General features: G+C 38.8%; 1 protein-coding gene and 1 pseudogene across 2 annotated transcripts; one reads left to right on the top strand and one right to left on the bottom strand.

The window, feature by feature from the left end:
• Positions 1-263: 263 nt before the first annotated feature.
• Positions 264-23,282, bottom strand: TMEM33 (transmembrane protein 33). 2 transcript variants are annotated; one of them, XM_066387624.1, is made up of 8 exons: positions 23,160-23,282; positions 22,903-22,976; positions 18,305-18,399; positions 17,646-17,833; positions 16,585-16,652; positions 15,149-15,282; positions 11,323-11,406; positions 264-6,512 (listed from the first exon to the last, which is right to left on the bottom strand). In XM_066387624.1, the coding sequence occupies exons 2-8, from the start codon at positions 22,945-22,947 to the stop codon at positions 6,383-6,385; spliced, it is 744 nt and encodes a 247-aa protein (XP_066243721.1). In that variant the 5' UTR covers positions 22,948-22,976; positions 23,160-23,282; the 3' UTR covers positions 264-6,382. The 2 variants fall into 2 exon arrangements, with proteins under 2 accessions (XP_066243721.1, XP_066243722.1); XM_066387625.1 differs by lacking the exon at positions 23,160-23,282 and adding an exon at positions 23,072-23,151.
• A 23,103-nt stretch (positions 23,283-46,385) lies between these two features.
• LOC136406455 (large ribosomal subunit protein eL31-like) lies at positions 46,386-51,735 on the top strand (annotated as a pseudogene).
• The last annotated feature ends 4,002 nt before the right edge of the window (positions 51,736-55,737 follow it).

The following is a 55,737-nucleotide window of genomic DNA, read 5'->3' as shown; positions in this document are numbered from 1 at the left end:
GCTGAATTCTAGCTGTAAATGTTTTCTGTAACATATTTTCAAAACTGCTTAAATTCAGAGAGGTTTTTATTACACAATTTAATTTTTACATCAATAAAATCATAGATATAGCAATACAGGTGAAGGAACAATTTGTACTGAAATAAATATTAGATAAACAAAGCACACACAGTGAAAAGGGGGCACAATAAATTACAAGTGGAGACATTCTTTGCTCAATCACCAAAGAAAGCCCTTGACACTTCCATTTTGACACCATCAAATTTATCATTCTTGCTGATTTAAGCAGAACACAAAACAAATATGGATCCCAGGGCTTACTTTCACAGGTACCAGCAGAGATAATTGACTACAGTGATCCAATTTGGAAATCAGGAGGGACCAGTAAGTCACTGCATAAAAGAAAGAGCAAATGAGGTCCTTTTTCCTTCGTGTCAGCAGGCTATGATTATTATGTTTATTAGATTTTCCTGAAAGGACTTCACATTTTCTCAAATATTCCGGAGAAATCTGTTTCCCCTCTGAGCCCTATATTAGCATTTATGTGCTCTGGTCTTGAATACAGGAGAATGATGAATTTTTCAATTTACTTTATAAATTTATACAGTCTGGATAGTATTGGCCTGAAGAGTATATAACTCCTCAACCTGTACAATATTAGGTATTAAAAATGGATTCAAGAGAAGTTACTAAGAAATGCTGACATACTGTATATACAATTTTTTTAGTTCAATATATCCCATTATATAGAGCACCAAAAATAACGCATTTATAAATCAAGCAGTTTTATTATGACTCTAATCTCTGCAACCCTTTTACATTTGTTCCAATATAACACATCACAAATGTTACCTGCCCAAGACTTTGCCCACTGGTCTCAACTTATGTATGTAAAAAAATTCATGTCAAAAGCAATTGTTTCCAAGTTACAAAAAAAAAAAAAAAAATAGTCACAGGCTGGAAATAAACTGTCATGAACCAAGGGAAAAAGGGTTTAAAAATACTGAGCACATCAAAAAAGTAGCTTCAGAAGGCTAGGAAGAAAAAAGTGAAGTGATTTTGGGGCCTTCTATCTTCTGGAATAAGAGCTAATTTTTAGATTCCAGGAAAGCTACCCATGAATAATTTTCTTCTTTTACTATCACTTTCTAAGAAAAAGAATCTATCTGCTTTAGAATGAAAAGAAGTACCATACGTACTCTATTCTGTTCTGACATCAAAGTCGAAGATCAGTTTTCCTATTCACACTGCACAGGAGAAAGACTGCTCTGGAGTTAATCCCTCACACAGGATCGTGTTCCTTTTAGGAACCCACTTTAAGGTCCCCTTAGAGCAGTGGGAGTCAACCTGGTCCCTACCGTCCACTAGTGGGCGTTCCAGCTTTCATGGTGGGCAGTAGCGAAGCAACCAAAGTATAAATAAAAAGATAGATTTAACTGTAGTAAGTTGTTTTATAAAGATTTATTCTGCCAAACTTAGCGAAAATCTGACATAAAGTACTTGGTAAGTAATTATTATTATATGCTTTAACTTGCTGTAACTCTGCTTTATAAATTTTATAAAGTAAAGTTACTTCCCTACTTTATAAACCACCATTACTGTAGAACCGGTGGGCGGTTAGAAAATTTTACTACTAACAGAGATAAAAAAGTGCGTGGTAGGTATAAAAAGGTGGACTACCTCTGCCTTAGAAGATAACCATGTCCTAGAAAACTTATTACTACCAGGAAGTCTCCCGAAATTTTTTATTGAATTTATTCAGGTAACATTGGTTAGTAAAATTATATAGATTTCAGGTGTGCAATTCTGTAACACATCATCTGTACACTGTACTGTGCTTACCATCCCAAGTCAAGTCACCTCCCAAAACTTTAGCAGCTCAATTCTTATCCTTAAACTCCAGATCCTGTAACAACTTTGCACCCAGAATATTATAAGAGAACTGCTCATTAAAACAGTATCTGAAAATAATTCCTAGATATGTAAACATACGCTATTGTATCCGATCATAAAGCCTCTGAAGAATTCTAATTCTAGAGAAATTCCAATGAGGTGTTAAGAGAAATTAGTTGGCTCTGAAACTCAAACTGAATTTATAAATCTAGGTATCACTCCTGATACTGTATAATATCTAAAAATTTCAATACACATTTGTATTTCTATGAAAGTTTAAATTTTAAGGTTTAACTGCCTATACCTTGTGTACCTACAAAATAACCATGAAAAATATTTAAGTACCATTTTTCTACACTTGAAAATAAAGACCAATTTTATAATTGATGTGTTTAGGTGATGTAGAGACCTACAATGAAAAGAAAGAGATCATGACCTGAATAATGCCACTCCCAATTGGGCCTATTTTACTGTTTACCTAGAAAGCAGATATAACAGGATACTTCTTCCAGCTTTTGAACATTTCAATATTTAAAAAATGTGCTCAGAATAAATGCTTGCTAAGTACTTGTTGAATAGAATAATTGTGTATTTTAAAAGGCCATGGAATTAAGATCCCTGGTTTTATAGCTGACCCAGCCCTTTTAGTAGCTTTTGACCTTCCAACACAGCATATGAAACTGAGGGGCTTCTTGAGGAAAGAGTGCCACCTACTGCCCATAAACACACCTGTCTGTGGTTACCCTCTCCCCTGAGGTTTTCATGACAGAATAGGTAGCAAAATTAGTCTAAATCTGGGTAACAGCTTGGAGGCTAGCAGATCCTAAGGGGATTTGGCAGGGAAGAAGTGTTAGAGTAACTATAATAATCAAAATTAATTCCTTAGCATTAGGTAGAGGTCTTTACCACAATTCCCCCAAATTAATTTCATTCATTCTGACCGCAAATTTAAAAAAAACTTAATTTGTCAATTACATATATACTCATTTTCTTTTCCAGGATGAATGATATTTATGTCCTAAACTTATAAACCTAATTGAATTTGTGATCCTGACTTTTAGGAAGGAAGTATTCTGACAGCTTTATAATTCTTAGTTATACAACAGACCTCATAAATCTTCTATAACTTCTGGTTTAATATTAACATGCCTTGATTTTCCTTGTAAGGGAGGTTCCTAAATAGCTAAATTAAACAAACAGACAAACAAAAACACTAGCTTTCATTCTTGCTTACTTCCAAGAGCACCTACCTTGGCAACTTTCATCCCAAGTCAATTTAAGTACAAACTGTTAAGAAATTTCTCTTTAGAATGATGTTAAATAGTTTAAATTCATGAGGAACCAAGTATAGAAAAGGAACACAGACGCATTGCTAGATACAGTAGGCGTTGTCCGAGGCTTCCACATGTCCGAGAGGGTGTAATATCTAAGTGCTAGGACAGCAACACCGTACCACTTCCTGAAGAGTCAGGTATTCTGGATGTTATATCAACTTTTCTTTAAGCCTGTACGTAAAAATAAGTTCAGCTATGCTGCTGTTTTTCCTACGTATTCATTCTACATACTGCTTTTGGATTTCCTTGATTTTGATGGGTACACGTTACACTGTGATTTCAGATGCTGTATCAGCTGGTTGTATATATTTGTATCACAGAATTTTTGACAAGTTCACCCAAACTAATAATCTAGTGTTCAAAATTTACTTTTTCAGGAGTGTAGGAATATCTTATGTATAACTCAACCTTTCCAATGGTTTTCAACCTTTTTACACTTGGGGAATGGTCAAAATACAATTGGGGGGGGGACCACTAGGCAGAAATACCCTGAGCACAAGCGAATTTGACTAAGATCACTGGGTCTAGAGCAGCGGTTCTCAACCTGTGGGTCGCGACCCCAGCGGGGTCGCCTAAAGCCATTGGAAAATACATAATGCATATCAGGTATTTACATTCCGAATCATAACTGTAGCAAAATTACAGTTATGAAGTAGCCACCAAATTTTTTGGTTTGGGGTCACCGCAACATGAGGAACTGTATTGCGGCGTCACGGCATTAGAAAGGTTGAGAACCACTGGTCTAGAGTCGTCATACAACATCAGGGTGGTTAACTCTTTCACGGACTGGAATGAAATTTCAGGTGGACCAGTCTGCAGACGAGTGTTGAAAAACACTGATTTAAAGACAGTCAAACATGAGGATGTCAAAAATATCTTGTGTTTGATAAAAAGTCTTGACTTTTAAAGCACAGAGTATTTTAAATTGTAAAAGTCTAAATGTCAAAATTCTCTTTGTTAAAACCTAACATGAATTCTTTTCCTTAGAAAAATCTTTTTGACCAAAAATAATTTTCAAAATAAAAAGAGAAAACTCAGAACAAAGGCACACTTACAGGTCATTTAAAATAAACAATAATCATGGTATTTAAAAAAGAGAGCACACAAAAAGAATATTAAATGTAAGAACTGGTGAAATCTGTAAAGGTTCTGTATCTTTAAATAATTTTTAAAATTTTCTTTTTCTTTCATTGAGATTTTAGAGAAAGAGGAAGGGAGAGAGAGAGACAGAAACATCGATCTGCTCCTGTATGTGCCCTGACTGGGGATCACACCTGCGACCTCTGTATATACAGGGAATGATGCTCTACCACCCGAGCTACGTGGCCGGGGTTCATTTCTTAGTTTTGATAAATGTATAGTTATATAAGATGTTAACATAAAGGAAGCTCAGGGATATGCAGGAACTCTCTGTGCTATATTTGCATCTCCTCTATAAATCTAAAATTATCTCAAGACTTGAAAATTTGTAAAAAATAAAAAATAAAAAAAAACTAGCAACTTCAAAATAAACATGGCTTCACTGCCAAAATATAATTTTGTCAGTGTCTTGATATAATTCAAGACAATTTTTAAAAACATCATTAGAAATCAATAATATACTATTAACATTATAGTCACTTTATTGCTCTAGAAAATTTAGTTCTTAAAATCATCAAATTACATACGTAATGATCATGAGGCCAGCCACACACACACATACATACACAAAATCAACTGTATACTATGAGGCTGCTTCTCTACCTTAGAAAAATATTACAAAAAGAGCTGGTTGTAGTTGAGCTATCAAGTAGATACCACATTCTATAGACTAAAAAGCTAACCAAAAAGAAAACTAATTATTACTAATAAGTTAACCAATGAATGTATTTGAGAAATCCAAATTACATGCAGACAGAAGAAAACTGGTTATGAAAACCATTACATCAATCTGTACTATTATTTTTACAACATTTTAAACATTTCCAATCATGCAACAATAAAAAACAAAATAAATTTTGTAAAGTTGATAGAAGCTCAACAAACAGGACTTAACATATTATACAACTTAAATCACAGTTGCATAATACATCCAAATCCCCCATTCATTTATCCATTATGAAGTTGAAAAGTACACCATTCCCAATTACCTTACCTACGAACCTTTCCATTTAACCTTCAAATCAGATTTGCTGTGTATGTAATCTACAGGATAATCATTATTTCAGTGTAAGTATAGTCATATGATCAATCTTCAATTACATTCCTTTCAAAAGGTGTCTGAACTGCTCCAATTATCTATGAAAATTTAAGCCTAAGAAACCAAGAAAACTGGTAGTCAAGAACCTGATCTGGGTAATTCTATAAACTATAATACCAGTAAGCAATGTGTCCACATTGGTAAGGAAGGATTTCCTATCTGAGAAATGTTATTCAATGTGTCACTGAAAGGAAAGTTGTAGTACTGCTCTCTGAGGTAAAATGGTTAGGTGACCTCAAATATTTACCCAATTGGCTAACAAGCTTACAGTTGAACTTTTTTTTTTTTTAATTCAAATCCACATAAGTAATTTTGGAAATAAAATTGTGGAAGGTCATAGCACAAGACACATACAGAATTCCTCTTACAGTGGCACATCTAAAATATATCTGTCCTAACAAAGCAACACAAAATCAGTTGAATAACAATTTGAAATCAAATACAGTGGGAAGTGCTTCTGTTAAAATCATCAATCAAAATTCATACATGGCAAAAGAACACTGTCTCAAAATACAATGAATACACATATGCAAATATTACCACAATGAACTAATGCCAAATATAAAGAAATTCAGGTTACCAATTAGGCTGAAACAAATATTAGAGCTATTTTTACAGGAAAAATAAATGTACATGATCAAGGCACAGCAGCATCTAAAAAAATTTGATACATTTATTACAAAATACAAACTTCCTTAACCATTAACACACAACACAGAATTTTCTTGGAAACTTCTTTTTATAAAGGCTTGATTTAACATGCCAGGAGAACATTATTTGCATTATAGATGCATTTATGTAAATTACATAAATTGGATTGAGGTCAGTTTCACACCTGGAATTAACAAACCCTAGCAGAATTACCAGCTGCTAATAATGCTTATTTATATTATATATAACTTAGCTGGGTATTGAACTATGCGACTGTTGGGGCCAATCTGCTTATAAAAGCAATGCTCTGGAGACAAAGTCTTCTCACAAACAGTGGGCAAGCAGGCTTCATTATCATATGTTCAACAATAATCCTCAATTCATTAAACAAGGTCCTGCAAGATAAAATAGTTTTCTTTCAGAAACACAAGGAAAAAAGCAACATAATGCACAGCAAATGCTGACAAAGGAATTTCCTACAGCCATTCAAGAATCTGAAGAAATAACTAGAAGGCACTGCCAACAGTTTTCTCGAGAAAACACAAAATAAAAATCCCAATCAATACCTGTCTTTTTGGGAAGAAAAGTTCATTTAAGAAAGCATTTAATAAAGGGCTACCACCCCTAAGGGCTGAGATTAGAGATGATTTCTATCTTTACAGTAGATCACAGCATTTTCACATTTCACTTAGGCAAATTCAACTAGTTCTAAAAAAGAGCAAGGAAGTGAAACTTTTGTGACATGGGCAATCCCACCTACCATTTCCTTAAATGAAGTACTGCCTTAGAGCTTCCGACTGTGGGACAGGAACATGTACTTCAGAGTCACACTGAAGTTTCAAGGAGACAGCACAGCAGATGCTCATTGGATGTTCCTTCCCAATCGGATCATTCCACTTATCAACTGGAATCCACTTATCGTTTGCCTTCAGACGGAAACCCAGCTCCTAAGCATCCAGTGCCCTCCCAAGTCTGGTCTCAATCAAATCTTCTGCTTCACTTCCTGCTACTTCCTGCCAGGACTCCCATGTTCCAGGTATGTCGCATGTGTGTGCCCAAAACAGTCTGGAGACTTTGCCTTTGCCTTAACTATGCCCGCTGCCTGCAAGTACTATTACATACTGTGCATATTACACATGTATTGTACAGGCTAGCAGACACAATATTATGTGTCTTGTACTGTAATTTATATACAATGTTCACCTTATGTGATGACTCATCCTGCATAAAGACAACTACTCCTGTAGCCTCTGTGTTATTTTTATGGTTAGGAAAAAAAAGCATAATCTGCTGTTTCTAAAAAACAAAAAGAAAGGATGTAGTCTGTGCTCACACAAAGACAGGGAGGAAATCTGGAAATATGTCTATTTACCCCAAACCTGCCACTCTTCTTGTAACTCCTAACTGTGACAGCCCTACTACTCACAACTCCTCTTAGGTTTCCGGGCTTGAAACACATTTATGTCCTTTTTCCTTGACCGTGAATTGGTCCAGGCTCTGGACTACTCTAACAGTTTCCAGGTTGGTCTTTTTCTCATCTTGGTGAGACTGTAATTCATCTCCTGGAATGGCAGTTCTAAATCAGAGTCCATCACATTCTTAACCCCTCCCCATTATGATACATCAAATGCCCTATCTACCTTGAAATAAAAGTCACACTTTCACGATCTACTCCGTTTCCCTTTCTTGGCATAGAGCTTATATTATTTTCCTATATACTTCTCAACTCAAGCAACAGGAACTAGCGCTATGTAGCGCTATTCCACGCCCTCTCAGGCGGCCCTGTGCCAGAACTCAGACGTGAGAAGACCTGGCTCCCACAGCCGCCCCTCCTGCACTCTCCTCTCTCCCTCCGCCTCCGCATCTTCCCAGCAGCACGGCCCTCCTCGCAGCTGTCTCACGCACTTAGCTCTGAGTCCCCAGTAAGCAGCTATCTCAACACTACAAAACTTATCACCAACACATAGCCGCTGTCTTCTGAATAAATGAGTCTAATGCAGTGGTTCTCAAACTTTTTGAAGCCAGGGTGCATTTAAAATCCTACAAATAATTGTAGGCGCACTATATACAAATTTCTGAGAAATACGTTATAATAATTAAGTCAAATATTAAAGAAAAAAAATAAAGCCCAAGTGTGCTTTTATGGTAATTAGATGAAATAAATACGACAAAATTAAATTTATTCTGACATTAAAAAACATTTTTATGTTACATTTTTGACTTACACTTTTTAGAATTCATAAAAAACGGGTTAAAAAATAAAAAAACAACAGAAAAGTTATCTTTTTATATATATAGATACATTCTTAGTAAGATTTAGTAAATTCAGTAGGTCCTGGCACATATGTGTTAAGTTTTTTTCATTCTTGTGTTTATGAGAAACATGAGCCTGACATGTCTTAGCGATTTCTTCAATGTTTGGGCATATATTTGAAAGACAAACTTTCATTTCCTCATCAATACATTGAAGAATTCCTCTCTTTTTACTCTTAATTGTGTTGAGGGTAGAAAATCCTAATTCACATAAATAGGATGTTGAAAATTGTAGTAAAATGTTTAAAGCTTTTTTAGATATTGCCACATAATCTTCTTTTATATAAATCCAAAAGGCTTCAAGAGACAATTCCTTATGTTTAATCATCAATCCAAAACCCCCACCATACATATCATCTTAACTTTACACCAGACAAAGGATAGAAGAAACTTGCCTCCAGTCTTTCCGGGGAACATGGGGGTAGTGTAAACAATCCAGCACCACAGCTTAACAGCCTTTTGCTACCTAATCATGCAAGTGAGGTGGGGGGTTGGGCAGACTGTCAGCTTACAGCCAATTTCCCACACCTCTGTCCCCCAAAATCTAAACTCCAAAAACCCTGTTGGTTTTTTGGTCCCCAACAGGCACATATTTATCTTGAATACCATAGACACACTTGGAAATCTTCTATGGCACACCAGTGTGCCCTGGTGCACACTTTGAGAACCACTGGTCTAATGAATGACACTAGAAGGCATATGGAAAATAGTTCCCCTCAAGTTACAGATGTGGCCTAAAGCAGCTGGCCCCAAAACACACGGCTAGTCCCTAGTCCCGTTATTTTTGGCTCCACCCCTGACATAATCTAGACCAAATTCCAGAGTTGAACTGGAGGGGCACTGACAAAACTTTCGATGACCAAAAAGTCTATCTTTGCTGTTAAATACACAGGCCGTCAGTCACACATAGCTTTTAAGCAACTGAAAGGTGGTCAGTATAATTCAGGAACTGAGTTTTAATTTTATGAATTTTAATTTAAAAGGTCAAATGTGGCTAGTGGCTACCATATTAGCCAGCACAGCTCTGGACAATCTACACTAGACATCTACAAAACACTGGTACCACTAACTTGAGAATAAATACCCTGGTAGGTGAAAGCGGTACAAACTGGCAACTACAGACTGTCTCAAAACCCTAACAAAGCAAAGTGTAGTGTAGAAAATGTGATCTGATAGCCTGTACGCCAATGTGTATAAGCTCAAATATTTTTCCATTACCTTTTCTCTTGTATTGGTTAAAAGTGTGAGATCTTTGAAGACACTTATCAGCACAAAGTTCTGCTGTTCTGATCCTCGGCTCTCCTTTGTTTTTTATTCACTAGACATTTCTAAACTTCTATTCATCCTGATCTCAGTATTTTCTTTCCTGTCCTGGGAGAGCAAAAAGCCACCACATCGATCTATCCAGGTCTTATTTAGGGGTATGTAGAAAAAATGTGAGAAAAACAAAACAAAACTGCTGCTGAAAAATGGATGACCAGGGACCAGAAAAATGCCTGAAATGAATACAAAGTCCGGAAAGAAAAAGGGCAAAAACTGACGGAGTCAAGTAAAATTGAAGACTTATTTGCAATGAGGGGTTCATTAAGAAGTTACGACTAAAGTAAGTAAACTCCATTTTACGAAATATTGTAAAGACACTGTGTAAGAAAGCATTAAAACCCCTCAAACAAGAAGAATCAGAATCACAGAAAAAGGAAAATAAACTATTAAGAACCTATTAGAACCTAAACATTACTTCATTTCATCCCATGTTTCCTCCTTTACCAATGAAGAAAATAAAATGTAAATAACTTGTCTAAAGTCACACACCAGGCAAATGATGGGCCAGCATTCACATTCAGCTCTTTTTACTTTGTATTATATTTTTACGTGAAAAATACAAGAGATCAGGCTAATGTACTCAGTGGGTCTCTGGCTGAATTCTACTACAAGATGAATTTATTTTAAATTTGAAAACAAAAAACTATTTAACATGGCTATCTGAATAACACATTTAAGAGGCCATTAAAAACAGTCATCTATTTTAGTTTTATGCTAACTTTTGAGATAAGCAAGCATTATTTATTGTAAAATAATTTAAGCCTCTCTTCCCAAATACTACATTAAGTCACTAAATATTTTCCTTCTTCCTTACTTTTCCACTCCAAACTATTTTGCACAGGGCTATCTGAAGATTATTATGATCATGTCAAAACTATCATTCCGTACATCTAAAAGATAAATTCCACACTTCCTACCCTGAAACTCAGGAAATTTAATGACATGGCCCCAATATACCATTGTCATCATCACTCCACCTATCCACTATTCAGAATCTCCATTAATAGTCACACAGATCTACTCCATGTCTCTTAAGCATGGCTTGTACCTTCTCACCTCTGAGCTTGTATTCCCACAGTCTGCATACCTAAAATGTTGTTACCCAATCTAGACTCTTCTATCTTCTGGTTTAATGACTTCTCCCTCCTGTTGACTACAGTATTGACATGATAAAGTAAACCTGCAACAATTAATCTTAAACTGACTTGTGAATACTGTATCCTGGACTACTGTTTCTCTCTTTTATTATTTGACATGTGTTTTGTTTCTTCAAATAGGAAAGTTCCTTAAGAGTGGGACTTAAGTCTTACACATCTTTAAATTCCTTAAGCTTTAGTACTCTTTTAGAGATAGTCAAGGTAACTCCAGCCTCGTTTTTGAAAAAAAGAAAAAAATAATACAACCACCATCTCATTAACCCTAGACAGTTCTAAGGCCTAGACTTAAATGTATAAAATCATTGCTTGCTTCTAATTCTAACATAAAAGCAAAATAACTTACAGGTTACAAATACCGTATTTCCCATTACTCTTAACAAATAAAATGGATGTGAACTAATCACCAGCTTACCGACAATACGGGTTTCTTCGAGAAGAGTATCGGAGAGTAAGAAATCTATAGTATATAAAAGGCTGGAGCAAACTTCCTTGACCACTAAAATAAAAAATACAAAGGTAATCAATATACATTATCACAATTCATACAAATACTCTCAAAACTTGAAGGCAATTTAACTGGAAATGTGTCTTCATTCAACAATTGCTCAGAGTAATATCTATCACATCTAAATCTAAGTTATTCTTTAAAAAAAATAAAAGAATATATATAATAGGTAAAGAGTAAAATGTTACTATTGAAATTTATATTAACATGTATTCATGCATGTTTAACATAAAAAAATTTTAAAGCTACTAAATCAAAAATGTATATAAGCCATATATAAGTGCTTCCATTATTATTAATTGATAATCAAATTTTAAACTTTGTAACATTAAAATTAAAAAATGATTCATTTTATATATACAACAGAAACACTAATAAAATCAGACAGGCTCACTTGCAAATTTACATAGCCTATTCTAATTATTTTTCTTAGTTAAGAAGCAAAATTACAATACCCCAAGAGTCAAACATATGTTTATGAAATTCTAAGCCTGGGATCCTTTCCTAGGAAAAACTATCGGGATTAAGATATTCAGTGAAATAGCTACAAATAAAATGCAGCAACAACATGGACAGTTAGGTAACAGGCTAAGTAAGTTATATTATGTTTATTTGATAGACTTAATAAGCAAATACTTAAAATCTTGATTATGAAAACTACACAACTTTGAAGAAAGCAGAATATAAAAACTATACATATTTACTTTCTTTTTGGGAGCAAATACATTAAGATGTAAAATGTTTGTTTAGGTTAATTTTTAACATTTTCTTCTAAATTATGTGATATTCCTTTCATAATAAAAAATAATTTATATGATTATAAACTTCTCACTAATTTGTCCCAATCTTGTGACTAATTTTTAACTTTTTAAATTGAAAACTTAATATTCATACTACAGAACAGAAACTATAGCTAGGAAGAAATATTCAACGAAAAACAAACTTTCCATCATCCAAGTTAGCTCCCTTCTCAAAGGTATAGCACCATCTCTGTCCTTCCAGAAATGTACATATACAAGCATACATAACAAACACTGATATAGTGCTCACTTTGTAATTCACTGAATCTATTTAACAACTCAAGGAAGGAAGTGTTATTATCGTTCCTATTTTAAAGATGAAGAAACCAAGGCAGGAAGAAACATATATATGCTCTCAAACACATAAACACACCCCACAATTTAAATGCAGAACGCCATACAGTTTTTTGTTTTTACCATAAGGTTCTTAAACCTTTATATTTATTATATCTTGGAGATCATTCCTTATCACAGCACATAAATTTATCTCATTCTTTTTACAGCTTCCAGTATCCTAGCGTATGCATGCACTATTATGTAATAAGCTCTCTAATAGTGGATAAATAAAGCTACAATGGTCCTTCTTAATCTGTCTTTGCACGTCTGCATGTATGTGTAAGGTAAACTTTTATTTTATGTTCATTTTTAAATACACAGCTTTAAGCAATACTGCTACAAATATAACTTAGTGCTTCTACCAGGAAAATACCATTTAAAAAATAATAATTTAAAAATGTTTTTTAACTTTACAGTTCATGTTATATTCAAGTGGCATACTCACAGCTTTTCCTATTAGAGAGTGAATCAAACTTTATAACCTTAATTTTTTTATAATAACAAAGTGATTTGTTCTAGTTAAATATTTCTGGTAAATTCTCATCCCCTTTATAGTTATCTTGAAAAAATAAAACCACTTTGTGCATAGAAGTATTTAAATAAAAGATTAAGTAGCAGAACTGAGTTAATGTACCAGTACTGTCAAAACTTGGCCTTCCAAAAAAAATTCACTGCAGTTCCCAAAATGAGGTTTTTGTTTAAGTGTGCATAACATTGCAGCATGTCATTATAATTATCTTAAGTTGACTTAAGAGTCAATTATTTTACTTGTTAAACAGAATCTAGAGGTTTCAGATAAATATTAATTATATTCATATAAAGAATTAGCTTTAGTAACCTACATTTTAACTCTTATCCCATTATATGAAACAAATCACAGAACCTCGTGTGACCCAAGACCAAGATTAAGTGACTCAAGAAACAAAAAAATGAATAAGGAAGTAAGAGGGCAAAAAGATTCCCTTTACTAACTGAAGTGCTTAGTGACTGAGCAGAATCACAAGAGAGAGAACTAACCTTTAGGGTGAAAGTTTTTGAGCAGAATAGACAAATACAGCTGCATCAACTCCTACATTCAGCATTCATGGAATGTAAGAGCTAGAAGGATTTTAGGCAATTTATTTCAACCACTGTACTACTAGTTTTTTAAATGTGGAAAATCAAGGCTCAAGGCTCAGAAGGCTAAGTTAATGGTCAAATCAACTAGAATTCATTCAGGTCCCTGTCACCCAGTAAGAAGTCTTCCCATTACGTCATTCCAGAACTTTATTTCGGTTATATTATCTAGTTGGGACCCACAACTTAAGTAATATGTGGTGAGCCTGGATTCAAAAGAAAACAATAATTAAAAGAATGGAACAGATGCTTTTATGAGAAAATCTATGCAACTTCTACTAGCTTGAAAAGAGACTGTGAAAGAGAGGAACTGTCAGGTACATAAAAACCTTAGTCAATGAGTATTAGAACATTTCATAAACAAAATCAAGTTTGTTACAAATTAATGAGATTATATAGTTTCTGTAGTGTAGTAGCTATCCCATTCGTCTCATAAATTAATGAGATTATGGAAAACAGGTAGTATAGACATTTTAGATGACAATCTGTCGTGGACTATTGAATATAAAACGCACCTAGCTTAGACGCAGCAAAATTCAGGCATCTATGTTAGAGATAACACTGAGAGGAAAGTGTAAACAGACAAGGAAAAACATGTCTACTACATCAATATTTGAAAAAGTAAATATTTTGAAACAAATGTCCATCAACAGGGGAATGTGTAATAAAATGTAGCATATTAACATGCTGGAACACTACATAGCCACTCATTAAAACAAATAAGAATTCTTATGTTAATATAAATAGATCACAAAAACATACTTTATGACTGTAAAAAGCAAGATACGGGCAACTGATATGATACTTCTAACCTAAAATAAAAACTAAACAAACAAAATCCCACACCCATAATGAAATATATTTTCTACCTATCTGCATAAGCATTTTTTTTTTTTGTATTTTTCTGAAGCTGGAAACGGGGAGACAGTCACAGACTCCCGCATGCGCCCAACCGGATCCCGGCACGCCCACCAGGGGGTGACGCTCTGCTCATCCTGGGCATAGCTCTGTTGTGACCAGAGCCATTCTAGCACCTGAGGCAGAGGCCATAGAGCCACTCCCAGCGCCCAGGCCAACTTTGCTCCAATGGAGCCTTTTATAATTAAAATGCAAACTATGGAGGTGTTAGTGGGCAACAATACCAGATCACAATTTTTCAGATTTTTCTCTAATATAGGAAAAATCATCTCAATAATAGAAGAAGGGACTAAACTAGACTTCCCGAGATTCTTGCAAAGGTAGTTGTTCTGAAATTGTGTTCAAAATGTTATACATCACAAAGAACGATAACTAAGACTTGATCCTAGGTGTGCTGTGTTTCAGGTGCTCGCTGTAAGTGAAAGGAAAACTGCTGAGACCCGCCCAGTGCTACATGTCAGGATCCACTTCAATGGATTTAAGCAGGATAAAATTTGAGTTAATAAATTTATTATATTCACTTAGTTGTTGGCCTCCCAAAAGAAATGTATTTTTATTCTTACCTAAAAAGCATAAAAACTGTAGCAGGCATCAAGAGTATTTCATTACAAGCAATAAATTTCAGAATATTCTGTTGATTAGTGCTTAATTTATCCAAGATGGATCTCAGCAGAGGTAAACTATTTGAACCCTTTGCCTAAAACATAAGAAAACAGACATTAGAAATAACAAAGCATTTCAGATCACTCAATTATTTTCTTTCTTAACAGCATATTCAATAAGCCATACAAGCAAAGGATAATTATTTGGGAATAATGATATAAAGTATAGAAACTACTTAAGGACAAAACTTACTGTATTTTCTTGCTTTATTATATTGTGTAGTTGAAGATTAAAAACAACAACTTTAATACAAGTCCTTTTCAATCTTTGAGGATTCATTTTTCTTAAAATTAGATTACTTCACAAAAATAGTGGTTATTCCTCTCTAACTATAACAAAATCTGATTACTTAGTAAAACAGTGGAAGTATCTGTGACTCCTTAGCAAACTAAAGGTAGAAATTACCAAGTCCAATTATGACTGTGATCAAAGAACTAAAGGGATAAAAAAAAAAAATGGCATGAGGCAAATTTGGATATTTTAATTCAAATTTCTGTGCCTATGCAGTCAATCTGCCTGACACACTAAAATTAGGCTTAATTTTCCAACCCAAGAATAAGAACTTTTCAGAAAGTAGCAGTTTTGAACATTAGAGTAAAAGAAATTCAGTACACTCTACCTAACTGGTATGGTAGAATTAAATACTGACAGATCAAGAGATAGCTCTCTGACAGGCCCTGGCTGGTTGGCTCAGTGGTAGATCATCAGCCTAGCGTGTAGAAGTTCTGGGTCTGAATCCCGGTCAGGGCACACAGGAGAAGCACCCATCTGCTTCTCCACCCTTCCCCCTCTCTTTTCTTTCTCTCTCTCTCTCTCTTCCCTTCCCCTCCCGCAGCTAAGGCTTCATTGGAGCAAAGTTGTCCTGGTCACGGAGGATGCCTCCAAGGCCTCCCCCTCAGGCACTAGAATGGCTCCAGTTGCAAAGGAACAACGCCCCAGATGGGCAGAGCATCGCCCCCTGGTGGGCTTGCCGGGTGGATCCTGGTCAGGCACATGTGGAGTCTGTTTCTCTGCATCCCTGCTTCTAACTTCAGAAAAATACAAAAAAAAAAAAAAAAGATCTGACAACTTATCAAACCTCAAAGGTTCGATTCCTTTAAATAATGAGATCTATTTCAAATTTTAGAAATTTCAATTTTTTATCTACAAAATACACTATTTTAAGAAATGTAAATCAACTATTCCAAACTTAAAACTTTTAAATCACTAAATAATTTAGAACAAATTTGTAGGGATTAGAGAAACTTCTTATGACAAGAGCCAAAATGCCTTAGAGCTTTAATTTATGTCAACTAGCGGTAATCCAGGAGTTAAAAAAAAAAGCAGCTTTACGTACATCAAGGACCTTTTTTGTGTATGTGGCAGCATGAAGCAAAGAGAACAACAAGACTGGGAAAATACTCACTGTAGAAAACAATTAAGGAAAACAACATTTACAATTCTACTTTACAAAACCGGCTACGTATTATGTCCAAATACACACATCCGAAATGGCATCTGCTAAAAGGAGTTCAGTGATCATTTTTTCTAGTGTTGCAAGAATTAAGTATGTCAAATTCATATATGCTGGCAAAATAAGTGCTCAAAAAATGTTTCCTCTTATTCTCTCTAAGAATTATCTAAAAAAGGCAATACTTCGTCTTACAGATATATTTCATTGTGCTTCCTTTATGTATAGTTGTACCATAAATATTGAAGAAATCTTAAAGAGCAGCCCTTCTCCAAGCACAGAACGCCTTCCTGAGGGATGACCCACAGTACCACAGTAGGAGAGCCACACTGAAAACAATATACTCAGTACCTTTCAGGCTCACAGTGTATCAGCGTACCAAAGGTCCTACAGCAAAGAAACCTATTGAGCTGTTAAACTGGTGCTTCCCCAACCTACTGAACAGCCTACTCTGTCCTTCATCTCTCTCCTTTTTTTTAGAATACTTATTCTTACCCCACAACGCTTCTGAAATGTGCAAACATACAAATTCCAAATGAGTTAACTTATTTTTTGCTCCGTAAGACACACTTTTTTTCCCCAAAAGTGGAGGGGGAATGGAGCGAATGTTCATTTTTTTAGCTGCTGCGGGTTCCCGGACAACTAGAAGAGTATTTAAACAGTCAAGTCTCTTCTCATTTGTTAATAACAGTGCTAATAGTTGTTAATACTGCTGTTGAGTTTACATTGTTGAAATATTATTGTGGTATATTTTATTAAATATTTTAACACATGATTTGGTTCAGAATATTTTTTTTCTTATTTTCCTCCTTAAAACCCTAGGTGCGTCTTATGGAGCGAAAAATACGGTAATTCTCATTAGCTCCAGAGATTATCCATGTGACCTTATTTTCTACTCTATCCATGGCAGAAGGCAATTTCATTGTCAGAAAGGTACAAAAGGATACTTGTAACAGGGTAGGAATTGACAAAGATGAGCGAATACAGCAGGTAGTGGCAGCTGTCCTCTAACAAAGCTTGGGCCAGGAAAGCTCTGCTTAACTGGAAGTGCGGTAATCTTTGGTGCAGCCTCAGAGCACTGGTAAGAGCGTTTGCCAGCAAAGCGCGTTGGTAAAAGCTTGCTGCTTCATGCAACCTGCAAATTACCAGAGAGGTTATCGTGAGACATAAACAACCACCGTGCCCCTTCCTCCTTTGTGAATTGCATCATAATTGCACAACACCAAAATCTATTACTTAATTATAAAGAGAAAAAAATTACTAGAACCGACTGTGCCTTCTTAGAAGGGTCACTTCATATTTATACCTAACTGAATTACGAGTCATTCTTTCCTCTAACTTAAAAAGTCAAAACTGCAAACATGAACTCATTTCCACATATCCATTCTCTCTCAGATTTTCAATGTGATGTTAGTTTCCACAAAGCACATAGTATAAAATATTCTTCCAGTTAGTAGCATTAGGTTATTAGTGCCTTAAAGACAAAACTTGTGTATTATTTGTCCCTGAACCCCTTGCAGTTAAATAAATCTCGTGCCTAAAAGATATTCCACAAAAACAGACTAAACAACTGAATATGTAAGGCAAAAATAGGTAAAATACATACCCAAGAAGAGGCAGGACGAACAAAGCAGAGCAGTACACCGTGAACAAGCGAGAAAGCCACATTGCTGTGTCCAGTTTATTGGTCATCATGAATTGCTGGATTTAAAGAGGAAAATAGTACAGTAAACTATGGCTATAAATTATGTTGAAGGATGAATTTTATATAGTTTTAATACTATTCAAAATGCTCTTTAAAAATTTTTTTATTGATTGATTTTAAAGAGAGAAGAAGAGGAAGAGAGATAGAAATATCAATCTGTTTCGTATGTGCCCTGACTGAAATAAAATGGCAACACCTGCATAGCAGGACCATGCTCTAACTAACCAAGCCATGCTGCCAGGGCTCCAAATGTTTTAACGATTCTTTAACAATACAGTTGTTGGGTTTTTTATAAGATCATTCAGGGAAGACTCTTAAGCAATTGTTTCACCCAAGTCCAAAGCTTTACAGTTCCGATATGGAAAACACAGAAAGTAGAAATATACCAGTTGACAAAGAAAAAATAAATAAAGACTAATTAGGAAAGAAAACCTGAAACAGAAATTTAACAACTGTCTGTATTCCTACTACATTTGTAATACTGGCTTCATCTACACTGCTCACAAAAATTAGGGGATCAGAGAACGTGCAGATACTCCAGTACTTTCAGCCTTTTGTATAGTGCATTTTCACCAATGAAAAAAAGTTGGTTTTGCATATCATTTGCATAGTCAAACAACTTTCTTTGACTTGATATTTGCTTTTCTGATATTCTTGTTTAATAAAAAAATCAAATGCTTCTTTTTTTATCACTTCATATTTATTTTGAAATATCCCCTAATTTTTGTGAGCAGTATATTTTAAAAGAACACTACATAGCCCTGGCCAGATGGCTTAGTTAGTTAGAGCATTGTCCCACGGGGCAGAGGTTGCCAATTCAATCCCCAGTCAGGGCACACGCAGGAACACATCTATGTTCCTGTGTGTCTCTCCCCTTTCCTCTCTCTCTGGAATTAAAATTAAAAAAAAAAAAAAAAAAAAAAAGGTTAAATAAGAACTGCTCTCAAGAGAACCATAATGCCTATTTCTAGATTTCTAGAAAAATCTCAAATTCAAATAGGTATGTCTCAGATCTAAATAAAGAGGCATCATACAAAGACAGTTTGGATTAAGTAAACTTTACAAATGAGAAATGTAAAACTATGCCAACAGTCACTTGCTACTGAACTCAGCCTATGAATGATATATCTGCCTAGGTTCACACAAGGGCCTGATATACTGTAGGTGCTGTCAGGTGTTAAATGGCACCTGCCTCTCCGATTTTATGGCTTTCTCACCCCCTGGAAGCTCCCCCACAAGTCTCACCCAGGTTTCAGTGACCCTTAAACTTACATATACCACTTTCTTCTCCGTTTTTTCTCATTCTCTGATCCTTTGCTGCTTTTTGCCAAAAGTTACCGCTAAAGCAGTAACTTAAAATCTGTTTTGCAATTCAAAATAATCTTATATTCAAATTCTAAAGTGGCTTTTACATTTTTAATAAGATCTACATAAATAATTTTTATATCAAGATTCAATACAAATGTGAATATATAAACAAAAGTTTCACAAAACAATACTTATCTATACTATGTGTGATGAATTTTGGTATTTTATATTCTAGTTAATGTTTTTTTTGTTTGCTTTAGTGAGAGAGAAATAGAGTGAGGGAGAAAAAGGGAGGGAGAGAGATGAGAAGCATCAGCTCGTAGTTGTGGCACTTTAGTTGTTCAAAGATTGCTTCTCACATGTGCCTTGACTAAAGGACTCCAGCCAAGCCAGTGAACCCTTGCTCAAGCCAGCAACCTTTGGGCTCAAGCCAGAGACCATGGGATCAAGTCAATGATCCTAAGCTCAAGCCAGTGACCCCACATCAAGCTGGTAAGTCTGCACTCAAGATGCTCAGAGATGTCAGCATCCCAAGTAGAGAGACACTCTATGCCACTACCAGTATGGCCTGTATCCAGTTAATGTTTTAAAAATACTTGTGTTTCCACTACACTGACTTCAAAACTCACTAATGGGTCTTAACCTGGAGTCTAAAACACTAGTCTAAGCAATCTAACATAATTATCTTTTGAAAAAAGATATAGTAAAAAAACTTTTGAAAAAAATGCAAGAACATTTTAATGTTCAAGGATGTTTTATTGAATGTCTTTAACAGTATGCAGGGAATTTCTACATACTGATGCAGAACTTCTAGTTCATTCTATCCAACTATATTGCTGACTCCTCTGAATTTTAATGATTACCAGTACAAAGGTGGAAACATGCATCTAGCTCCCTATGCTCAATTTCTCTACAAATATTCAGATTCTACATCATAGTTTGAATTAATTTTAGGACATTTTCTTTAAAATACGTTTGTTTACCTCCTGGCTGGTGGCTTAGCGGACAGAGTGTTGGCCCAGCATACAGACATCCTGGAATCGATCCCTGGTCGGGACACACAGAAGTGACCATCTGCTTCTCTTTCCCTCCTTTCCCCCTTCTCTCTCTCTACCTCTCTCACAGCACTTGGTTCTGCTGGTTTGAGCATGGGCCCTGGGCACTGAGTATAGCCAGGTTGGTCCGACCAAGTGTCCGCCTCAGGCACTGAGGATAGCTCGGTTATTTCAAGCATCAGCCCCAGATGGGGTTGCTAGGTGGATCCTGGTCGGGGTGTATGTGGGAGTCTGTCTCACTATTTCCCCTCCTCTCACTTGGGGAAAGAAAAACCTATTTGTTTAGGGCCCTGGTTGGCAAACTGTGGCTTGCGAGCCACATACGGCTCTGTGGCCCCTTGAGTGTGGCTCTTCCACAAAATACCACATGTGGGCGCTACCTCGATAAGGAAAATGTCCCTACCTATATAGTTTAAGTTTAAAAAAACTTGGCTCTCAAAAGAAATTTCAATTGTTGTACTGTTGATATTTGGCTCTGTTGACTAGTGAGTTTGTGGACCACTGGTAGGGTATTCACTATGTGATAAATCATTGAGCTGTGCATTCCATTTTGTACATTTTTATATATGTGTATTCTACTACACAACAAAAAAGGTTTAAAAAGGTGGATTGGTTTAAATTTTAAGAGTGAACTGACCAATCATGTTATAAAACCGTTCAGGCAAAAAATATCAATGGATCTTTGGGTGAAAAACTATTCATATAGTCTTAGAGTACCATATGAAAGACAATTTTTTTAATTACCAAGGCAAGAAAAAGGTATCTTTACAATGGAGAATCTAGTGGATACCACCTTAACTAGAGATAATCAACCTTAGTATCTCCGTTTATGGGATAAATCAATATAAAATGCTTCCTGATATTGCCTGATCTGTGGCGGCGCAGTGGATAAAGCATCAACCTGGAACACTGAGGTTGCTGGTTCAAAACCCTGCACTTGCCTGGTCAAGGCACGTATGGGAGTTGATGCTTCTTGCTCCTCCCCCCTTTTCCTCTCTCTCTCTCTCTCTCTCTCTCTCTCTCTCTCTCTCCTCTTTAAAATGAATAAAAATTAAAAAAATAAAATAAAATGCTTCCTGATATATATATAATGCACTGAGAAGAACAGAATATCACCTATGTAATACTCCTGCCAAAATGTTTAACCTCAATCTAGTCATGGGGTGGGGATCAGACAACTCCAATTGGAGAAGTATTCTGCAGAACAGGCCTGGACTCTTGAAAGACAAAAATGGGAGAAGGGCAAAGGAACTGTTCTTCGCTAAAAAAGATTAAAGGCCAGTAAAGGCAAGGAATGCTTTTTGATTGAATCTGGGATGAGGAGGAAGTAACTTTAAAGGGCAATTGAGAAAATTTGAATATGGATTGAATATTAGGTTATAACATGTATCAACGTTAAACTTCCCAAATTTAACTGCGAAAATTGCAGTGATGACTGCATTATAGTCATGTAGAATATTGACGTACTTTATTACCATCACCATGTATGCAACTAACTCTCAAAAGGGTCTGCAAAATAAAGAAAAAAGTGTATATACAAATAAAGATGCTGCAAAATGTTTAAAAAGAAAAAAGTGACGCTCAATTCACATACAGTGCTTAAAATGAGAGGGCAATTATGCTTTGGGTACAAATAACTAGTAAGCAGCAGATATGCATCTTAGGGAGAAAGCATATCTCTCTTCGTAAAGAAGAAAAGACAAAATGACGAAAGAAAGAAAACAAAAGACGCCCTTTTGCCTTTGCGTAGTTTCTATACAATAGCATAAAATGGGCAGAAATGTTCTCTGCCAGCACACGTGTCACGGCACAAAATCAGGTGGCACCTCAACCTTGGGACCTAGGATAGAGACGAAGGCTGCATGAAGGCCCAGTTTCCACAGCATACAGGTGTGGGCTACACGGTCCAGCCAGACTACTAACTGACCTGACGTCGCTTCCGAAAAAGAAACTTATAGCTGCCCCTACAGCTTCGAGCACGACCCCCCACTCCGCCACCACCTAGTCCCACCCCAATCACTAGTCTCAGTCCTGAAAGCAACGAGTTTCTGAAGCGCCTCGGCTCCGACTTGCAACACTTCCTGATCCTTCCCAACTCTTGCAAATCAAAGCAAACTACCCTCCCCGTTCACTTACCACTGCGCCCGCCCCTTGGGGGCCGTTGGGGGCCGTATCCGCCATGGGGGACACACACACACGCCTCTAGGACGCTGCGATTGGGAAGAGAAAATAAAGAAATGTCAGTGCCGGGGACAAGGCTCCGGGAACCGGCTTCCCTGCCCGGTGCCACTAGCCAGGCGCGCACTGCGGGAACTTCAACCCTCCAGAGAAAAGTTCTCCCCAGCACCATTGCCGCAGACTCCCCGGGGAACCCCGCAGTGGCCGGGAAATACCTGTCCACCACCTCGAGGATCAAAGGTGAGTTTCTAGAAAGACCGGAGCGAAGGCGGAGCTTCCGAGTAAGGCCGAACAGGGTTGATCTAATGTTGCAGGCGCCAGATTCTTGCCGGGACCGGAAGTTCTCCTTTCACTTCCGTGGGGAAGAGGCGGTGATCAAGAGGTGAAACCGGAATGGTGCCCTCGGGCATGACGGGAGTTGTATTTCTTTTCTCATTTCGGTTTCACCTGTCCTGCCTGCCAATTGGCCCAGTGAGCGAGGACGGTGAAGCAATTTTTCCTCATCTCCAGCTCACAGATGGTGCCCCCTGCTATGTTAAGGTGACCAACTTTTTTACAATGAAAAAAGAGGACAAAAATAAACTGAAGAAAACAATATTTTAAATAAAAGAAACATTCATTGCAACAATAATACACTACAATATGATAAATGCATAATAAAAACATTTGTAATATTTTACATTGTAATTATGCTTACATGCCTATTAATTTTTAATAGTAATTGTAAGAAAAAGTACTCATTTAGATACAAACACGTCACATCACATGCAATGGATCAACTCTGCATCGATCGAATATGGACATTGACAGATTAGCCTTCCAATATCAAAAAGGGGGACATGTAGGAGGACACTTTTTGAGGGAGGACAGAACTTACAAAAGAAGGACTGTCCTCCCTAAAGGAGGACAATTGGTCACCTTAGCTATGTCCAAACCACGAAATCTTTCTACTCCCTAATATAGAAGGCTCAACAATGTCTTCGTTGCTGTTTTTCTCCAGGGGCTTATTAAACCCTATGGGTCTACCTCTAAAACTAATCCTTTGAGCAAGCATGTAAGGAGGCTTGGTATGTGACAGGCCCCAAGCTAGGCACAGAGGATAAAGAGATGAATATGACACAGACTGCAGGAGAGACGGACAAGCAAACTGAAATCGCAGCATAGGGCTTGTGTACACCAGCAGAGGCCGAATTAATCACAGGGAGCACACAGGAGGGAACCTAAATCATAATGGATCTGGGACAGTGTCCTGGGAAAGTAAATTCTGGCTGTAAATTTTGAAGGGCAAGGAGAAGTTGGCTAAGTGGGGGAGGGGTTCCCAGACAACAACAGAAAGTGCGTGAAACAACAGGACAGTCAGGTGACTCGTTCATTATGGCCAGAATGAAGGTGCTAGTGAGGGAGATTGAAAAATTTGGGCTAGAAAGTCAGGCAGGTGTGCTGAGGAGAGGATACGAACTTAACTCTGAAATCCAGGTAACCATGGTACAATTTTAATCAAAGGTGTGACATTGAGCCCTGGCCTGGTAACACAGTTGGTTAGAACATTGTCCCCATACACCAAGGTTGTGGGTTCAATCCCTGGTTACAGCACATATAAGAATCAACCAATAAATGCATAAGTAAGTGAAACAACAAATTGATTTTTTTCTCTCTCCGCTCTCTCTCTCTCTCAAAAAAAAAAGTGTGACATTGTGAGATTTTAATCATTCTGGCAGCCAGATAGAAGATCAAAAGAGCAAAGGAAGAGCCAAGAAACTAATTGGCAGGCCATTATACACATATAGGAGAGAAGTGATGAGATTCTAAATGGAGGCAATATAATGGGGAAGAGGAAAGATGGCTTGAATAGACTGTCTAAGATTTGGTGACTTGACTAGGTATGAGTGTGCTGGAGAGAGAAGGTCGTCTTCTGAGACCTGGAGAAGAGCTGTGGAGAAGGATAGAAGAGCAGTGGATTGAGAAAAAATCTGAGGTGGTGGAGAGGAAGCTGACCAGGGACATACAGGAATGCTGGCACCCCACTTGTAAACCATGAACCTGTATAATACTCTGACTCTCTCAGATGTGTAGTTTTCCACCAATATCTATGGGCACCCCACGTGCCAGTCAGCTGTAGTGGACAAGTCAAATGATGCCCTCTTGAAGTCATATAAACCTCTGTTTTTAGAAGACTACTGCCCAATCTCCAGCCTGGATTAGCTACCTCCCTAGCTAAGGTAAAATATATACTTCTCTTCCACACTTCTCACATATCATTTGCTCCATATTTTTATAGCACTTATCACTCTCTTACATTTCTTATCATTATTTGTATACTAACCAGGAGTGTCAGGGCAAGAGTGTGTGTGTGTGTGTCCATCCTTGGGCTGCTGTAACACAATACCACAGGCTGGGTGACTTAAACAACAAGAACTTATTTCTCCCAGTTATAGAGCCTGGGAAGTCCAAGATCAAGGTGCCAGCAGGTAGGTTTCATTCTGAAGCCTCTTCTCTTGTCTGCTAAGTGGCTGCACTATGTGTTTACATGGCCTTTCCCAGGTGAGTACATGTCTGAGGAAAGGGGGAGTGGAGAAAGTAATTTTTTCTTCCTTTTTTAATAAGGTCACCCAATCTTGTCAGACTAGAGTCCACTCTTATGACCTCATATAATTGTAATTATTGCCTAAAGACTTATCCCCAAACATATTCATGTTAAAGGTTAGGACTTCAACACATCAATTGTGGAGAGATACAATTCAATCCACATCAATATGTGTGCACACACATGTTTTACTGTTTTAAAGAATCTTCTCATTACAAAAATATTAAAAAATAAAATGTTCTCTATTGTAAATTCCATATAGCCAATTAATTCTCACACAATTTGGTTTTTACTGAACTCTCATATCCACAGCAACAGATAGTGACAACTGAGGAACCTGTATAATTGCATGACTGTTTCTTGTTCTTTGTTGTTGTTAAGGAAAAAGACGAAAGTGAAACAACTAAGACATACAGTGGTCTCTTGTCTATTGTGTGGGTTAGGTCCCAGAATTCCCCACAATAGGCAAAAATCCTCAAAGTAGTGATCTTATATTTATTTTATCATTTATATATATTTTAAGGCTTTATAAACCTTCCCCACACTCTTATAAATGTTTCCCCCAAACTGTTATTAACCTTTCCCACACTCTCATAAACACTTCCTATGCTCTTAAACACTTTCTACACTCTTAAACCTATGTAATTTTAACAACACATAAAATTCTATATGGATACTCACTGGTGAATATACTACAACTTGAATGATGAAGATGCTGATGATTTCATATTCTTTTAATATGTTTTAATTAATATTTTTTACATTTTAAAATATTGTTTTCATTTTTTAGGCTGGAAAATGCTTATTTTACCGCAAAAATAATTAAAATAATAAATACATAAAAATACCTTTATATTGCAAAATCCCATGATATAGCAAAAAATCCATGACACAAAATTAGATATATACAATTTAAAAATCCGTGATACAATGAGACCACAAAAAGTGAACCACGGTATGGCGAGGGACGATTGTATATTGAAAGTTCACTCTTTCAGTATTATGTAGTCAACTTCTTTGTTGGACTGAATAATATATAGTTTCTAAACAGATTTTTAAATGTTATTCACAATGTAACAGCTACAGATATAATGCACTTTTAAGTTGAATCTGTACTATTAACATTTTATCACTTTTAAGTCTAAATAATCAACAAAACAGTATTAGTATTTACTGATATTTCCATGGTGTAAATGCTCTTACCATGACTTATTTCAATTACTAACGTAATGTCACTACACATGGAGTTGGGAAAAGATGTGCATAGCATATTATATATTTCCAGCATGCAAATATGATAGACATAAATAACCTTGAGAGCATAAATAATGGTAAGATGTAATAAAAATAACTAGGAAGTAATGAGTTTTGAATATTTTTTATTTGTTTTTAATATATATAACATTATATTATAAATGTATACAAATTTTAATAATGGCTGCACATAACAACCAGCTCACAAAATTCTTAAAAACTGAAGTCAGCTCTTGCAAACCAATATGAGCTGACTCTAGCACACCACTATGTGCCTTTGTCTGTGATATTCTCCAGCCCTTCCCTCTACTTTCTCTAGGTATCTGAATTCTCCTTAAACTTAATCCTACTTTCACTCAGTCCTACTGCCCAGTGACACTATCACCAATCTCTTCTTTTCCATCTAGAAAAATTTCTTACTAAAACCCTTGAATATATTTCTATTCTATGAGGGCACTTATTTAATCCTATTTTGTTTTATAATTTGATTTTATAGTCTTGTCAAAGTTTTTAAGTTTCAGGAAAGAAATATGAGAAACTGTTAACAATAGTGAGAAGAATGTAGAGGACTTCTGATTGATAGTCTTTTATATGCTATTTATAATGTTATTTTTAAACTTCTTAATTAAAAAATAAATCCATTAAGATGTTCAGAAAATACTACTAATAATACACACTTCAGTGAGTGCTAAAACCATTGGGTGAAGTGTTGATGAGGTACAATACTGACACAGTTTAAAGGTATCACCCCAAAGATTTTTTTAACTATTTGCAAACAAAAGATGAATCTTTTACATGAAGCAACATGGAAGCTAAAACCTTAATCAAGAGATCAAATTTAGCATTACAAACATAGTGCGTTATCCTGACACTGTCTCCTGAAGTGATATAATACAATATTCACAACATCCCTTACAAAAAATTCTTAGCAGAATATTTATTCCAAACCTAATCAAGCCCTTCCAGACCTATCTTCCAGTTTACAGAAAATGTGAAGAGACAGAGTAATAAGAAAAACAATACTACAGGAAATAAAAATGTAAGACCTTCTACAAAATAATGGGCCTTTACTCTTAAAATGTATCATAAGAGCCCTGGCCGGTTGGCTCAGCGGTAGAGCGTTGGCCTGGCTGCGGGGGACCCGGGTTCTATTCCTGGCCAGGGCACATAGGAGAAGGGCCCATTTGCTTCTCCACCCCCCACCTCTTTCCTCTCTGTCTCTCTCTTCCCCTCCCGCAGCCAAGGCTCCATTGGAGCAAAGATGGCCCGGGCGCTGGGGATGGCTACTTGGCCTCTGCCCCAGGCGCTAGAGTGGCTCTGGTCGTGGCAGAGCGACGCCCCCTGGTGGGCAGAGCATCGCCCCTGGTGGGCGTGCCGGGTGGATCCCGATCGGGCGCATGCGGGAGTCTGTCTGACTGTCTCTCCCCGTTTCCAGCTTCAGAAAAATACAAAAAAAAAAAAAAAAAAAAAAGAAAGTATCATAAGAGGTGGGAGGCGTTTTTTGTTTGTTTGTTTGTTTGTTTAGAGAGAGAGAGAGACAGGCAGGAAGGAAGAGAGATGACCAGCATCAGTTCTTCATTGTGGCATCTTAGTTGTTCATTGATTGCTTTCTCATATTTGCCTTGACTGGGGAGGGGGACCTCCAGCCAAGCTAGTGACTCCTTGCTCAAGCCAGCAACTTTAAGCTCAAACCAGCAACCTTTGGGCTCAAGCCAGTGGCCATGGGGTCATGTCTATGATACCACGCTCAAGGCAGATGAGCCTGTGCTCAAGCTGATGACCTTGGGATTTCAAACCTGGGTCCTCAGTGCCCCAGGCCGATGCTCTATCTGTTGTGCATCAGATAGATGGTCAGGCTGGGAGAGCTATTTTAAATTAAAAGGATGTACAAAGTCATAACAACCAAATGAATGATTTAATTGTTTACATTATAGATTGGGAAACAGCAATAAAAGAAATTTGGGGGACAATTATAGTTATTTGATTATGGGATGGATATTAGATGACATGTGGTTATTGTTAATTCTTTTGAGGAGTATGTGATTTAGAGGGAAAGTTTCAGGATGTCTGCAACTTACATTCAAAAGTTTCAGCAAAATAAATGTATCTAGGTAGATGGATGGACCCACAGAAGAAAAGCAAACGTAGCAAAATATCAATGATTGTTTAGTCAGATGATCTTATCTCCATGTTTAAATTTTCCATATGAAAAGAACTGGCTTTAGTTCATTTATTTTCACTATCCTATTGTGTTCTACTAATGAGTTACCAAAATAAGCCGACCTGTGGTGGCACAGTGGATAGAGCATTGACCTGGAATGCTGAGGTCACTGGTTCCAACACTTAGTCTTGCTCAGTCAAGGCACATACAAGAAGCAACTACTACAAGTTGATGGTTCCCACTCCCCCATTTTTCTCTCTCTTTCTCTCCTCTTTAAAATCAATAAAAATCTTAAAAAAATAATAAACAACATACAAAGTTTATAAGAAAAAAGGAGTTATAATGATATAATACCTTCTGAGTTTCAATATGCCAAAAGTCATATCGTAATTTATTATCAAGTATTATAGTTAATGATCAATTGACTGACAGCTCAATTTGGTCTTCCAATGTTGTTTAAAATAAGTAATTAAAAGTGAACCCTCAAATATGCACTTTGGCATAAAAATTTTATTAAGCTTAAGGCAATTGAGAAGAAGCAGATACAAGAAAAGTTTTCTACCCTGGTCCATTTGTTTAAAACCAAGATATAAATCTGTAAAGTTGGTCCCCTCTTCTCTCTACCAGGAAAGACAAAGGTTGCCCTTATCAGCCCAGAGATAGCAACAAAACAATCTACGTAACAAATTTTACTAACTAGACCGTACCTTCCATTAGCTCTATATATTTGCCTTCCCCCAGTTTGCTATCCTAGAAACTCAATCCTTTTCCTTTCTCTTGTCACTTCTCTAAAAAATTGTTAAGATGCTACACAAGCCCAAATTCCAACTACCCCTTGAGTTACTCCTTGCTGAGTACTCTTGTGTGTCTGCATCATGCATATGTTAATAAACTTCTGTTTCTTTTTTCTTGTTACTGTTTTTTGTCACTCTAATTCACAGGGTCTCGGCCAACGAAGCAAAATGGATAGAGGGAGGAGATTTTTCCCTCCCCTATAAAACTCATCTGGATTGCAAAAGGATTTGTTACACAGTTATCAGAGTCATTTTTTTTTCCCAACAGCTAACCCGATATTCCAAATAGTTGCATTGTTTGGTGCCCTGGAAAATTTGACAGCTATTAGAACATTGAATAGGATGCCTTTCCAATGTGAAAAAGGAAGAGAGAACGAACCAGTGTGACAAGTTCTCAAAAAGACAACTTTTAGGAAAGCAAATACATGGAAGTTATTGTTTGATTTGTTCCATTAAAAAGGTCAGTGCCAGTTCATCTTTTAGAACATCTTTTTTGCCTTCCCACAAGTATATTGTCACAGAAGTTAATTTTTTTTGCCATACTGTATTTAGATTTATTTATTTATTTATTTTGTATTTTTCTGAAGCTGAAAACGGGGAGACAGTCAGACAGACTCCCGCATGCGCCCAACCGGGATCCACCCGGCACGCCCACCAGGGGCGAAGCTCTGTCCACCAGCGGGCGATGCTCTGCCCCTCCGGGGCGTCGCTCTGTTGCGACCAGAGCCACTCTAGCGCCTGGGGCAGAGGCCAAGGAGCCATCCCCAGCGCCCGGACCACCTTTGCTCCAATGGAGCCTTGGCTGCGGGAGGGGAAGAGAGAGACAGAGAGGAAGGAGAGGGGGAGGGGTGGAGAAGCAGATGGGCACTTCTCCTGTGTGCCCTGGCCGGGAATCGAACCCGGGACCTCTGCACACCAGGCCGACGCTCTACCACTGAGCCAACCGGCCAGGACCTAGATTTTTTTAAATAAAATAATACATATACAGTTAAAACTCAACCCCATTCCTGACTCTAAGTTACTGTATTCTTTCTGTTCAGTTTTTTATTATACATATGTATTAATAAATACCTATGTCCATGCACAATAAAAATAGACAGTATATTTTTATATCCTTTTATATTTTTAAATGGTACTATACTTCATATATCCTTTTGCAACCTACTTCTTTTTCAGTCAACATTGTGTTTAAGATGTATCCACATTAGTACACCTAGGTTTAGTTCATTTATTTCCACTATCCTATTGAGTTCTACTAAAATGAGTTACCAAAATAAATATTATCTTAATGATGGTCATTTAGTTTTTCACTTTTGTATTTTTTTAGGTTTAATATTTCAGTTGTCCATTGATCAGATTTATTCTATAGTTCTCACATATTGCTTTGAAAGTCATAAAATAACATTTCCACTTTGAAAACAAAATAAAATTAGTGAGATTCACTGTATTTTTAAAAATTTACCATGATAGCCCTGGCCAGTTGGCTCAGTGGTAGAGTGTCAGCCTGGCGTGCAGGAGTCCCAGGTTCGATTCCCGGCCAGGGCACACAGGAGAGGCGCCCATCTGCTTCTCCACCCCTCCTCCTCTCCTTTCTCTCTGTCTCTCTCTTTCCCTCCCACAGCCAAGGCTCCATTGGAGCAAAGTTGGCCCGGGCACTGAGGATGACTCCATGGCCTCTGCCTCAGGTGCTAGAATGGCTCTGGTTGCAACAGAGTGATGCCCCAAGATGGGCAGAGCATCGCCCCCTGGTAGGCATGCCGGGTGGATCCCAGTCAGGCGCATGCAGGAGTCTGTCTGACTACCTCCCTGTTTCCAACTTCAGAAAAATACAAAAAAAAAAAAAAAAAATTACCATGATATATAGTATTTTTTTTCCTTTCTAAAAATTTATTTTTAATGTATTGGGATAACATGGTTTGCCAAAACATACAGGTTTCAAGTGTACAACTCAACAGAACACCGTCTGCACACTGCGTTGAACACCCTCTGCCCCAAGTAAAGTCTCTTTCTGCCCATATTTACCCCCATTAGTCCTCTTCCCCCATCTTCACCCCCCTTCCCTCTAGTTACTGTCACCCTGTTGAGTGAGTCTCTGTGTGTATGTGTTTTTTGGCTAATCCCTTCGCCTTTTTTCATCTAGTCCCTTTACCCTGCACCCCTCGGACAGCTGTCCCTTTGTTTTTCACCTGTAAGATCAATTCTGCAATGAACAGCTTTGCACGAGAACTTGTCTGGAGAAAGTGGAAGGCCACAGGGTATCTTCAACTTTGCGTATTAAGATAATTGTAAATTTACTCTCCTATTCTTAGCGTATAAGAATCTCTAATCCCTGCCAACCTGTGTTATTTTTAGTTCTCACCAATCTTATGTGTACGAAATGGTCTATCGTTAGTGTTTTAATTTGCGTCTCCCTGAGTAGCAGTGAGATTGAGCATTTTTTTTCAGACCTTTATTGGTCATTCAGGGTTTTTCTTCTGTAGCATTTTTTTTAACTGTGTTGTTTGCTTTTTATTATTCTCCATTATTATTGGTTTGTTGGAGTTTTAAAAATATATGCTTAAATGTTAAAATTAAATTTTGATGCTAGTCTTTTGTTATGAGTTGAAATTTTTTCTTTCCTTTTCAAAGCTGAAAAAAAAAATGCTAAGTGAATATCTGAGGGCAGGATGGAAGAACAATCTATTCCACAACCTTAGACCCCACACTGAACTAAGAACTGCCAGGCCGTGGCTCCGTGGAGCTGCTAAATTAAGATAAATGAAAAGGGGACACAAACCAGGTTGCTTTCCAAATGGTTCATGATTTGCTTTCCTGCTTTATGAAATATGATACTCCCCATTAAAACTCTTTTTAATAGTTTGACTTCATTTTGCTGACTGAATCACCTTAATCATATTAGTCTAATAATTGAGTTATTTTGATTTCATTCTGTTTACTTCTTCTGTATTCTCAAATGTTGCTGAAGATAGACTCAAAAGGACCACTGATGTCGGCCTACAGTGGAGATTCTAGAAAGGTTTCAAAGAAGAAATAATTTGTAAATAAAAATAAAGGAAAACAATTTATCAGATGGTGCTGTAGTTATTCTTTTTTTAAATTTCTCTATTAATTTTTTATTGAATTTATTATGGTGACATTGGTTAATAGAAGTATACAAGTTTCAGGTGACAAATAGCACTCATTTTTAGTAACGGGTAGATTTTCTTTCTCTGTTGTTTTTCCCCAGAGCGTAAGTGTCTCAAAGGCAGTCTATATTTTCTCCATTTCGGTATCATTCCCCCAGGCTTAGATGCTCTTATGGATTCCAAGATACTGTTTCAGGCAATTTAGGGACAGTATAAACTATACCATGATCATAAGAGAAGTGGAAGCTACTTAGGTAAGATATTTGTTTCGGTAAGAGCTTTTAGTGGTTAATGGTAACTATTGAATGCGGTGATTATCAAGAAGTATCACAAATAGTTTTTTTGTTTTGTATTATTTTTAATGTATAGATGATGTTTAATCTCACTTTCTTTTTAAAAATTTTTGTTTAACATTTAGAATTTGTCTTTTTTCGCCCCAAGTGTATTGCTTTACTTTCTTCCTTGATCTGTCTGTTTGATAGTGTTAAATGAATTAAACTCAGAAGCCATTAGACTGAGGTGGTTCTGATACTTTAGCCTATGTAAGCCATCCAAAACTTAAACCTGTAAATGCCTCAAGGTTAAGAAGATAAAAATCGAAGGGCAACCAATCACAAACAGCCAATTAGACTTTTCCAAATAAGGCAAGGTATAGCCTATCAAATAATTTCATTGCTTTCCTTCTGCCTCTTCTCTACAAAAATCTGTCCTGTGACTCCTGTCAGGGAGCACTCCTAACTGCTTCTGGTTTGGTGTTGCCATGGTATCGCTTGGCTGGCTGTCTCTCTGGTCCTGGTGCTGAACCACACTGAACCTAGATGTTATCCCTAGGGGTTAATGTGTAAGGGCTATTCTCCAGCCCCCATGTTCATTCCTCTTCTAAGGTAGGGGGGTCTGGCCCACATGACTAGTGACATGTTAGTAGAGGAAAAAGTTACCATGGGGGTGAGATTCTTGCTTTCCCAGTGTTGCCCGTTGCTAGGCATCTGGGGCTTTCCGCCCTGGTGACCTTTTGTACCTGGCTTTGCTCTGCTCATGTCTCTCTGACTGCCTACCACAGTAAGAGGAATAGGTGTGAGATCAGCTTCCTCTGGAACTCGGTTGCTATGAAAAGAATGAGGTATATAGATTCCAGGAAAGCAAAAAACAATATCATTCCACTTTAATCTTTATTGTTTATCTGATGCTTGTTATATATATTTTTCAGCATCAGTCAATCAATTTCTACTTGATAAGAGTTTCCATAGGATGAGAATCAAGTCCTAAGGTTTACCCAGCTTGTCTGAATTGAAGGATAGAAAATTCTGCTGTAACACAAACCCCGAAGCTGCAGCATCGGATACCAAGAGGCCATTACTCCTTTGGCTAGAGAGTGGCTGATGGAGCAAGAATTGATTCCAGAGTTATTGATGATTTGGCTCTCCCCAGTTTTCAAGGGAGATTCTACTGAACCATAAAGTCATCAATTTGCTCATTTCTGTTCCCATCAGTGATTAATGATCCTGTGGTTGGATAAGGCATCTTCGTAATTGCTAAGTGCTGAGTCATTCATCTCATTAGGAGTACATTCCAACTTTTATTTGCTGTCTGAACAGTAAGCTCCATAAACTCTGCTGATATAGCATGAGTATGAGGTCTTAATTGTGTGTGTGTGCATGTGCACACATGCGTGTACCTTTGTCTTTGACTAGGTTATTTTTAAACTGTAAATCATAGAAAACTGATAACCATGCAACTAATTCTTGTCTATTATGTTAGTTTTCTACTGCCTCTTTTAAAAATTACTACAAATTTGGTGTCTTAAAACAACACAGGCCCTGGCCGGTTGGCTCAGTGGTAGAGCGTCGGCCTGGTGTGCAGGAGTCCTGGGTTCGATTTCCAGCCAAGGCACACAGGAAAAGCGCCCATCTGCTTCTCCACCCCTCCCCCTCTCCTTCCTCTCTGTCTCTCTCTTCCCCTCCCACAGCCAAGGCTCCATTGGAGCAAAGTTGACCCGGGCGCTGAGGATGGCTCCATGGCCTCTGCCTCAGGTGCTAGAATGGCTCTGGTTGTGACAGAGCAACGCCCCAGATGGGCAGAGCATCGCCCCCTGGTGGGCATGCCAGGTGGATCCTGGTCGGGCGCATGTGGGAGTCTGTCTGACTGCCTCCCCATTTCCAGCTTCAGAAAAATACAAAAAAGAAAACCAACAACCCCCCCCCCCCAAAAAAAAACCCCATAAATTTACTATCTTCTAGGTCTAGAGGCCAGAAATCCCACACAGGTCTCACTGGACTAAGATCAGGGTATTTGCAGCACTCCACTTTTCCCGGAGGGTGTGAGGGAAAATTCATTTTCTTGGCTTTTCCAGCTGTTAGAGGCCCCAACAGTCCTGGGTTCTTGGATCCCTTTTTCCACCTTCAAAGCCAACAAACTTGCATTCTTCTGACCTTTTTTCAGTGGTCACAGCTCCCTTTGACTCCCTTCTGCTGACCCTCTTCCACTTTTAAAAGCCTTGGTAATTACACAGGACCTACATGGATAATCCAGAATAAACTCTCTAATAAGGTCAACTGCTTAGCAAACTTAATCCCATCCGCATTGTCATTCCCCTTCGCCATGTAACTAATTTATTCACAGGTTCTGAGGATTAAGATGTGGACATCTTGGAGTACAAGGAGAGAGGCCTTATTCTGCGTTCCATAGCTATAGACACCCAAGTAAATTCCTGGTAAAAGTTGAATTGGCTTTTCTTATCCCCTACTCAATGTAGAAAAATTCAGTTTTGCTTTTATTTGCAAATTAATTTCATCATTTCTTTACTCCATATAAATTTGCAGTTCTTTGACTTCTGTGACCTGATTTGAATGAATACCCCCGTTTTCTCATTATTGAATGAGTTGCATAAAAAAATTTTTTTGTTATTTTTTTTTATTATTTATTCATCTTAGAGAGGAGAGGGAGAGACAGAGAGAGAGTGAGAGAGAGAGGAGAGACAGAGAGAGAGAAGGGGGGGAGGAGCTGGAAGCATCAACTCCCATATGTGCCTTGACCAGGCAAGCCCAGGGTTTTGAACCGGCGACCTCAGCATTTCCAGGTCGACGCTTTATCCACTGCGCCACCACAGGTCAGGCCCATAAAAATTTTTGACGTGTGTTTTATTTTATCTTATTTCAGTGAGAGGAAAGGAGGCAGAGACAGACTCTGGCATGCGCCCCAACCAGGTTCCACCCAGCAAGCCCACTAGGGGGCGATGCTCTGCCCATCTGGGGCATTGCTCTGTTTCTTAGAGCCTGAAGTGGAGGCCATGGAGCCATCCTCAGCACCTGAAGCCAACTCATTCCAATCGAGCCATGGCTGCAGGAGGGGAGAAGAGGGGCGGGGAGGGGTGGAGAAGCAGATGGGCACTTCTTCTGTGTGCCCTGATGGGGAATTGAACCCAGGACTTCCACACACGGGGCTGATTCTCTACCACTGAGTTAACCGGCCAAGGCCTATGTGTTTATTTTATATATACTATAAAATAATCTCTTATAAATATTACTTGTAATACATGTCATAATTTCACCATGTTTTCAAAATTTATCAGAGACTTAGCCCCTCAAGATAGAAAAATATGGTGATACACTAGAAATATTTCCTAGGGCTTCAGAAAATGAGCACATCCCTCACTCTCTTCCACCTTCTCATGCATGTCAGTGTTGGCAGGAGATGGAACTGGCGGTGATTGTAATGCCCACTGGTTGAAAGTCAGAGACCAGGTTACTTTCCCCATCCCCTGTATTTGAAACTCAGTTTGTATCATAATCAATTAAAAGGTATGTTTTGAAATCACTTGTTGATTATCTCTAGCTGGATCCCAGTGTAAAGACCAAGAAAAGATCAGAATGTTTAAAGTAACAGGATGTAGACAAGGCACTAACAGAACAGGGAACTTAAGTGTACAGGCAGGTCCTGTCCCTGACTGTTAGGAATGCCATGACCAAGGTTGTTCAAGATACTGACTCACTGACCACACAATAACAGTATATGTGTTTAGGTTGTTCAAGATACTGACTCACTGACCACACAATAACAGTATACGTGTTTAGACTTGCAGAATTTTGAAAAATTCCATTCATATTTGGGTTGGTATGCTACATAAGTATGAATCAGCCAATAGCTAACTGCCACATTTGCTTCTATGAACTGCTTGCTTGCTGAGCTTATAAAAAGACTTAGCTGTAAGCACTAGGTGCGATTCCCATTGCAGCTCCTTGTGAGTACGGTGTCTCTGGACATCAGGGAATTCGCCCCTGCGCAAGTTAAACTGGCCAATAAAGAAACATCTATACTCCTGAAAGTCTCCGACGTTTGTTCTCGTATCCGGTGCATGCTACACCAGAAGTTCTACAATCCACTTAAAAAGAAAGCTCTACCTCCTTACGTCCAGTCACTGATGACAAATACTGTTTTTGCAAAATTAAATAAGAAGTTTAAGCATTTTCTCCTTAAAAGTGTAGAGTAGGTACTCCCTAATGTTTTGGGGGAAATCCATGCATTTCTTCTTAGATGTATAACAATTAACATGTTTTTTAAATAACTTATAAAATATTCAAAAAGGTTACATGTTATTTGTAAAACATTTCTGCACATATAGGTAAGCAATAGTAATTAAAATCCTGTTTACAGTCTGGTATTTACTTTTACAGAATTTTATTCTATGAATATGTTTTCCATGTGTCTTAAAACTCCTGCTTTTAGTAGGTCTACTAGTTTTGTCTAGAATTCCCCAAGAGGGACTTCACTTCTGCTTGAAAAGTCTTTTATTTATTTATTTATTTATTTATTTATCTATCTATCTTTTTTTATTTTTATTTTTTATTTTCTTAAGCTGGAAACAGGGAGGCAGTCAGACAGACTCCCGCATGCGCCAGACCGGGATCCACCCGGCACGCCCACCAGGGGCTACGCTCTGCCCACCAAGGGGCGATGCTCTGCCCATCCGGGGCGTCGCTCTGTTGCGACCAGAGCCACTCTAGCGCCTGGGGCAGAGGCCAAGGAGCCATCCCCAGCGCCCGGGCCATCTTTGCTCCAATGGAGCCTTGGCTGCGGGAGGGGAAGAGAGAGACAGAGAGGAAGGAGAGGGGGAGGGGTGGAGAAGCAGATGGGCGCCTCTCCTGTGTGCCCTGGCCGGGAATCGAACCCGGGACTTCCGCACACCAGGCTGACGCTCTACCGCTGAGCCAACCGGCCGGGGCCACAAAGTCTTTTTAAGACTGGGTTTCCCAGTCAGCCAAGAGGGAGAAAAAACACACAGATATCTATGATCATTAGAATTACAGAGGGTCCTTGGGGTACAACAGACTCAACATAGGACATTTTTACTTTATGATGCTCACTCTCATAAAAACTTTTAAAAAATTGAGACATGAGTGTTTCGGCTTACGCTGTTAGCATCCTACTTACGAACTGCATGGGTGAACTGCTTTGGTTGTGCACAGTGGAACAGGATGCAGTAATGCAGCGTATGAATGAGGGAGTTGACATCCCCCAGTGCGCTCACCTACGCCATTTTGGACTGTTAAAAGCGCAAGTGTGCCATTTGTGTTGTTTTTTTGGCGACTCTTTGGCCCTTATCATGGCTCCTAAATGAAAGTCCGAGTCTTCAGATGGTAGTACTTCGAAGAAGAGGAAAGCCACCACAATGGATGTCACAGAACCTATTGGCGTCACATGGAGAGGAGCTGTCTGCTGAGGACCTCATTCAGTTGGAGAAGCAGCTGATTGAAGAGGAAGAAATAGAAACCCAGAACCCAAGAAATTTACTACCAAGGGTTTGGCAGAAAGTTTTTCTATGGTTAGCGAATCTGCAGGCTGATGACCCCAGCGATGACAGATTCAGTAGTGTCTACAGAGCTGTTATGGATGCCTTGCAATGCTGTAGGCAGAACCAGACTAGCCTGGAACAATTCTTTAAGAAGGTAGAGAGGCCTGCAACAGATCCTGTACCCTCTACATCAGCTGCTTCTCCAGATGAAACACCTGTAGTACAGGTAGAATCATCTCCAGTGTCTCCTGCATGTTCCTTAGACAATCCTGATTCACCTGACCCAGTGTCTCCAGCTCCTCCTGCAGGTTCTCCTGCCTCTCCAGCTTCCTCCTCCCAGTAGGTCACTCTCCCCCACCTTGCAATGCCCCTTCCAGTGTGCAAGCCGACCACAGGAATAAAGGTAAGGAATTGATTTTACACTCAGTTTTTGTCATTTTTTTCTGTTACTATAGTATGGTGTACAGTATAGTATATTTATGTCCTTTTCCTCTTTCTGTGGCTTAGTTGTGTTTTTATGTTCTAGATTCTGATTTTACAACTGTGTTAGGATAGGTAAGTGACTTAGGCTAGGGTGTGTTTTGACTTACACCAAAATTTGGGTTATGTCACTGTTGTAGGAAGGGAACTACGTCATAACCTGAGGACCTCCTGTGTTATTAAAACAGACTCTCAGCTTCAATCATCTCACGGCTGAATTTCTGCCTGCTATCAGCTGCCCTGAATACCAGTCTTCTGCCTGAAAGTCCCTTTGGTGGGGGACTTACCCTGACCATTGTCCCTAATGTAAACATCGATGTTCGTGCCAAAGGACACTATCCATCCGAGCCTCTTGTTCTTCCCAACCTTCCAGGCTCACATGTCAGCGTTCTGTTATGAACAGAGGTGGGGAAAGGGCCTGCTTTGGATCATGTGGTCACTGAGCCTGATGGAGCAGCTCTCCCTTGAGCAGAAGTGGTTTTACTGTGACATTAAAAAAGCTTAAGCTGGAGCTGCCCCTTGTGCCTCAAGGCAGAGAGTTGTCAGACCATGTGATGGTTCTTGATGCATCTGCTCATGGTGGTATATGTCATTGCCATCACATTTCTTTAGCCAACGTAAGTCACATGAAGCCAGACTACATATAGTTCTCTAATAGGAAGGACTCCTAATATCGCCGTACATATTAGAACCATTATACAGTCTACCTCACAAGCCCTCTGGGGTTGATAAGAGATAAAGATATTTGAAATGTTTGTAAGATACATTTCCAGAATGTTGACTTTCAAATATCCACTTGTAAAGTGTAATTAAAACTAACATTGGCCCTGGCCGGTTGGCTCAGCGGTAGAGCATCGGCCTAGCGTGCGGAGGACCCGGGTTCGATTCCCGGCCAGGGCACACAGAAGAAGCGCCCATTTGCTTCTCCACCCCTCCGCCGCGCTTTCCTCTCTGTCTCTCTCTTCCCCTCCCACAGCCAAGGCTCCATTGGAGCAAAGATGGCCCGGGCGCTGGGGATGGCTCCTTGGCCTCTGCCTCAGGCGCTAGAGTGGCTCTGGTCGCAACATGGCGACGCCCAGGATGGGCAGAGCATCGCCCCCTGGTGGGCAGAGCGTCGCCCCATGGTGGGCGTGCCGGGTGGATCCCGGTCGGGCGCATGCGGGAGTCTGTCTGACTGTCTCTCCCTGTTTCCAGCTTCAGAAAAATGAAAAAAAAAAACAAAAAAAACCTAACATTACATATTATACTCATATGTGATAACACTGTCTTTATTGAAGTGCTTTAAATTAGGTTATAGATCAGAGCTGTCAACAGAAATACAATGCATGCCATGTAACACATGAAATTAGTTTTAGTATATTTAATCAATATATCCAAAATATTATCATTTTATCATGTAACCAATATAACAAAAAGATTAATCAGGTATTTTAAATTTTTTTTTTTTCACTTAAGTCTTCAAAGTCCAGGGTATGTTAGAACACACTTAGAGTAGCTCTTAGTTTGGACGACTCACATTTGAAGTGTTCACTAACCACATGTAACTAGTGACTACCACATGAAACTGCGTATCTAGACAATCCAACCTCTGCACATCCTCATAGAAACAGACCGATTAGTTGCTAGACAGAACTTTAAAACTAGAGGTCAACATTCTTTTGTGTAAAATGCAAGTTCAATATTTTTCAGGAGAAGCAAACAGATTTTAGGTTTAATTAGTTTACTATTGAGTACTTAGCTATCTCCTCTTGCATCTCATGAAGAAATATATCAAAGCAAGTTAAATCTTTTTTTTTTTTTAATTTATTCATTTTAGAGAGGAGAGAGAGAGAGACAGAGAGAGAGACAGGGGGGAGGAGCTGGAAGCATCAACTCCCATATGTGCTTTGACCAGGCAAGCCCAGGGTTTTGAACCGGCGACCTCAGCATTTCTAGGTCGACGCTTTATCCACTGCGCCACCACAGGTCAGGCACAAGTTAAATCTTTTTTCCAACTTCTATTCAGCTTTCCTCAGCCTTTGGGTTGGTGAGCTGGAGCCCGCTGGGCCAGGAGTGTATGAATTTTACATGGGTTTCTGGTTATTAATATTTCTGCCAAATCTACCTTTTAATACCATCTATACAACGAGGGTGTGCAGGAAAGCCTTCTTGACAGACCACATTATTTTAAGTGTGACTATAAACAATGTGTCTTGACCACCACTTCTTTTAAATGTATGTTAATAGTTTGGTATCACTTTTGGCTGAAAGGATAGAAACCTTTACCTTCTTTCTTGAAAGAGTAAATAGGAGTGTCCTTGTAGACACGAATGCAGTCATTCTCCTGTCATGAATCAGCCATAACATTACAAGACAGAATTTCTAGTGTCGGCAAGATGAAGAGGTCATCGTTAACTGTGGAAAAAAAGAAAGTTAAAGAAAATAATAATAATAAAATAAATGTTTAAAAATCTAAGTTAGTGGTTCTTTAATTTTCAAGTGTTCAATGTTAAACGAAGCTACACAGCAGGTCAATTTGTTCACTTCACCCAGAGGAGTGCTTTGTGGTTAACTCATATTGGTATATCTGTCTTTCAGATGTGCTTATACCCCTAACACCTACCACAGTGTTGGGCATGGAGTGTTCAGTTCATAAATACTTGCTGAACTGAATTAAAGCTAGCCATGTGGAAACCTGTGGTGTGTGTGCCAGGGGGAATGTATATACTGGAGAAGGCAGGGGAGCTAGAGTTGGGCAGAGAATTCCTAACAGAATGGCAAGAATCCTGGAGACTTTTACACTGAATGCTGAGATGACTTGAAAGGTCTGTCAGGAATCCTAAACTTCAAAATAGATACTATATGACCGATATGGTGAATTTAAACATCTTAAATACTAAAACTCTGTGTGTTTTATTTTGCAGACTCAAAGGAAGTTTCTCTTGGCTTGTTTATTACCCAACTGTGATTTTAGTCCTCTCCCTTGCAGGTCCCTAACATCTTCAGAAGCAGCCCAGCGATGTGAAATAGTTTATGTAAGTCCCCGAAAGGGACACAATTTACTCTACCAGCTGCATTCCCTTATGTCAGGAAAAAGAGAGTCCAATATATTTCTTGTCTAATACTAAATCTCAGAAGGTTGAAACACACTAACACAGGGAAGAAAATGCAATTAGGATTCAACTACTCGCTGTCATGAAAAGTATCAATAGTTAATAATATTGAAAATTCATAGCATGTTAGAGATAGAAGAGTCCTCAAATATCACCTAGCATAATCCCTCTCCTTTTATAAATGAGGCAACTATAGCCGAGAGAACGGAGGAGAGTCAAGACTTCAGTCTCAAGATGGGATCTGCTAGTCATCATGTAGCTCACTGTCAAACAAGTTCTTCCAAACAACGATGCTCTCTGATTTCATGAGGGGAGCACAGTCCTTTTCTCTTGTTTCATTTTAACTACTAGTCTGTATTTCTCAACCCCTTCACCCTTCATCCAGTTTCCCATGCCTCCTCCTGTCTGGCAATCATCAGTCTGTTTTCTGTATGCATGAGTCTTTTTCTGTTTTGTTTGTTTGTTTATATTGTTCTTAGACTCCACATGTAAGTGGGATTAAATGGTATCTCTCTTTCTCTGTCTGACACATTTCACTTAGCATATTACCCTTGAGGCTCATCCATGATGTCAAGGGGGACACATTCTTTTTTTTTTTATTTTTTCTATTTTTCCTGAAGTTAGAAGCGAGAAGGCAGTCAGACAGACTCCCGCATGCGCCCGACTGGGATCCACCTGGCATGCCCACCACGGGGCGATGCTCTGCCCATCTGGGGCGTTGCTTCATTGCAGCCAGAGCCATTTTAGTACTTGAGGCGGAGGCCATAGAGCTAACTACTAGTCTGTATTTCTCAACCCCTTCACCCTTCATCCAGTTCCCCATGCCTCCTCCTGTCTGGCAATCATCAGTCTGTTTTCTGTATGCATGAGTCTTTTTCTGTTTTGTTTGTTTGTTTATATTGTTCTTAGACTCCACATGTAAGTGGGACTCCACATAGGGATCTCAGTGCCCGGGCCAACTTTGCTCCAATGGAGCCGGGGCTGCAGGAAGGGAAGAGAGAGACAAAGAGAAAGGAGAAGGAGAAGAGTGGAGAAGCAGATGGGCGCTTCTCCTGTGTGCCCTGGCCGGGAATCAAACCCTGGACTTCCAAACGCCAGGCCAAAGCTTTACCATCGAGCCAACCGGCCAGGGCCAAAGGGACACATTCTTAAAACATAAACTGAAACATCAAGATATTACCAATGCCCTTTTTCCACATTTATTCTTTATTCTATTTATTTATTTAGCACTCTATTAATTTTATCATAGTCCAAAGAGTTCAGAAACTCTTGCACACAGTTCAAGCTCTTCTAAGAGGTACATAAATGGTCATATGTGTATGTATACAAATCTGTGCATATACACAAAAACATACATATATATGTGTCTATGGTAATAAATGTACACATCTTTACACATGTATCAAATATATTAATATATTAGCTAATACATAAAGAAACATCATCAATAGCTAAACAGCATTAAAAACATACCTAGGTGCAATTGTATAACCACTATTAAATGTATTGGGAAATATAGGAAAAATTTGCTATTTATCAATATTTCAAGGTTTTTGTAAAAAATGTATCACTCTGTGCTTCTGTTGGGTTCAATTGTCAATTCTTAGACTTTATACTGTCTAGTATTAAGCCTTAGGGCAATTTTATTAGTGAAAAATGATCCAACCTGAGATGTGTGTTTAATGTGAATAAAATAAGACTGTTTGTGAAAGAACATCAACTTTTGTAACGGTCATCTTTTGTCAGTGACATGGCTAGTGTTAGTGACATGGCTCTAACTACATTATTTTTCTAACTTTAACCCTCCCCCCCTTTTTTTAAGAAAGTAGGTATATTCATTATCCTGTGTAATACATCAAAGTCCAGACAATAATATAAGGAAACACTCAAGAAATTAATTTGAAATGAATTGGATCTGCTTCAGAGTATTTGTTTGAATTATGATTTCTGGTGATATGCAGCTCTTCTTTGTGTGTATTTTCTTTCTCTTTTTTTACCTTTCTTTTTGCCTTTTGGAGGCAATAATGCCTTTTCTCAGCCACATGGTTCTTTTTTGTAATAATACAATATTGTAGTATGTATTAGCTAAAAGATTGTGTATATTTATATTATCATATTACCCATGTTACTGAGAAAAAGCATTCTTAATTATTGCTTAGAGATTAATAGATTTAAATATGGAACTTTACCATATAGCAGCAGCACAGTAGAGAACGGAATGAATAAAAGGTCTCAGGACATCATCTAAACCTAATTACCTTGCAAAGGCCCCATTTCCAAATACTGTCACATATGGGTTAAGGCTTCAATATGAATTTTGAGGGGTGGAGGTCACAATTCAGTCCACAACAACCAAGAAACCCACATGTTTTTACTTTCTCTTGGTCATGAACAGAGAGGAGAGAAATGTATTCCCCTGCTCCCTAAACTTCAGCTCTTCTTGCTATGTCTTGACTAACATGATAGTGCTTCTTCTTGGGGTTTTGCTGAACCATATTCAAGTTTTTCTCTCAAATTTCTAGACCAAAATTTTCTTCTGACTCAGAAATAGTTTTAATAATATAATAGGCTTTAATGGAACTATACAAATATTTTTCAATTAAGCATAGCAAAATCGGTATCGTTATAGGTTGAATTGTGCCCGCTGAAGAGAAGATATGTTGAGTTTCTAACCCGCAGTATTTATAACGTGATCTTATTTGGAAATGGTGGTGGTGCAGGTGCACTTAGTTAAGTAAGGTCAACCTGTGTGGGGGTATAGGGCTAATCTAATATGACTGGTGTCCTTATAAGAAGATCACTGCATGAAGACAGAACAGAAAATGCAGAGAGTGTGACCCCAGAGGACTGGAGTGACACAGCTATAAGCCAACGAATGCCGCCGATCCTGACAAACCACCAGAAGCGAGGGAGAGTAAAGAAGGATTCCATACAGGTTTCAGCAGGAGGAAGGCCCAGTGTTGGTTTCAGAATAGCAGCTTTCAGAACTCTGAGACAATAAATTTCTGTTGTTTTAAGCCACCTAGTTTGTAGTACTTTGTTACGGAAGCCCTACAAAATGAATACAGTTGTCTGTCTTCTGGAATTGAATTGAACTGAGTACTTAGAGGCATTTTATATTCTTATTTTGAGTTTTTACATTTTTCCCCCCAAAAAATATGGTGAGAGACTAACCTGTGGGGGCACAGTAGAGAAAATCTAGACCTGGAACACTGAGGTTGCTGGTTCGAAACCCTGGGCTTGCCCAGTCAAGGCACTACAGGAAGCAACAATGAGTTGATGCTTCCTGCTCCTCCCCACCACTTTCTCTCTCTCTCCTCCATCTAAAATCAATAAATAAAATCTTTAAAAAATGAAAAATATGTAATGAAAACAAAAAGGTGACCAGAATTTACTCCTTATTTTTAATGTTCAGAGCCGGCAAAATGAGTCACAGAAAGTAAAAATGAAACAAAGACAAAGGTAATTATGTGTGTTATTTAATCCAAGAAATTAAAGAGCATTTGCTGCATAATGTGGCTTTTTGCCAGAACAGTTGTTGGGAAAACAGTTGTAAGTACATTAAAAATGACATTTACAGAATCAGACATCAAATTATTTGTGGAATACATTTAAAATGAAATTTTAATTCCCAACTCTAATATCAAAGAACATTCTTGGTATTATTTACAATATTTACTATGTAAAGTAGAGGAAGGATATCAGATTCACAAATAAATTGCAAATTTAGATAGGAACTACTTGCTCTGGCTAGTTGCTCAGTGGAGTGTGGAAGTCCCGGGTTTGATCCCCAGTCAGGGCACACATGAGAAGTGACCATCTGCTTCTGTTCCCCTCCCTCTCCCCCTTTTCTCTCTCTTCCCTTCTAGCAGCCTGTGGCTCAATTGGTTGAGTGTGGCCCTGGGCACTGAGCATGGCCCCAGGCACTGAAGATAGCTTGGTTGATCTGCTAAGCATAGCTCGGTACTGAGCATCTGTCCCGGACAAAGGTTGCTGGGTTGCATGTGGGATTCTGTCTATCTCCCCTGCCCTCATTAAAAAAAAAAAAAAGAAAAAATAAACTACTGATTGCTTCAAAAACAAGGAGAATGTTGGAGAGTCATAAAGGTTTTTAAAGCCTTACACTTTGCCAGAATTGATTTTGAAGTTAAAACAATTCGTTAGCTTTCCAACTTGGACCTGACATAATGGCTCTCGCATTGAAGGGTGGTGAGAAGAAGGGCTGTTCTGCCATCAACAAGACAGTGACCACAGAATACACCATCAGCATTCACAAGCGCATCCATGGAGTAGGTTTAAAGAAGTGTTCTCCTTGAGTACTCAAAGAGTCCTGGAAATTTTCTATGAAGGAGATGGGAACTCCAGATGTGCACACTCAACAAAGCTGGTTGGACCAGAGGAATAAGGGATGCCCCATGCTGTATCTGGGTGCGGTTGTCTAGAAAACACAACGAGGTTGAAGATCCACCAAACAAGCTCTGTACGTTGGTCATCTACATTTTCAAAAATCTGCAAACAGTGTGCATGCGAAGTAACTGCTGGTTTTCTAATAAAGTTATAGAACTGAAAAAACAAACAAGCAAGAAAAAAAAACAAAAACAAAAAACAATTACATCTTGTCACATCATAAAACAGAACATATTGACATATGTGGAAAAATCCTAGTATGTTCAAGTCAAGTTCCTTTGTGTTTACAGAACCTCTGTGTTCAATATCAAAGCCGAGAATCCTAAAGAGAGAAGTGACGTGCAGAAGAAGCAAGACCTACCTGAGGTCTGACTCACTGCTAGCATTCCTTTACCTGAAAATGGAGGGGAAAGGAGACGAAACAGTCACATGTTTCTCCCCCTAACCATATTCAGCGGTAAGAGTTTGCTGCAAAGAAATGGTCAGCACAATAAGCAATACGTTAACACACACACTCTCTCTCTTCTTCACAAATTCTAAGGGATTATGTATGATCTTCTCTCACCAAACAAGTCTGATCTAGCACCTACTATGTGTTAGGGACACAGGTGCATTGAACAACCAACCAAAGGCCCTATTTTCATGACACTTGCATCGTACTAGAGGAGATTTTTTTTAAATGTACATTTTTCTATTACATGTCCTATCAAGTTGCTTAAGGACTTAACTTTTGCAACTAAAATTATGAATTGCATCATATGAGAAAATGAATTTGATGGTTTCATCAAATTTGTAAATTTAGCACCATATTTTAGAGTCTCTCTCTGCTGGGATGCTTATGGTGGTGTTGGGTGGCGTTTACTGCTGGTGCGCTCCAGTGGGCAGCTTAAGTTAAAAGAACTCGCCATGGATATTCTTGAGAATTCTCTTCATCACACTGAAGTTCTTACCACCTGCAGCAATGGAAACACCTGCTTTTTGTTTGTGGCCTCTCTTGATTACACCACTTCATACCATTCTGCTGGTGTAGAATAGGCACATTTTGGAGTTCAAAAAAGTACTAAATGAATACAAGTTGAAAAATTAATTTTCTTAGAACAGAAGAGTCTAAGCCAGGGGTCCCCAAACTTTTTACACAGGGGGCCAGTCCACTGTCCCTCAGACTGTTGGAGGGCCGTACTATAAAAAAAATCTATGAACAAATCCCTATGCACACTGCACATATCTTATTTTAAAGTAAAAAAACAAAACGGGAACAAATACAATATTTAAAATAAAGAACAAGTAAATTTAAATCAACAAACTGACCAGTATTTCAATGGGAACTATGCTCCTCTCACTGACCACCAATGAAAGAGGTGCCCCTTCCGGAAGTGCAGCGGGGGCCGGATAAATGGCCTCAGGGGGCCGCATGTGGCCCGCGGGCCATAGTTTGGGGACCACTGGTCTAAGCCCTTCATCTACCCCCTACAATCTCATGAAAAGCCCACGGGAGAAAATAGATTGGATTTGAGTGATTTCATACTAGAATCTCCTTATTTTCTCTCTTTTTATTATTATTATTATTTTTTGCTTTTTTTTCTCCTCCTCATTTTCTTGACATTGCTTCTGACAGCTATCTAATTGGCTCCCAAACTTCAGACCTAGCTCTCCACAAACATGTCATCAAACAATTTGGGAAATGAAGACAATGCCTGAATTTTTAATGATCTGTGTAAGATCGCTTGATCTTCCTGTAAAGGGAAGGGCTCGATTCTGAAATTCTTGTAGGCATGCCCTCCATTCCCCAGCATTCTGAAAGTGTCACTTGTTAGTTGCAATCAACAGAAATCAAAACTGGCTATTTTAAGGAGGAAAAAAAATTCTTGAAGAATACTGAACAACTCACCTGAAAAATAGAGCTAGAGCAATGCCCAGATCATGCTTTGGAATTGGTTCCATGAAGCCACCACTGCCGCCATCCTAGGCTCGGGTACCACTGCTTGAACTACCTCCACCACCCACAGAGAACAAGAAACTTGTGCTAACGCCACAGACACTGCCAGCTCTTCACATCGTGTGTCCCTGCCATCTCTGCCGCCGTGCTCTTCAGCACACATGCGCCTTGAGCTCCCTTGTTTCAGCATTTTCTTCTGACAGTGGGTCACTGCATGCTCGGGCTGAGCTGCAAGGAAAGCTGGGAAACCGAGGAACTGACGTTTTCAGATTTCAAGGTGAGCTTCCTCCCCCAAAGTAGAAAATGCTTCCTACTGAGGAAGGGACATCTACCAAGAGTATCTCCTTTACTGGCTAGCCTGAAAATTGAGTCACCATGCTTTGATGAATAAGCACACGAGCTTAAGACTTTTTCTCTCTTTATTACTTACCAGGACAAGACGAGTTGGCTCTGAGGAGAGGACGGCCATGCTTCCTACCGCTCCCCTCAGTTGACCTTTGGAGAACCTAAACACAACTGGTTATATCAGGTGGAACTTAGAGGTGTCCAGTCCCATGTCAGACCACACTCTGAGTAGCAAAGATATACAACATGGGGGAAAATGCATATAACTCCTCCTTAGAGCATTGCAAAGTAAGGGAAGTGCAGGCCTAGGAAAGTCCATTCTAAGTGAATTGTTTCAGGATATGCGTGGCTGTAGCAGAATCTCTTCACAAAGTATCTACCGCTGAGCCTTCCCCTCCAGGTGACAGTGGAGTGGCCATTTATGACTATATGCTTATGTAAAAAGGAAATAAAATTCCTTATCCAAAAATCAAACAATCTCAACAAGATGAGTAAAAGCACTTGGGCAGATGGGGATGATCCAAAGGTTCAGATTAGGTGAATATAAAAAGTGGATAAAAGGGATGAAGATAACATTTTTATTTCTCTAAGAGTCCCCCACTGACCCCTGCATCAGAATCATCTGGTATGTTTGTTCAGATCTGGCTCCTGAGTTCTATCCCAGATGCAATGAATCAGGGCTTTTTCAAGGGAGGAGGCTGAGAATCTGCATCTTTAATAAGGAACTGACCCTGGATGGTAGCTCGGTTGATTAGTCAGAGCATCATCCTGAAGGTCAAAGGTTACGGGTCCAGGCACAGAGAGGAACAGATTGATGCTTCTCTTTTTCTCTCCGTCTGTCTCTCCCTTCTTTTCTCTCTAAATTAAATCAATCAATCAATCAATTAATTTAAATCTTAAAAATATATATAAGGAAATACTTATCCAAGCAAATCATTAAGCACATTGAAATTCAATGGGCACGGGTTTAGAGCTTTTGAGGTCTGATAAGACTTTGTATTATTTGATTATCACAATACATTGAATTGATAATGGTATGAGTGATGGTAGCCCCAATCTTTATCTGGCCCTCAAATATTCTGTGATTTAGACCTGGGTTTCTTACCTAAACCTTGAAGGAATATCTGAGTTCATGTAAATGTACTTAGAAGCCACTGATGGTCTATTCCTAGTCTTGTTGCTTTTTGTTGATATTCAACAAATACTACTGGTACATATATAACATAGCCAAGTCAATGTTACTCTCACCAGTTGTACACATCATGGAGTACTGAGTACTCTCTGCCTCTATATAGCATATGTGGAGTCCACTAGATGAACTGAATTTCCACCAAAACCTACAGTGATTTACTTGGAAATATTTCCTCCCCCAAATCTATAGAAAAATAGGTGTATCTCACAGCGAAAGGACAGTTAAATTCATGGTATCGTTAGAATGAATACCATCCTTGACTAAGTCACTGTTCGAGGAGAACAATGGCCACTTGGGGGTCTCTTTCAAGCTGGATGAGGTGGTAGTCTCTCCAGCACCCACACTACTGAGCTACAATTGTATGTATGATTGTAAAGAGAGATCTTAAAGCCATTTTCTGTGTAGTTTTATCAGAGAACAGCAGAAGTTTACCAGAACCAAAAATACTTTTCTTCACATTGTTAAGAGGACTTTCATGCTTTTCATCCATTCTTTAGAAAATGAAAAGCTAATGCCATGTAATCACAATTTCCTGGGATGCCGAAAAACCATTAAAGAGGCGCATTGATGCTCTCTGAATGGGAACACTGTAGCACGTTTTGGATTGGCTCTGTTGTGGGGGTTCTTGACACTCATATGCTCAAATCAGAGTTTTCAAAGGTTTCTTTTGTGTCCAAAACACCCAGACCGTCTGATTTCAACCATGAATGTGCTTCTGGGTGAATGCAGATGGTAAGCATTTTTTTTTTTCTTTCAGGAGGGAAAAAGGAAAACCAATTAAAGCTTATATTAATTATATCAATACTTCAGGCTTGAGAAGTATTAGAATTTCATTTTTGTATGTGTGAAAATGTAATGTTTTAAAGTTGCATTGCTGACTGAAGTGTTTTTTCTTTCTAGATCTACTAAAAACCAACAAAGTACCATATAAAATAAGTTTAATTAGAAGCAGGGCTAAGCAGAAGGATTTCTGGGTCCCTTCATATTTAATTTAAAGAAAAGTAACATGCCCAGGTTACTAGAAATATTAGATTGTATTCTGAAACCCTGTTATTCCTCTTAGACCACTGAGAGGGCATCCTTCACTTAGTATCTTCAGAAATCTCTTTCAAGTATCTGAGTGTGCATAGAGTCCTGCAGTAATTTCCAAAAGCCTCACTGATTCCCAGGAAGACGATTGTATGAAAACAAAATTGGTTTGTGGAGAGCTCCCACGGACGTATGACAGCCAACATCACGGATGAGTGCTTCTTGCACACTGAGCAGTGTGCAGGGATGCCCACATAGTGTTTGACACAAGGTGACAAGGTGACTACACAGTATGGCTTGAAAAATGCCAAGAGTCCATATTTCTGAGTATTGGGAGATGTCTTTGGTTTTCTGACTAGGATGTGCCTCTTGCTACCAACAGGGAGATCAAACTGCTTTGAAGATCAAGGCCACAAAGTGGTCGGGTGGGAAAGACAGAGAGCTGCAGCCCCAGCCTGCTGTGCTCAGTGTGAGTAAGCGAGTCCACAAGAGCCTGAAGCCAGAAGAAAACATTCCAACAGAAAACCCACGGGTCACCCACAATAGCAGTCAGAACGCACATGCTCCCCAGACAACGTTGGGAGAGCAAACCTCAGGATACTAGGGTTTGTGGTATAAATCTTATTCTGGAGGTCAGTGACTTTCAGTAAATCCTTTAACAACCTCGGTAAAGTCTGGTGTCAAAGATCCCCTCTAAAGTGTTATGTGTAGAAATGAGGATCTGGTTTTTCTGTGAACAAGAAAAAGGAACCGCTCTGGCAGTGCTACAGGTGATTCCAGCAGGTGTGAAGAACCTGATCTGTTTTCTCGAATTATTCAAATGATCAGATTTGGGTTATATAGGACCCACCGCAGTTTAGTGAAACAGAAGTGAATGACAAACTGGGAGGTGAGAATTTTGGAATAAGACGGAATAATCTAAGCTCATGGATCAGAGACCTTTATTGCACCTCTAATAGGTACCGCTGAAGGTGCCGCAGTGGGGAGGGTAGTGGGAGTGCAGGAAGGGAAGGGGCGCGTCTGCGCAGGCCCATCCTAGCCTCCTACAAGGTCTGCGTCAGTGGCGCAGCCTGAGGAGCAGAGCTGGGTGTCCTGTGATGATCTGAGGGTTAAGAAGATGCTTCACGGAGCCCAATGACCAGGGTTTTAAATTCCAGCTCGCTCACTTCCTAGCTGCGTGGCAGGTCGCAGTTTCCTCACTTGCGTAAGTATAGCAGCCACACCTTTCTCATAGAAAAGGGGAAATTAAAGTCATTAAAATACTTCAAACTGTGTGAGTTACGTAGGTATCAGCTATTACCAAGTACTACGAAAATGGACACTTAGCAATCCGTGTATTCCATTACAAACTGTGTACTATTTTTCTTTTTACTAACGATTATTTTATGCAAGCTGTGTCAGCGACAGTGAGATAACCTACTAATTGGAACTTAGGGCTCCCGATTCCACTCCAGAAAACTGGAAACTTACTTACAAAGATTAAGACTGACCCCGTCCCTGTGCTTGAGGATGTTGTAAGACTATCTGAAGGAATATTAGCAGAGGTGGATTAAAGTTGGTTGAGACCCCAGGCGCAGAAAAAAATATTGGGCTCATTACATTAGAAAAAAGTGTCAAGTTGAGGTTTTGCGGGGCCCCTCAGAAGTTGGGGCCCAAGGCGCGTGCCCAGTGCGTCTGCCGTTAAATCCGCCTCTGAATATTAGAGTTTTGTATTTTATTGAATTTGAGATATTATGGGTTTAATTCTTACTGTTCCGGTGAATTCAATCCATATTAATTGAAGGAAAAGAATTCAGACCTGAAATAGCAAAAACACTAGTTTTCATGTGAGCTGACAGTTCTTATCCACCAGGGGGCAGTCCACTCATTAAAACAAGGACAAATGACAATTAAGTCCATATTTTTTAAAAATCACATTTTAAATTTCTATTTTTTAAAAATACACTCTATTATTGGAGCTACAACCAGATATAATAACTGTTTCTTTTCCTATTCCCTGATAGATAGACGATCAAGAGTCAGGAGAAAGCAGGGGTAGTACTGATGGACAGCCCAGCCTCAAAGCCGGCAGATACACGAGGGGCCCAGGCGCACTCTAGGAAGTGCAATGGACCAAGGCTAAGTTCACTGTATGGGACAGGATTGAAATGTGAGAGAACTAGTGACAATTAGGGGGATAATCAAGACTTCAAGTACATACAACATGCATTTTCATCAGGGATATTTTATCTCCTCTCTCTCCTCCAAAACATGACAAAAGAAACAATATCTGTAAAATCAGAGCAAGATGAGTGTATCCGTTAAGAAATCTATCTTTAAATTCAGGATTACTGGTGCACATTGTGGCAAATATGAAGGACTTAATCACATCCAAAGAAATGACCGTATTCTATTTGCCCAGAAGTGACATTTAGACCTAGACTTGATGTGTCCCACTGCCAGAATATAGAAGTATACTTAATGTCAGAATGAGATGAAACATTTTAAGCTCTAAACCTTCTCTGGACTTTGGTGAAGCCAATGCTACAACTCCAAGAATCACACTTTGCGAAGCGAGGCGCTAAGGGATGGCTGGGTTCAAAGATGCCACAGTTTGCAATTAACCAGAAACCAGTCAAGTGCAGTGGAACTATCCATGACTCCACTATTAAAAGAGTCACAAGTAAGTCCTACTGTGTTTCTCAGTTATGTAGAGTTAGGCAGAGCTTTGTAAGAGATTTGGAAAACTGTGAAGGGCTAAACCGAAGGCATAAAGAAGAAATAAAGTCAAGTCAGATCTGTATGTTTTCCACCATGTGGGGTTTAATCATGTCCTATCTTCATAAAGATTTCCCAATTACAAAGCGCTTTTTAATGCACTGTCTCCCTACAAGACTTCCTCAGATGGGCTTTTGCAAGAGTGAAATGAGATAATTCACACAAAGCCCGTGGAGGGTGCCTGAACATCAGAGCAAGCATGCAGTGAGTGGCAGCTGCTATTATAATTTGATCCTCGAACAATCCGGTGCTCTAGAGAGTGCCATCCCCACATTGCCGGGTTTTGAAACACTGGGCTCCAAGAGAAATAATTGACGTGGCCAAGGTCACAGAGCCTGAACTTGAGCTCATGTGTGTTTTCTCCTCTTTCAGCGCATGTTTCTTGACACTATTCACAGTAAACATGAACAGTATTTTAAAGAAGAGGGATTTTTTCCCCTTCCCATTAAAGAAAACAACGAAGTGAGCTTTGCCAGCCTTCTGGCCTTGTAATTCACGGACGCCAAGTGCTGTGTCAATGCATTTGAGCTGCGGGGACATCCATTGACTTGACTAGTATAATGTTTTGGTTAATGGATTCTACTAGCCATTCTAATTTAGATTTATTCTCTGTTCCATATGACATTCTTATTAAGTACAAAAAAATTTACCAAACCGTTCTCAGACTCAGAGGCCCACCTCTCTGTCCAACAGTATAGAGGCTCTATTTTTTTCTTCTCCAGATTTATTAAGATATCATTAGCATAAAATATTGTGTAAGTATAATGTATGAGCACAGCTTCTTAACCTTCACTTTACATAAGAATGCCCTGGTGAGTTGTAAAAAGTACTGAGGCCTAGGTTCTAAATCAGTCTAATTAAATCAGAATGCTCTAGGAGAAAGAAATTCATTCCTCAGCTACTCCGTCCACAGTGAGAACGTGTGAAGCTGGAGCTCAGAGTGGCCCCTCTAACCAAAGGCAGTGTCTGCTGTCACAGGTAAACCCTAGCAGTGTGCAGAGGGCAGGCCACAGTTACAAGTTGGCACCAGATTAAAATCGAAAAGAAAAGAAAGAATGAAAGAAACCAGCTAAATGATGGGAGACGGCTAAAGAGGTGGACGGACAGGAAAATGTCAAGTTCAGGAGACAAGTTACTTGCGGAGGACTCAGACCAGAGAGAATGAGGAAATGTGCCCGTGGTGGCTCACTTTTCCAGACACGGGTGTCCCCGTAGACTAGACACTGAAAAAAGAGCTGTCCACAGAGCACTGCCTGGCCACACTGTATCTCTGTGGAAGCCGCAGGGTGCAATTGATCGGCGTGGCAGGCAGCTCTCAGGTGAAACTTCCTCCGTGCTAATTACTGTTGGACAGAGAGGCGGGCCTCTGAGGCTGGGAACGGTTTGGTAAATTTTCTGTACTTAATAAGAGTGTCCTATGGAACAGAGAATACATCTAAATTAGAATGGCTAGTAGAATCCATTAACCAAAACATTTTACTAATCAAGTTAATGGATGTCTCCTTTGCTCCAAATTCACCGACGAGAAAATAACATGTCTTTAATGTCAAGTAATCCTGAAGAGTAGAGATCAGATTCTCCAGATAATCATAAAATATGGAGGTCCCTCTTTATTATCTTCCAGTGACAACTCAGCCACCCTCCTCCTTACCCTCGTGCCCAAATGCAATAGGCCCTGTGGCTCACGGGCAGTGGGAGCAGAACTTCTGGCTAGAGATTACCCAGAAGCCCGGGTCAGCTGCCAAGGCGGTGGTGGATAGGAAGAGGCAAACCTTCAGAAATACTGCTCAGGGATGCTGGCACGATTACTGCCTCCTCTGAGGGCTTACACTGGAGGTAGACTTCCTCT

The sequence above is a fragment of the Saccopteryx leptura genome, chromosome 5, assembly GCF_036850995.1.
Source record: "Saccopteryx leptura isolate mSacLep1 chromosome 5, mSacLep1_pri_phased_curated, whole genome shotgun sequence".
Lineage (NCBI taxonomy): Eukaryota > Metazoa > Chordata > Mammalia > Chiroptera > Emballonuridae > Saccopteryx > Saccopteryx leptura.
The sequence above is the reverse complement of the archived record's forward strand: the minus strand, read 5'-3'. Positions and strand labels throughout refer to the sequence as shown.

What these genes read in the sequence shown, in the direction of transcription:
- TMEM33 (XM_066387624.1), bottom strand. Translation starts at nt 22,947, where the DNA reads ATGGCGGATACGGCCCCCAACGGCCCCCAAGGGGCGGGCGCAGTG. An exon ending in ACAGTTTTTATGCTTTTTAG is followed by an intron (nt 11,407 to 15,148) that starts GTAAGAATAAAA and finishes TTTTTATTTTAG; the next exon opens with TGGTCAAGGAAGTTTGCTCC. An exon ending in CGAAGAAACCCGTATTGTCG is followed by an intron (nt 6,513 to 11,322) that starts GTAAGCTGGTGA and finishes TTTATCTTGCAG; the next exon opens with GACCTTGTTTAATGAATTGA.